Source organism: Apium graveolens, chromosome 11 (assembly GCF_009905375.1).
Source record: "Apium graveolens cultivar Ventura chromosome 11, ASM990537v1, whole genome shotgun sequence".
NCBI classification, from domain to species: domain Eukaryota; kingdom Viridiplantae; phylum Streptophyta; class Magnoliopsida; order Apiales; family Apiaceae; genus Apium; species Apium graveolens.
Window position 1 is genome coordinate 99,066,881 of NC_133657.1, and position 72,089 is coordinate 99,138,969.

General features: G+C 33.7%; 3 protein-coding genes and 1 long non-coding RNA gene across 7 annotated transcripts; 2 read left to right on the forward strand and 2 right to left on the reverse strand.

Moving 5' to 3' along the window:
• The first annotated feature begins 21,395 nt into the window (after positions 1-21,395).
• LOC141697417 (fatty acid amide hydrolase-like) lies at positions 21,396-32,199 on the forward strand. Of its 3 annotated transcripts, XM_074501798.1 has the most exons (20): positions 21,398-21,657; positions 21,751-21,860; positions 22,272-22,332; positions 23,457-23,644; positions 23,720-23,849; positions 24,029-24,106; positions 24,178-24,325; positions 24,634-24,746; positions 24,843-24,918; positions 25,006-25,077; positions 25,194-25,242; positions 25,920-26,000; positions 26,093-26,176; positions 27,123-27,226; positions 27,375-27,467; positions 27,737-27,805; positions 28,075-28,139; positions 28,647-28,708; positions 31,552-31,647; positions 31,783-32,199. In XM_074501798.1, the coding sequence occupies exons 1-20, from the start codon at positions 21,579-21,581 to the stop codon at positions 31,846-31,848; spliced, it is 1,824 nt and encodes a 607-aa protein (XP_074357899.1). In that variant the 5' UTR covers positions 21,398-21,578; the 3' UTR covers positions 31,849-32,199. The 3 variants fall into 3 exon arrangements, 2 of the variants coding, with proteins under 2 accessions (XP_074357899.1, XP_074357900.1); XM_074501799.1 differs by lacking the exon at positions 22,272-22,332 and having other exon boundaries at positions 21,640-21,657; XR_012564702.1 differs by lacking the exons at positions 31,552-31,647; positions 31,783-32,199 and having other exon boundaries at positions 21,396-21,657; positions 27,737-27,856; positions 28,647-28,710.
• Positions 32,200-33,311: 1,112 nt separating this feature from the next.
• LOC141698285 (uncharacterized) lies at positions 33,312-38,346 on the reverse strand. Of its 2 annotated transcripts, none has more exons than XM_074502956.1 (7): positions 38,141-38,346; positions 35,981-36,614; positions 35,711-35,880; positions 35,546-35,626; positions 35,344-35,419; positions 35,164-35,250; positions 33,312-33,761 (listed from the first exon to the last, which is right to left on the reverse strand). In XM_074502956.1, exons 2-7 carry the CDS (start codon positions 36,603-36,605, stop codon positions 33,583-33,585), a joined length of 1,218 nt encoding a protein of 405 aa, XP_074359057.1. In that variant the 5' UTR covers positions 36,606-36,614; positions 38,141-38,346; the 3' UTR covers positions 33,312-33,582. The 2 variants fall into 2 exon arrangements, with proteins under 2 accessions (XP_074359057.1, XP_074359056.1); XM_074502955.1 differs by having other exon boundaries at positions 35,981-36,622.
• A 1,025-nt stretch (positions 38,347-39,371) lies between these two features.
• LOC141698404 (protein FAR1-RELATED SEQUENCE 5-like) lies at positions 39,372-42,567 on the forward strand. Its single transcript, XM_074503087.1, has 5 exons — positions 39,372-39,489; positions 39,649-40,535; positions 40,840-41,101; positions 41,200-41,757; positions 41,862-42,567. Exons 2-5 carry the CDS (start codon positions 40,159-40,161, stop codon positions 42,447-42,449), a joined length of 1,785 nt encoding a protein of 594 aa, XP_074359188.1. The 5' UTR covers positions 39,372-39,489; positions 39,649-40,158; the 3' UTR covers positions 42,450-42,567.
• Positions 42,568-64,908: 22,341 nt separating this feature from the next.
• Positions 64,909-66,668, reverse strand: LOC141697736 (uncharacterized). The gene is made up of 2 exons (XR_012564838.1): positions 66,269-66,668; positions 64,909-65,569 (listed from the first exon to the last, which is right to left on the reverse strand). It is a non-coding gene; the product is annotated as an uncharacterized LOC141697736 (long non-coding RNA).
• Positions 66,669-72,089: the final 5,421 nt, after the last annotated feature.

The window sequence follows — 72,089 nt, forward strand, 5'->3', positions numbered from 1 at the left end:
GGATAATGATTCACGATTTCTAGGGTTTAGGTCGAATTTTCAAAACACAACTCGATGATTTCTGTGAATATTTGGTTCTTGTAATGTTAGGGCTTTGATTGTATATGTTCTTAGCTTCATTTTGCACTATATAACGTTTGATGTTATGTACATATGAGTGATTTTGATTTTTGGCCGGAGTTCTTGATGATTTTAATCGGAGAATGATATCCAGGGATGTTTCTGGTCGATTTTGGCCTGAAACAGATTGGGGAAGTAGTTTGGGATGTTTTGGGATCAAAAACGGAACCAAACGGTGTCCGTTTGGCCAGGAATTGGACTCGCCGGAGTCCGGTGAAGTCGCCGGATTCTGGGTTTAAACCCAGATTCCGGTGGTGTTCTTCACAGACCCGGAATCCAACCCGGTTGACCCATTTCCAGAACCCGGTTTTGATCCACCTTGTCAGATGTCTGTTTTCTGACATATGTTTCTGAAAATTATTTTTACTTTTTATTTTTATTAATTTTAAAAATCAGTTTTATTTATTTTATAAATTGATTAATTAATTATTTAATTAATTAATTTATATTATAAATAATTCTGAATTATTTTCTAAAAATCAGATTGAATTATTTTCTTAATTATTTATTATTTATTTATTACTTATTAATTACTTAAAAGTGATTAATTATTTTGATAATTAATCAAATAATATTCAGTAAATCATAATAAATTCATTTTAATTTCAAAAATTATAGAAAAATTATTTTTAATTCTGATTTTCTTAAATAATGATTTAAAAAATTATTTTTGGGTTTTAAAAATCAGTAATAATTATTTATAATGATTAATAAATGGAATTATCAATATTTAATTAATAATAATTCAACCGTTAGTCCGTTTTGCGTGAAACGAAAGCCTGTTAACTCAGAAAAATGAATCCTTTCATTAAAAATAATATCAAAGCTTAATTTTTTTTAGAAGTTAGTTGATTTTGTGACTTGTTTGATTATCAGTCAAGTTACGTGCCGAGACGAGTCCGAAAAATTCCGGAAAAATGGGAAACGAGTCAGATAACGATCAGTTGAGCGATCAGCGAGTCGATTTTGGTTTTAAAAATTATTTTAACCATAAAAATGATTATGTGCTTATGTGTATTACGTGGTTAATCGAGTCTTACTTGCTTATATATAATACATGAGACAGTCATAAGCGCATGGGTAGATGTTAGGATCAGTTTGAAATCGATTCAAGATGCAAATGAAGTACGACGTGACTTAACCAGTCTGTTTTGCCAACAGAAGCTAAGCCAGCCAGGCCAGTTGAGTCGGTAATAGTCCAAGGTGATAGACATAAGTGATTCAATTGCAGTAAGTCGCGCAGAAGGCAAGTTTTTCCTCTATTCTACTTTCGGAATAGTGATAATGATTCAAATATTTATCACATTTACATTCTCTTGATTATTGTTCTTGATCACTAATATACAATCCCTATTCCTTTGTTCATATTTCATTTCAATTCTTGATTTCTCCGTTTCTTTGGATTCTTGATTCATATTATGTAGGTAACACATGGAGATTGATATATTCTAGTGTTTGGAATATATCAAAGCATATCGATTGTCCCGGTTGCTAAGCGATGGACTGGATAAGGATATTTTGGGATTGAGTGTGGCTTAATCCTGAGGACCGGGATGACTGGTGCCTCGACGTGGGCCGTAGTGCCTGGGTACCCGATTGGATCTATATACTGAGATATGGATCTGCATTATATTCTGATTGATCAGCAGAATATAGATGCGAACTTGTGTCCAGTTTAGTTTATTTGTACTCGCCAGTAATGGCCTTCTTTCTATTCTCGTGAGGTTATATCTTGGCAGATATACCTGGGATGGCGGATTCATTTAAAATGCTTTAACACTGTTTATATGTTTGTGGACTTATTGAGCAACTTTTGGCTCACCCCTTTTGTTGTTATTCACCTTATTGTTTTCAGTTAAGAAGACATATGAAACCAATCAGGACTCGAGTGGTAAAGAAGCGAGTCAAGCCTCGAGATCCTCTTATACCCAAGGTGTTGATCCCAATCCAGGAAGAAAGCTTTGAGTTTCCCGAGCAGGTGGAGTGTTGATAGATAGTAGGTGTGTGTGTTTGAATAAAAGTTGAACTTAGCTTAAAATGAATTAGACAATGGTTTGTAATAAAGAGAGTTTGTGAGACTTTGAATGTTGGTTTGTAATAAAAGTAGTTAGTGGTTCCTGTTTTCATACTTCAACCTAAAAAGATCCTGGTCAGTGTTAAAGGGGTTTAATTTCATTTCTTTATTAATTGTTAATCAAATTATACAGGTTTGGTGATTAGCTAGTAACCCCCAGACTTATACCCCGGGTCTGGAGGGCGTTACACAGGCTGTCTTTCAGAATGTATTAGTTATGGGACTAGTACATTCCCTAGGTATCGATCTTGTGGACCATAGTTAAGTTTGACCTATAGGATACTAGAGGAGTTAGACGTACAAGACTGTTGTGAATTTGGGGACCAAATTCTTTTTAAGGATGGTAGTATGTAATATCCCATAATTTTTAGAATTAGATTAATCATTTATTAATAGAATAAAAGTATTAAAATTAGATAAGGACTAGGATTTAAAATTTAATTAGACTAATGGGCCTAAAATTTGGATCAGATTATAATATGGACAATTTGTAGGTTAAGATATAGGGTTTTGTATCGTTATAAATACACCATATTCGTCTTCCTTATTTTTATTCATAAAATTCGTAGGGCTCTTCTCACCAAAAATCAGCAATCTTCTAAAATCGTAGAAAATTCATCGTAAGTCAGAATTCCTTAATTCTGGACTTTTCGGAAAGGTCTTTTCTTTCTCTACAACTTTCGTATTTTATGTTTTCAAGATAACGTCGTTTATAGGGTCAAAAATGCTATATTCAGATCTAGTAAGACTTTGAGATAAGTATTTTTTTACTTAATTTTTATTTTTGGAAAAGTTTTGATACTCTGATTTTTGAATTTCGTATAAGATATAAGAATTCTGTTTCGAACTGTATAAGAAATAAGATACGGGGATCTTTTGAAACCCAGTCTCTACGTTTTCGAACCCGTTTATAATTTACGCTATAGTTCCGGAACTAGTTTTAGATACGCTTAGTAGGCGCACAAGTTTGCAACTTTAGATACCTAGTGAGGGCACATAATTATTAAACTTTAGATGTCGACCACTTGTAAAGTGTGGTAAATAAGAATTAGTTGTCGGCTACTGGCAAAGTGTGGTCGTAGATCAAGACTGTGGTATTTATAAAAATTATCATTTCATTCTGTTTTATTCTGTTCTGATCTGTTATAAAATCTGCTATGTTTTGTTTAAAATTATGAATTGTAAAATATAAAACTTTGGGTTGGATTTATTTTAGAATATATTTTACAAATTTATTATTGTTTTGAGAAAAATCATTTTATTAAAACACCCATTGATTTTTGATTAAATGGTTAGTCAATTTGTACTTGTTGAGCTTTGTAGCTTGACCCTTTTAATATTTTTGGTTCGGCCTAAGATTCGAGTTGGATAGCATTGGGGTTCGAGGACTTACGTTTGGAGTAGATTGAATTTTAGACTTTCGTTTTTAGCTGCTCTTTCGTATCGTAATCTTTGTAATAGACTTTTGGATTAAAAGTGTACTTTGTATTAGTTTCAATTTAGAATTAATAGTCTGGAAATTTAGACCGTTACAAGTGTCCCGTGGAAGGAATAATTAAGCTTCCCCTGACAATGGGGCAGGAGCCAAGACAAGTCACACAAATGATGAACTTTGTAGTAGTGAAAGTTGGATCAACATATAATGCGATCATGGGAAGTACAGGAATACATGCCTTTAAGGAAGTCCCTTCATCATACCATTATGTGCTTAGGTTTCCAACCAGAGATGGAATAGGAGAAGAAAAGGGAGATCAAAAGATGGTCAGAAGCTGTTATGTAGCCTCGTTGAGGGTAGATAGAGCAGGGGGGAGGTTTTGCCTATTGAAGATCTGGATATTCGCGAGAATGATGAGAAACGAGGAAAGCCAGCAGAAGACCTGATTCTGGTCCCGTTGGCTCCTGGGGACCCCGAGAAGGTGACCTTCATTGGAGCGTCATTAGAGGAGCCCCTTAAAGAAAAGTTAGTGAGGTTCTTGCAAGAGAATAGTGATGTGTTTGCATGGTCTGCAGCTGATATGCCTAGTATAGACCCGGAACCGATCACTCACAAGTTAAACGTGGATCCCAATCGAAAGATCATGAAGCAAAAGAAAATGAGTTTTGCCCCTGAAAAGTAGGAAGCCATCAATCAAGAAGTGGAGAAGCTCCTAGAAGCTGGTTTCATTAAAGAAATATGATTTCAGGAATGGTTAGCAAATCCTGTAATGGTAAAGAAGGCTAATGGAAAATGGAGAATGTGTGTGGATTTCACTGATTTGAATGTTGCATGCCCGAAGGATTGTTTCCCATTGCCAAGTATAGATACATTGATAGATGTGACTGCTGGTCATGAATGCTGAGCTTTATGGATGGATTCAGTGGATACAATCAGATCAAGATGCATAAGGCTGACATCCCAAAGGTATCATTCATCACTGACTTTGGTGTTTTTTGTTATCTTGTTATGGCGTTTGGTCTCGAGAATGCAGGAACTACCTATCAAAGGTTGGTAAATAAAATTTTTAAAGATCTTATTAGCAAAACTATGGAAGTGTATGTAGATGACATGTTAGTCAAGAGTCTTGTGAAGACTAATCATATAACCCACTTGAAGGAAGCTTTTGAGGTTCTGAGATATCACAAGATGATGTTAAATCCTGCAAAGTGTGCTTTCGGAGTGGGATCTGGAATTTTTTTGGGATTGATGGTCTCCAAGAGGGGAATTGAAGCAAATCCTGACAAGATAAAGGCCATTTTGGACATGGAACTGCCGCGGTCTATTAAAGATGTTCAAAAACTCACTAGAAGAGTTACTGCCTTGAGATGATTTATCTCTAAATCCGGAGACAAGTGATTTCCATTCTTCAAATCTTTGAAGAAAGTAAAAGATTTCATATGGACCGAGGAAAGTCAAGAAGCGTTTGAAGGATTGAAGAAATACATGGTTCAAGCCCCGTTGTTGGCCAAAACAGTCCTGGATGAAACTCTGTACTTATATTTGGTCATTTCATAAAATGCCTTGAGCGCCATATTGGTTAAGGAGGGACTTAAAGTCCAAAAACCCATATATTATGTCAGTAAGATTCTGCACGGAGCTGAGTTGAATTATTCAACTATTGAAAAGTTTGCTTTAGCCCTGGTGATGGCCTCAAGGAAGTTGTGTCCTTACTTCCAAGCTCATAAGATTGAGGTACTAACGAATCAGCCCTTAAAAAACATCATTCACAGTCCTAAAGCAAGTGGAAGGTTGATTAAATGGGCCATTGAGCAGGGAGAATTCGACATAAAGTATAAGCCTCGAACGGCGATAAAAGCCCATGCATTGGCTGACTTCGTGGTTGAATGTACCATCCCCACCCAAGAAGTCGGGGGGGCAGGAAGATACTGAACCTCATGGTGTGGAGGATAATGAAGGAAGACAGATAAGGACAAGGAATTCTGGGTTCTCTATTTTGATGGAGCATCAAAAATAAATTCAAGTGGGGCAAGGCTAGTTTTACAAAGCCCATACGGATTCTTGATTGAATATGCTATGAAGTTAGGCTTTCTAACCACAAATAATGAAGCTGAGTATGAAGCTCTAATAGTTGGCCTTGTCCTAGCAGGGACATTGAGAGTTAAGAACTTGAAAGTTTTTGGGGACTCAAATCCGGTAGTATCCCAGGTCAAGGGAGAGTTTGAAGCAAGGGACGGAACCATGGCAAGGTACGCACGTCTAGTGAGGGATGTGATGACCCAGTTCGATAAGTGTCATGTTGTGCAGATTCCAAGAGAGGAGAATGCTAAGGCAGATGCACTACCTAAGTTTGCCTCATCAGAGATAGAGAAAAGTTCAGGGACTATATACTTCCATATTTTGAAAACAGGAAGCATTGATGTTAAGCTTGTAGCCCCTATAGGGATGGGGATGTCATGGATAGATCCCATCAAGACCCATATCCAAAGTGGTTGGCTCCCGAATGATGTGACCGAGGCACGAAAGTTGGTCGTGCGAGCACTGAGATATTCCTTGATCGATGGAATTTTGTACAAAAGATCTTATGTGGTTCCTTACTTAAGATGTCTCAGGCCTGATGAGGCGCGTTTGGCTCTCGAAAAAGTACACGAAGGTATTTATGCGCAACACTTAGGGGGGCAGGGCTCTGGAACACAAGATAATCCGTTTAGGCTTTTATTGGCCAGAAATGATGGTTGATGCCAAAGAATATGTGAAGAAGTGTGACCGTTGTCAGAAATATGCATCGGTTGTTCGAGAGCCCCCCGAGATGTTAACTTCCATCAATTCTCCGATTCTCTTTGCTATGTGGGGAATGGATATATTTGGGCCTTTTCCCATGGCCACAGCACAAAGGAAGTTTCTGATTGTGGCTATAGACTATTTTATTAAGTGGATTGAAGTTAAACATTTAGTTAAGATCATAACCAAGCAAGTTGCACAATTCATGTGGGAAAACATCATGTGCTGATACGGAATCCCTCGTATTCTAGTCACTAATAATGGAACACAATTCAATAATGAAGAGTTCAAAAATTACTGTAAGGAAAACGAGATTGAGTTGAGGTTTACCTCCGTGGCTCATCCACCAGCCAATGGGAAAGCGGAATTGGCGAATCACTTATTCTAGATGGACTAAAGAAGAGGGTTGAAAAATCCATAAATAATTGGGTGGATGAAATACTTCCAATACTTTGGGCTTTCGGGACTACTTGTAGAGTCACTACCAGAGAAACTCCCTTCATGTTAGTATATGGGGAAGAGGCAGTCGTTCCCGTGGAAATATCACACTCGTCTCCCAGAATCCAAGCATACAATGCTGAAGAATATGAGGAAGGGCAAAGGCTATCCCTGGATTTGATTGATGAAGTATGAGATAAGGCGCATGCAAAGATAGTAGAACATCAGAAAAAAGCTTTTTTCTACTATAACTTAAGGGTGAAAGAGAGGTTCTTCAAACAAGGTGACTTGGTTATAAGGAAGGTGGAAGCTTCTGGTGTAGGGCAGAAGGGAAAACTCGTCCCAAATTGGGAAGGACCATACACGATCAAGAGTGTTCAAGGAAGAGGATCCTACAAGCTGGAAATTATGGACAATTTTGAAGTCCCAAGGACTTGGCACACTCAAAACCTGAAAGTCTATTTTGTATAAGTCTGATGGAAAAGATGTTCACTTGTCAAAGTGGCAAATAGGTTGAAAAAGCACCTTGAAGCTTTGCTTGCTTAGAATTATGTTCTATAAGACTATTATTTCAAGTTTTAGTTTTACCAAGACTTATGTAAGGGATGAATCCCAAGAGTTTACGGAATTTATAAAGTTTCTGATATATGATATTAAGTTCCTACAACACACAAGGTTATAGTAAATAAACTAAGTACATGAATTCGAATAAAAAAGACAATGTTCGATAAGTAAAATAGTTACGAAGGTCCTCGACATAAATAAGGATTAATAAATACAAATAGATAAACCGCGCAGGGCCAACAAGCCTCTAGGGGGCAGCAGAATCCACATCATCCATATCTTCATCACTCCCGCTCTCACTGGATGTCACGGCAGTGGCAGTCCACCCGAAGAAGAGTTGACATCCTCCGCAGCAGGTCTGGAAGACTACTCTGGAGGGGGAAGGAGCTGATCCTGAGGGATACCATCCGAGATAACTACACGGGTATAGAACCTCTGTAGTAAGGTCTCATTATCGGGGTATACATTGTCTGCCGGGTTAATATCGGGACAAGCCTCGTTCACAGTCCCGAGGGTCATGTCCCAGCCAGTCCTGAAAAAATTAGGGAACACCGTGTTTTCCCTAACCCTCATAGACTGAGAAAACTCCTCCATATCCAAGTAAGAGTCGATGGTTCTTTCCTTCTCAGCCTTCAGAATAACTAACTCAGCATTAGCCTCCCCTAGCTCCTCCTCCTTGCGCCTCATCTTCCTCTCCAGCGCAAGATATTTCCTCTATTGCCTCCTGAGGGTGTTATCTGTCTTGTCCAAAGCTCTCTTCCAGGATTCGGCTTGTCTGATAGACGCCTGAAAGTAGGCGTTGGCCTGAAAGGAAAAAGAGAAATAAAAAGATGTAAGGCAAAGGAATAACATAGCCATAGGAATAAAAGAAGTTAAGATAAGAAAATATATACCTAGGCAATAGACTGAGCACCCATAAGCTTCACCCGCTCCAAGTCTGGGCCTGCCACCACGTCGGTAAAGTCCTTGGGGATGATGGAATGGTAGGACCAGTCCCAAGCGTGCTTCGTGGAACCAACTACGGTATCTCCACGGCGAAAACCCCAGAGAGGATGAAATGAACCTGTAGGTGTGGGAGTAGGAACGACTGGGGCTTCAATGCCCGCAGAAGAGGCCTCAACCATAGGCTTTTTATGTTTCTTCAAGAAGCTAGGCTCCGTAGCCTTACCCCAGGGATCCAACCCTACAAGACGGGCCTTTTTCATCCTTGCTGTTTCCTCGACTACATGCAAGTTCTCGCTATTGATCTCCTTAGCCACTGAAAAGAAAAACAATAAACAAAGATAAGTGGTGTCAATAGTGTATAAAAAAGAAGAAAATATGGGAAGGGAAAAAAAGAAGTACCATGCGCAGAGACTGGGGAATCCCACTTGAATTAAAGAGAATTCCTCAAACAAAGTCCAGCTGGGAGTCTGGCCATTATTCTTTAGAAGCTCATTATATATGATAGTTTCCTTAGCAGATAGGTGGATGGTTTTAGGGCTTCCATCAATGACCTTCCCGAAGGAGAATCAAAAGAGTGTGCCCCAGTCACCATTCTCCCATATGAACCCAACAAAACTATCCCTCTAGTGCTGGTTATTATCAGGGATTGAAGCACTGTTGAAAATTTTTGGAGACTTGGGTCGTTGTCCCGCGGTAAGGGCATTAGAATAAACAAATAAAGTGACGGGCTTCCAGTGGCATGTGCGATCACCACCTTCAGCAGGAACTATCCTAAGGGGGGGCGAACGTTATAAGTCATGTTAAGTTTGTTAATAGCATATGCCTTATACCATTTGTTGCAATAATCAAAGTAATCTAAATGAGAATTAGACGTGTATTCGTCACCCCTAGTGTTAATCATATCTATCAACAACATATAAGAAGAAAAAATTTCAATGTTGTTACCTCGCTTGGAAGCTGAAGCAATCTTCGCTGCCCTTTTTGAGCTCTTATCTTCCATTTAATGAAGGCTGAGTCGAAGCTTGAGGCTGAATGTAGGAAGAGGAAGGAGGTCGGAAATGACTTGCTCTACCGTAAAAATATTAGAGGTTGAGAGAGGGGAGGAGAGTTTTTAAAGTAAGAAATGAGAAAGTGAGTTGTGAAATTTCACTTCACTCTCCCCCATTATATTGCCCCCCTAACCGGTTAATGGGCCGGTAAAAAGGGGATATTAACCGGTTACAACCGGTAAAAAAACAAGCCCAAAGGCTTGGGTCGAGTTCCAGAAGATTCCAAAACACTCTTAGGAAGTAAAAAATAAATAGAAAATAATTACGAAATTATTATCTAAGAATACTTCAGAATATTCTGGATAGTTTTGGATAAAAGGCCATGTAAAAAAGACCAGAAAGAAAGGCCCAGCACCAAGCCCATATACAAAAAGCCTAGCTTGATTAAGGATAATAAAAAAAATCAAAATAAAAAATCAAATCAAAAGTCCCGACCTAAAATTGGGTCAAGAATCAAAATCCTGACCTAATTTCGGTCAGGAATTCTGATCGAATGATCCTGATCGAAAAATTCAACGAGGAGAAATTATTGGACCTTAATTCGGTCAGAATATAATTTTGTATTAAATCATGACCGCATGTCGATCAGGAATTCTGATCCAATCGTCTTAACCGAATTTCGATCAGGAATTCTGATCGAATCACCCTGACCGGAATTATTCACGCTCACAAAATATAGGGGCTTAATTCGGTGAGAAGCACATGGTCAACTCGAGGTCCTGACGGAATTCAGTCAGGATCCTGATCAAATCATCTTGACCGAAAACAGCTTCGACCAGACACTATGGGACCATAATTCAACCAGGATCCTGGTCGAATGGATTCCTGGTCGAAATGATATAAAAAAAAGAGAAAGAAAGATGGAAAAATTCTGGGAAATTCAGAAAAATAAGAGTTTCTAAAATAAATTCCGGAAAAATTCAAGAAAATTTTAGAAAAATTAAGTATTTTCCAGAAATTAAGGGAAAATTCCAGAATATTAAGGAAAATTCTTGGAAATTAAGAAAAAATGCCAGAAAATTCCTAAAAAGTAGGAATAAGATAAGAAAAATAATAGGGAAGTTCCAAAAAATATCCTGAAGCCATGTATAAGGCAAATCATTGTAAATGTATAGGTCGCTCCACACTTTACGCAGAAAATGATATCCTGTAAGGGATTAAATGAACTTAACTTTCGCGAAATCTTTTACGATTTCCCGGAAGTTGGGGGCAAATGATAGGGAGAAAAATAAACCCCGGTTGCACAATTAATATCACATTAATTATGTCCGGGTTGGGCCGACAATAAAGCCCATTATAAAGGGCCCAAAACCCTGAATATTAATTAATTTCGTAATTAATTAATATGGGAAAAATTAGCTGATAAGTAAAGTCCAAATAAGGACACAATTCCTTGAAGACTGGCCTCCAAGAAATCTCATAGGATAAGGAATCAATTTCCTGCATTATAACACTCCAAAGTCCACTCTAAATTTGAGACTGGTCCACCAAGTCTCCTAACCCTAGCCTAATTCCAAGAAATTCCATGCCTATATAAGGGGTCTCACCCCACAAATCAGAACTGCGTTTTTTGACTTGATTATTGGCAAACAGCAAGGCACGTAAGCATCTTGTGAAGGCGGATTGAGTCACGAGACAAGAGAGTAGTCAAATCGAGCCTCGAAGCTCACGAACCCTAGCAATAATTACACCCTAAGTTTTTACCCATAACAACATACAATATTTATATATATATATATATTATATATATTACTATAATTTTTTGTTTTTAGTAATTTATATTTTAATATTTTTGTTATAATTTTGTCTTTTGAATTTTATACCCATGTATTAAATTATTTCATAAGAATTTGACGTTATATAGAAAAAAAATAATAATTTATAAGTTATCATTTACCAAGCATATCAAGTAAAATTATCCAAATGCCACTTATAAGTAATAATTTACAACTTACAAGTAAAATTATCCAAACACCTAAATAACTTATAGGTTATAATTTTCATATTACTTATATAGTACTTTTCAACTTTAAGTTATAAGTTATAGTTTTTAAGAAATCTCAAACGGGACCTAAGTATGCAATACCTTATTTGCATTTGGGAAAATGTTGATGCAAATATTAGGTGACATGGTTATATTCATGTTTTGACATAGATAATAAAATATAAATATATTATTTTTGAAAATTTAAAATGAAACTTGTAAATATTTTTTGCAAACATTTATAGACATATATCTCTTCTATATATAATAGCACAACAAGGGGATAATATTTTGAGATTAAAAAGTCTCATTGAAAAGACTAAACTACCCCTGTTTTTAATATTTATATAAAAGTTGAGTTTTGTGGGAATCGAACTCAGCTTCATTCTTCTATACAACCTCGTACCACCACACCATATTGTCACATATACTTTTTATCATACACATAATATGTAACTGTGCTAAAGGAATATTTTATTTAACATTAAAGATAGCTATTTGAATTCCGCAAAAATATGATAGTTACTTGAATATTTGTACAATTAATTCTAAAGAACTGAATTCCATATATAAAGTTAGGCATAATAAATAAATGGATTATTATTTTATTATTATTATTTTTTAGTTTGAAAATATATCTCATATATTTTTAACAATTTTTTATTATAAAAAGTAATTAAAATGTATATACATATATTTTTTAATGAAAATATTGAAAATAGAATCGCCTATGTATGAATAATCTAGAATGGTATTAAATATTTAGATAAGTTCAAATTATAACGAGTCAATGAATTTTAGTTTATTTTGAATTTGAAATCAGAATTTGGCCCATTGTTCAAAAAATACTCGAAATTTGACTACATGACTAGCCGAAAAACATTGTCAGATTCTACGTTTAGTAAATTTAAATTACAAGTTCGACGAGAATATCTTACCAATAATGTGAATTTTTTTGATATCTTATATTAATACAAATTAATTTGTTTGAGGTATTTATAGGATCAAGTCAATTGATTATTTGTATTAAAATTACTAACTTCACTGATAGCGCCATAGTGTTTTGGGACTTGTCCCGATTTTAAAAATATTTGAAATTTGATATGAGATCTCACGAGAGTTGTTAAAACTATGATGATATATTAAATCGATTTATTTTTTATTTTTCAGTTTAAAAAAACTAGCATTTTAAAAAGAATTCTTTTAGATAAACCATATTTATTCATCAAGATAATATTGTACAAATATTTTGAATTATTTTAATATTTTGAATTATTCAAATAAAAGTTATATCTATACTATATTGTAGTATTTGATTCAAAACATTTTATACTATTTAAAAAAAATATATTGTTCAATAATTTGAAGAAATTAATTACCAGTTCAACTAATATTTATAAAACTTTATCGAATTGAAAAATATTTAATTTTAGGAAAATAGTATACAATATTATCAAATTATTATATGAAGAAATATTAGAGTTGTAATGAAAGAAACTTAAAAATAGTTTAAATAACAATATAATTACAATTTTTCTTCAAATTCTTGAAAAAAATCATGAACATCAATAATAAGTCTTACAATATATAATTTATTTTTATGTTACATGATTGATACTCGGCCGCATACAAAACATATATGGATTGTTTTTCAGTGATAATGTGAATACCATATATAAATTATTGCAATTTATTTATTACATAATTTTAATTTTTGAATAATTATAAATAAATGTTATTTAAGTAATCAATTGCCTCACTAGATATTAATAATGATTATACATGTACATAAATTAGATATTTAGCATATAAATAATTGAAACCATCGTAATTTTCTAAGAAATGTAACATACGATAATTCACATGCTGATATAGACACATATAACTTAATCTTATTTTGTTAAGAGTAGTGTAAAAAAACTAATATTTTTCCAAACATACATACGTTAAATTTCAAAAACTAATATTTTTCATTAAAATCGACTTTTATATTAACAGTAGTTTAAATTTTATATTATTTTATATTATGATTGCAAGTAATTCTGAATTCAGTTATTCATTTTTTATCTTTTTAAATTGAGTAAGTTAACTGTAAGTTAGTAGAGAACTCAGTAATAATATAGACCAGTTATATAGTTTATTTAAATGAAATTCAAAATTTATGGTCAACCCTGTATTCAACATATATGTTAGTTTTTAACTTTTTCTTTGTAAACATACCAACGACATTCTACATATTAAATTTATTTGTTTCATTTTAAACGTACACAGACTACCCTGTTTATATTCATTCATTAAATACAATTATACAAAATAAACAAGAATACATATATTTTTCTTAATAAGCTATATTGGAAACGTTGTGTAATTTAGTAATGTCTTGTATGAAAATGATACACAGATAAATACGTTAGATGTTATACAACATTTACAAATAAGAATATAACTAAAAACATGATAATTGCATTCATAAAAAAACTCTAGAAAATAATCTGTGTCTCGCACGGGTTATTATGCTAGTTATTATATATATATAATACAACAACAGAGGGTTTGATGAGCAATTTAATTCATATAATGATTATGCTCCTATTTAATATTTATTTCATATTTATTCTCACAATTAATATTTGTTAGTTGACTATTAATATCTATATAATACTTATTGCTCATAATCAATATATATTAATTGACGCATCATTAAAAACTATATTAATATATATATCATTGCTCATAATTAATATATAATAATATATTAAAATTCATTAATTGTTGTACTATTAATATTTGCATACATACATACATTAATACATACGTAAATGCATACATACATACAACACACACACATATATATAAATCAATATATATATATATACATATATACATATATATACATGTATACACACATACATACACATAGATACATACTCATATTCTTATTTGTCATCAATTTAACATCGTACTCCAACACAATGAAATGGCCAAATATTATATTAAATTATATGAAAAAAATAAAATAAACTATTTATACACATATGTACGGTTTATACTTCACTATTAATAATTATGTGATATATATCATATATGCTCACCGTCACATAGGTTGTTAACATCATTAGGGGAGTTTGTTGAACAAATTAATTCACTTGACAATTATACCCCTACGTTAATATCTATATAATATTTAATTCACCTCATCATTATTTATTTATTAAAAATTATCAATTATTGTATAATTAATATGTGCATACATACAATATATATATATATATATATATCAGTACAGAGACATACACACATATACATACTCGTATATTTTTATTTCTCATCAATCTAACCTCTTCATGAAAGACGAAATATTATATCAAATTCAATGAAATAAAAAATAGAATAAACTATTTATACAGATATATAGGAATTATACTTCAGTATTAATCATTCTATGATATATATAATATATTCACACTGTCACATAGGTTGTTAATATCGTTGATAGACACAGAAATTGAAAAAAATAATTATGTTGAAGAAAAATTAAGAAAGCAGGTTTTGGAGCCATTATAAGAATAATTTGCTATTTTAGTAAATGTTAACAATCTGTTGAAACATCTTAAAATATAAAGTTATTAGGACGGAGACTATCATATGTCATTCAGTGAGTAAACTTACAACACTAACGTCAATTACATATGTAGTATGACTCATTAATCACATTTGTAACAAATAAACACTTTAAATAATTAAAAAATAAATTAATATTTATTTTATATTTAAAGTGATTGATATACATAGCATTAACATATTACAAATATCATTTAATTATGAAATGGGAAAAAATATTTACTAACATAATTTATTACTTCCTGCAAATTCATCATTGCAAACATACCTAAATCACTCATGCTCATATGCATAAACAAATAAATTATTTATTCATTAGGTAACAACATAAATATATCGTCAACAATTACGGCGAAAACAGTTCCAATTAGCACAATCTAGAGTATGCACGTGCATTGCACGGGCTATAGAGCTAGTTGAAGTTAGTATTTAAACTTGGAGTTTGCTGCATATGCACTAAAAAGGGGTTGGCTACAATTTTCAAAACAAATATCTATTTCTACTATTATGTTTTTATATTAGTGTCTCCAAATTTTAGTAACTTTTTTAAGATAACAATCAAAAAATTATTTAAGTAAATAATATTTTTCACTCTTTTTTTTATTTACAAGTTTTTAACCGTAAAACAAATTTGTAGATTCGTTGCTAATTTTTTATTTTTCATTTTGACTTTACATGCTTATATACATCTACATAAAAAAATGAGGTCCCTGTTCCGTCGAACAACTGGAACACCCTCAGGCACAACTTTGAATATGTCATTGACATCATGTACTATATATATTAAATGATAGTGAGATCCACAAGATGATTCGAGTTGTAATTTAGATTTTAAAATTTATAGTAAAAGTATATGATACTAAAAGTACGAAGTATTGATATCGAGTAACTTGAGAGGGAAAGAGGGGTATCATGTGGATGAAATGTGATCTGTAAAGACATAGTTAATGTTGAATTAATTGTGTCCAGAAATTGACTAGTTAAGCCCGTGATGCCGCGGCCCAAAGTGGGTCGTCACGATCACGGTCCAATATGAGTTTTAATAATTCAAGTAGACTATGACGATCATGATCCAAAGTGGGTCGTGTAGCCCACGGCCCGAAATCAGTTACGTGATAAGCCCACCGAGCGGGACTGAGAATGAGATCTATAAAGACATTTACATCGAATACAACATGGAAACGAACTCTCCTAGGAAGGATTCAGAATCCACCGTCTAGGAGAGTCCTACTTACCAACTAAGTAGGAGACATGTCCACTAAGTCTCCCTACCCTAGTCTAACCATAGACTCAACATCAATATAAAGGTCTCTACCCCTCAACCTAGAACTACATTTTTGACTTGATTCTCTACAACACAGAGATACGTAGGCATCTTATGAGGACAGCTAGTACTCGCCACGAGAACAACCATTAAAACTCGAAACTAAAAAATCTTAGCATTGATTGCAATCACAATCCTAGTTTTTATTCCATAACATTTGGCGCCGTCTGTGGGAAGACAACAACCATGGTACTTACACGGAGCAAAAATAATGGTGAAACCGGCGATCCCATCCCATCACAGACGATCTCATCGATAGTGGAGATACCCCCACACTCGAAATATGTCACCACTCAAAGTGGAGGAACCCCCGTAGGGGAATCTGTGGCTCAACCTCAAGGGACGAATCCTCCGATCCAAGATCCGCAGTCAGGGACAAATCTCACGGCTCTTCTAGGGACGAATCCCCAATTTCAAAAATTATAAACCCTCAACCCGTTGGGTATGAATACTCAACGGTCATAATCCAAGGGACCACCAATCCACCTTACAGGATGCCTCTATACCCCGAGGTGGTTGGAGGAAGTGGATACTCTAATCGATGTGAAGGACAAGGGAGGATGCCTCAATACATCCGTGGTTTGGTTCCTATTCCTGAGAACTGAGAATTCTCTGGACCTTACTCTGCTAGAGACTCTGAATCATCGGATGATGAAATCGCTCCAAGAAGGAGGCGCCCTGATAAGGAGTCAATGCCTAGCGGCTACCAACAAGATCCAAAGGCTGAAGTATCGCCTGGAGATTCACTTGACCCCAAGACCTCCACCTGCAGCGAGGCAAAGGGATTTCCCACCTATCATAGACCTGGAAGGTCCAACACCAAGAAGTGTTGCAGCCCCAAGGGCCGATCCAAGTGATTTGATGCCCCTAGGAGATCCTGACGATCCAAAATCACCGTTCACTAAAGAGATAATGAATACCCACATCTCAAAGAAGTTTAAGATGCCACCGTGAAAGCGTATGATGGTACTGGTGACCCAGCTAACCATGTCAGGATGTTCTCTAAAGCCATGTTGCTACAGCCCTTGAATGACGCTATCAAGTGTCAGGCCTTTCCTCAAACCCTGTCAGGTATGGCACAAAGGTGGTACAGCCGTCTACCCCCAAACTCGATTGGATCCTTCAAGGATTTGAGTCAAGATTTCATCAAGCAATTCATTAGTGGCAGAGTGCATGAGAAACGTTCAGCCTCTCTCATGGGCATTGTGCAAGGAGCAAAGGAGTCCCTAAGAGACTACCTGGATCGTTTCACAAATGAAGCCTTGAAGGTCCCGGATCTTGAAGACAAAGTAAATTTATCTCCCTCATACCCCAACTCCACTATATCACAGTCACTAATAGCTTCCGAAAAACCATTTAGCAAAGTGCGAGGATGACTCTGCCCTCCCTCTTTTTCATCCGATGTCATTAGATCGTTGAAGTCACCAATAATACACCATGGCGGCACATAACTTGTCGCTAGTTGTCCTAGCATATTACAAGCTTCAGCCCTCCTTCCTCGTTCTGGATAACCATAATACCACGTGTACATCCATCTACCCAGTTGCTTATGGTTGACTTCGAAATCAATGTAATTTGACTGCTATTAGTTACTACCATATTTCTTCATTTCTCCAGAGTAATTCCAACCCACCTCCATGCTCATGAGCTTCTACAGCAAAATGACCTACAAACTCTAGTTTATTTTTTATTTTCTCCACTAATTTATTTTTTTACACATTATTTCACTTAGAAAAATAATGTTGGGCCTATATAAATTATTCATTTCTTTTAACAATCTAACTGTATGTGGGTTGGCCAGCTCATGACAGTTCCACGCAATTCAACTCATAATCATAGGCGGGCCTGGGCTGCAGGACCCGCCATTTGAAAGTTTAACTTCTCGTGTTTTCAAATTTCAACATTTAGTCTTTTTTGATATTCCTCCTGATTTTCCTCCACCTTATTTTCCAGTCTCTTTCTTTTTGGATCACACACAACACTCTCTCTTTTCATATTATCATCTCTTATGTCTTCAATTATAATGTTTGCCACCTGTATTTGCCTATTTGATGACCTGAATTCTCATCCTTAACTGCAATACCCCTTATTTCCGCAATTTTTTCTAACCACTCCATCTACCTCCATGAATCTTGCTGCTTCTCGATTGCCGCCCTGAGCCACCGTCGATGTCGACTCGTTACTACATATGTGCGTCTACATGTTACTCTCCCCACCTGTATTTTTTAACCATCTCGCACAAATACTTAATTTTGCAGCATTCTTTGCCGGAGCTCTCAACCATACCCCATAAGCACGTCCAACAACTTTGTCCGGATTTGCATAGACAATATTGCAATCACGTTAAGAATGACCTAAGATACCACAAACAAAGCAAAATGTACCCAATCTTTCATATTTAAAATTAACTCAACTCCAGCCATCTCCTTCTCTCTTAATTTTTAATCTTCTTTTCAAAGGCTTCAACACATTTAAAGTCACCCTAATACGAATAAATGATTTCCAAACTCCATTCAGTGCGTTAGCATCTATTTTTACCTCTTGGAATGTCATACACTTTAACCCATCTCCACATCCTGCAAGTGAATCGTATTTAGATCATCGCCAACTCCCAACTGCTGTAAAATTAGCGTAACTTGCTCAAACGACCAAGGCCCCCATCAACTATTTTCTGCATATCCATTTTATAAAAGAATACAAACCAAAATCTGATACCACCAATATAATCTTTCCGAGTTCGAGGGACTATTGCTGTAGATGGACCTCCATTCCCTCTTTTGGCCTCCACAACATAGCCATTACATTCTGCATGCAAAAAAATTATATTCTTTTATGTGAAAAACTTACCGATGAGGACATGCGTTTGTTTTTGTTGTACTACCTCCTCACTCGCCACAATTATTCCTCATTCATCCTCTTCGTCGATAACAAGATCAGCATATAGTTCCTCCAATGATTTCTCTTGTCTCGTCATTACTACCTATTCAAAAACAAATTAATGGTGTTTTTTTAAAATATTGATTTTGAAATAATGTATTGAAATGATACCTAGATCCCAATTATTTCCTGCTAAAATGATTTGTAATAAAAATAAAAGATACTGTCAATATTGATAGAGATAAAAAACTACCATGCTGGCATATTCAAGTACGTTTATCTAATATACAATCTATACAAAATAGACTCAATTGCACGAATATAGCCTCGGTTATAATTTTTTTACACAAAACTGGTTGTGTTTTAATAATAGGCACCCGCATGACTCTCTTTTAAATTTTTTAACACGCGATTGCATTCTGTCAGTTGCATCTAATGGACGTTACAAATTCTCATTCTTTAAATTAAACAGAGGGCTAAATTGGTAAAATCATATTTTTTACACACATAACCCCTGTATTATTGTCACATCGATTATATTATTTCCCTCCAAAATTACTTTCCCAATTCCCCCCAATCCGCTCAGAAAAAACCTAAATCTAACCGTTACTGGAACTTCAATCGGAGCAAAATGGCGTGGAGACCGAGGCCGAAGGAAGATGAAGATGTTTTCAAATCCTACCACTATACAGAATATATCGGTAATATCTATTCTCCTTCTATGCATGCATACTGAGTTAATAGTGATTATAGAATTGGGAATTTAGGAAGATCAGCATATAGTTCCTCTAATAATTTCTCATGTCTCGTCATTATTACCTATTCAAAAAATTATAACTGAGATCATCTTCGTGCAATTAAGTTTACAAAATACTTTTAAAGTATTTGATCATACTCCTCATTTCGGCCTAATTCAATCAGAATGGTTTTACTATGTACTAACAAATTATACAAGTATACAAGTCAAGTCACTCAATTACATTATATATATAACATATTTTCGAGTACTTAGTGCCTACATAATTAGTAATACTTTTTCTTCATTAATTGTTCTATCATCGTCATTTTTATCTCACATTCATCTCAATGAGGTAGAGCCATATTAGAATTCTGTATCGTAAAACGATTAAGTATTTTTTCAGATATTTGAAGAGATTTTTTTTTTATACAATTTTTTTAGAACATATTGTTTAAAGAATTAGAGAGTTTACATAAAGGTCTATAAATATTTTAAATTCTCTAAACTACCTTGAGACTCGTAGAGGGCTATGTTTCCTAAATTTTTATTTAAAAAATGAACAGAAAAGAATAGAAAGTAAAAAACAATAAGTAAAAAAATTTCTTTAAGATTTTTCTAATTTATTTCTTGTCCTGTAAACAAAATTCTCGTGAATAGAGAAAATTTTGAAAATATTGATTTTAAAAAAATATATACAGTAATGTACGCGAGAAGTTCTTCCCTCCTCATCAAATTTTTGTAAAGAAACGTAGGGGTGAATTTTTTTAAAAAAAAATTCTTTTTACAATTTATTCTCTTCTTTGTTCAAAAAACTCGCGAGTACAAACATATATATATTATAATAGAACAAATATTAAAATTTTTGTAGTTGGTTGTTACTTGCTAAAATTACTTGATTGACCTCACTTAACTCATTTATTATTTTGACATAATTATCTAATATAATATTATTATTAAAAATTATAAAACCCCTCAATTTTATTTTTATATATAACCGGACCGGTGTTTGGATTGATATAGACTGTGTTCGGGTTGAAACAGAGTAATGGATACCACTAACATTGTCAAAATAATCATCCTGTTGAATCGGGCTAAAAAAATTTAAATTAAAAATAATTTATTGGCCGATATAAAAATAATATATTACTAATTCTTTTAACAACTATATTTAATATAATATTAAAAAAGTAATAAAATAAAAATTATTTAAAACAACTATGACACGAATTTAGGCTAAAATAAGAAATATTATAAAAGTATTTTTTATATTATCTTCTTTTCTCTCCTGATTTTTTGATTTTAACTGAGGAGTATAATGTAAAAAAAATTAAATAAATGATGGTATACGAATAAATAATCTTTCAATTTAAAACGGCGGGCCCCATGTTGTCAAAGTCAGCAACCAACCAACAATAAACTTGAATCAATTTCACATCAGACGCCATCGAATCAAACTACGTACCAACTACTCTATTGAATTTTGATCACGCACTATACTGCAGCGCATTTTACCATTTCTTTTCCCTTAAATATAAATAAATGATTTAATCAACCATCTTAATTGATAGGCAAAAACACAAACAAAGGTGCATACAAGGTGTTTGATATTTGGTATACAATTGCAAAGATGGGTAAGAAGCGACTTTTATTACCAGCTGAGGAAGTTGATGTCATGGATCAGAAATACGAGTTTCAACAGATCAAATGTACTTACTTCTTCACTATTATTTGTTATTTTGTATAAATAAAAGTTTATATTATGATTCTAGGTTCAAATTTTGTGTATATGTGTGTTGCAGCTCCACATTTGACTGGCTTTATGCTCAAGTTGTTTGTTAAGTTACTCGAAGCTCCCGTGTTTGGTCCTTTTATTACTGATCACTTGAAGAAGCAGAATCATATCAATGAGGTACATATATCCATTGTGTGTGTTTATCAATTGCATTTACGTATTACTACAATTCAATTGTGATTTGTTACTGCGATTAGGATGTTTAAGTTTTTAGTAGCATTAGTACGTTTTTATGGATTTACGTAATGTATGATCATGTGGTGCTACCAAGTAGATATAATGTTGGTCAAGTTATTTACTTGTGCTATCTTGGGAATACAATGGCGTGTGGCATTTACTTACTTACTTAGCACAGAACTTTAACGGATGCAACTAAGGGATTAATATTTCTTTTCAATAAGTGACCGTTTGAGAATTTGATAATCATGGTCTTGAAATTCTCCTTTCTCTTACTTCCACTTCACAATGTGAAGTTGGATGTTGTAAAATAGGATAGGACTTGTAAGAAAAGTTGTTTATAATTGACAGGTACTGCGGAATACTGTGATACCAGAGACGCCTATGTTTAAACCTGAATACCCGTTTCAAGGTCTACTTTTTACTCTTCATTCATCTATGTATGTATCTTTGTATGTGTAGAGAGTTCTTTAAATTGCAAAAGAATTGTAACTATATTATCTCTATGAACTTCTGATAATGATGACTTCACCATTATCTTCCTGTAAGCACATATTAAACTATCAAGCTCTCATCTATGTATGCATCTAGTTCTAGTGTCTGGAATTATCTAGGTCAAACTTTCTCCCCAAATTTAAAAAATCGAGTCAAATCTTAATTAAGTGCCTTTCATCATTATTATTTTAGGTTAAGGACCTAAAGCTTAAACTCTTTTAGGATTTTGCTCATGCAAAGAAAATACGATTTATTCAGTCTGGAAAATTTATACATGTTTTATATGTAATGTAACTTGTTTGTGTGACCAATTCCCTAGTGAGTAGTGACGGAGAAGTGCAAACTAGAGATTTCTGTTTGTATGTTCATTAATCATTGTACGTGTCAGATAAAAATATTAGGGTCTGGGTTGATCTTACTCGGGGCCCAGAAAAGATATTGACTTTTCGAGATTGGAAGAGGGTCCATAGCATGCGTTCAAGGCTATATTTCTAGTCAACTTTGTTAAACCCTATAATATGTACACCCTAATCTTATCATATTACAGTATATTATCAATATAGAACTTCAGTTGCTTCACTATTCATAGTAGAATGTTACTTATGTGATGCCTGATGCATTTTAAAGATCAATAATGAAAACTCAGTAGATAATGAAATAAGAGCAAATTAATATTTTTTATGCCTACAAGTAGAAGTAATTGTCAGAATACCTTGCTTAAGTACGTGTTACAGATGCGAAGATGTTACTTGTTCCATTTAAATGACTCATTTTGGCCCTGTTCAAGCCAGTTAACCCGTCATGATTGTATATATGACGTATATTCATTTTACTTTATACATTTAGATTAATTGACTATGTATAAGTTACTAGTTATTATAAATATGACAAATCAAATGTGAGATGACCTCACTGAAACAAAAATTAGAAATTGATTTCCACAATGAAAGTGAATCTTCTACTTTAAAATGTAAGGTTAAATTGTGATATATCATAATTTCCTTCATTCAAGATATTTACTTGACTTATATTTCTAATCAGAACCAGAAGTCAGTATAACTATTTTGGACAAAGATGTCAAATCTGAAGACCGAGTTGAAGCAGCCTTAAAGTGTCTTCCTCCCTATGATCCTACTAGTACTTTGACGAGTGATATGTCTCTATTCCGCTACTGGAGAATTCGTGATTATGCACATGCCTACAGGTCAAGGCTTGCAACCCCATCTATTGTAAGTTCCCAATAGTTCGGACAGTCTCCTGGACCTTGTTTGAATGTTTTAAGAATTTTAACCGGCGTTGATTAGGTTGCAGAGAGAATCATCTTGGCTATTGAAGAGTTCAGCCATAAAATGCCACCAGCGCCATTGTTAATATCTTTTGACCCTGAGGATATACGAAAGCAAGCAGAAGCTTCCACACAAAGGTTTGAAAAAGGTATTGCCAACTTCTTATATTTATAATTTATCAAAAAAAACTTCTTATGTTTGTATAGTTATAGAGGTTACACTTCTTTTTTATGTCAGAGGTTTTACATGTAATAGCAGGAAGTGTAACTTATCTAGCTAAAGGGTAAGTAAACATCTAAACCTATTCATGTGTTTTGGGCTGTGCAGGAAGTCCATTGTCAATCTTGGATGGGATCTTCATGGCTATTAAGGATGATATAGATTGTCTTCCTTATCCATCAAAAGGCAACGTATTTCATTATATTATTCAGTCAGTATGATGTTTAAATGTATAGCTGATTAATAATGATTGACAGGTGGTTCCGCATGGTACCATGAGGTAAGATCTGTAAAAAAAGATGCAGTTTGTGTGTCTAGGTTACGTGATTGTGGCGTGATCTTTGTTGGAAAGGCGAATATGCATGAAATGGGATGTGGTACTACTGGAAATAATTCCAATCACGGGCAAGTTTACTTGATATTATAAGTTTACAATATGGGAGAGATACAGTGAATTCTATGTACATATGTATGATCTCATATTTTCCCTGACTGATGAATAGATTAGCGTTCATCTACTGTAGTTTTCAGCATTTCCACCTTTATTTGTGAACACTGATTGTATATAATTATAAATACATCACTTGCGTCCCATCAGCTCCTGTTTAGATTACCCAAGTACTGTTAATGCTGCCTTACCATTATGTTTCTAATTGTATATTTTGGTACTTCAGTTAAAAAAATTAAAAGAAGAAACCTTATTACTGTTACAGAACAGCAAGAAACCCACACGATCTAGATAGGTACACTGGTGGATCTTCCTCCGGCCCTGCAGCAATTGTAGCTTCGGGAATTTGTCCAGCTGCATTGGGAACTGACGGTGGAGGTTGTACAAAAGTTATCTATATAAATGTGTTTTTTTGTTAATTTTAATTCGAGACTGTGGACCCTACTTCAAAACATAACTTGTATGGAAAGACAGGATCGGTCCGTATTCCTTCTTCTCTTTGTGGTGTAGTGGGCTTAAAATCAACATATAAGAGAACGAGCATGAAAGGGTAAGCTCCAAAATATGACTTTGTTAAACAATACCTGTATTCTGGGTTAACAATTTCTGTATATCCCTTTAATTTATGTTCATGCAGGGCTACATGTGATATAGGGACTGTGGAAATTATTGGCCCAATTGCATCAACAGTTGAGGATGTTATGTTAGTGTAAGCATTCATTTCAAAAATATTGTTATGCAGAATGATATTCTTAAACCATATTTATCTGGGAAAATTAATTTTTTAATGCCAACATAGACTCCACTCCCGATTTGGTTCTGCAGGTACTCAGTAATCTCTGAATCTGCACCTGATAAAATCTGTTCGAACCCGGTAATTATGCTAACAGAACTGTATATTTTAAGTTATGGCATCACATTAAGCCACATACGCCTGACTCAAAATGAGAGTTAATTTGAATATGACTAGTTTAAGTAGTATTGAAAGGCCAGTGATAGGAATCTTTTAAAGCAAAGGCGATCAATTCACTACTTAATAACAATTGCTATTCCTTCAGAAAAACAAGTAGTTCACTATGTTAGTGTTGTGTCTACCTCCACCTCTCCCAGTCCTGAGAGTTTGTTTTGTAGGCTCTCATTGGTAGTGCCTCTGAGTTTGAACCATGTGCAAGACAATTAATATATGAGAAAAGTGAATTTGGATCAATTTGGGTTTTGCATTTATAATAATACTGATATAATATAGCAGTTATCTATATATTCAAAGCTTCGTAATAACAGCGTTCTATCCAAACAGTGAGACTGTCATTATTTGGGTTCTTTGAATATTAGGAGAACTCAAATTTTTGTAATAGTTTATCATGAGCTTTAGTCTTAACTCTAAAACTGTTAATTAGCTTCCTGATCTCGAACTAGTCAGGGCATCTAGTTGACATTATATTGGTTCTTACATGTGCTCAATTAGTCGAGGATACTTAAATGGCTTAAATTCTGATTTAAGAATTTGGTTGCATCTTTATCCATGCATAATATCATTATTTTATTTTGCAGTATGTACCTTCTTTACCACAGTTATCAACAAATGAGATTTCTAATGCATTAGGATCATTGAAATTAGGGAAATACACTGAGGTGATCCTACTTCTTTGGCTCTTAATACAATATGTACAACTTGGTCATTTCATTTTTTTTGTAACTTCTCAAAAAATCTATGGCTATCACAGTGGTTTAATGATGTATTCTCACCTGAAATTTCTGGAAAATGTGAGGACGCTCTTAATATGCTGTCTAAGACACATGGATGTGAAGTAAGTATGTATATATATGATTCACTATTTTATACTCCCATATTTTATTTGTAAGATCTTCAGTTAGCAAAAGTCTATGTGCTGTTAATTATTTTTTACGGGTAAGAACAAATTTCTACATGGGCATTACTAAGTTCGTGCTTGATTGCTATTGTTAAAGAATATTACTGCTTTATCCAAAATATTTAACAAGCATCCATGTTTGTTTAAGAACTACTACCAGAGCCTACAGCTTATATAGAAAATTATGGGTACTTCTGAAAAAATTAGAATAAATGGGTGGATGAAATGTCATAATGAAATAAACGAGATATTAGTATTGATTAAACATCAGATGATGTGTCGCCAAAACTAGGTGACAAAAACATATTGAAAAATCAAAAGTAACCCAAATAAATTTTGCATTATGCATGCTCATATAGTGTTAAAAAATATTAGTAATTTTTAAATTGAATGATTGAATTTTGAGTTCTTTTTTAAAGAAGTTCGTATCACTGATATGATGTTTAGAAGCAATGTATAACTTTATATTGCAAATTGTGCATTATGGGATAAAATAACTTAATACCTAATAGTAAAATACTACTTAATAATACAACCACCTTTAATAAGTGGGACAACCGTAATCTGAAATCCGAAATGCTATAAGACACTTTTATGTTGTATTTAAATTTTAAGAGTATTTGAACTTTTAAATATACTGCAGAGATACAGTTGCTAGTTGGCAATATATCTATATTATACATGGATAGAAAACTGATAGTAAGCTCCATATGTTACATATTAAGCTCCAAATATGCATGTTGTACAACACTTACAATTCACATGTAGAGCTTATGGGTAAAATGTGGACCTAATGTATTTATTTCCAAAAATATGTAGGAAAGAAAACATATTGGTAAAATGTATTTACCCTCTAACAAGAGTAACAACTTTCTGTTTGAAGACTGTAGATATTGTAATACCAGAGTTAAACCATATGCGCATAGCTCATGTTGTCACGTTTGGTTCCGAGTCAGCTTCTGCTTTATCTCCTGAATATGAAGATGGGTAAGTTTTTGCATCTGAGAATATCTTCAAAGTTCAAAGTTTAGTTTATTATGTCTATATAAACAACGGTATTTACTAGACAAGATTCAAATCATTGGATTGGATTTGCTTACATAGTCTTTAAAATAATCTGTCCTCCTATTTACAGGAATGCCGTGAAATTTACTCGTGACACTCGCATTAATCTTGCGCTTTTTCGATCATTTACTGCTTCGGAATATGTTGCTGCCCAACGTCTGAGGTAAATGATGTTGCTAGTTTGTCATTAATGCAGAATGTATTGTCTTACATTTTGCAACAAGGAATGATTCTATGTACCTCCTATGTAGCCATATGGGATTTTCTAAATCATATATATAGTTTTATACTTAAGAAGCATGCTGAACTCTATAGGTTTTTATCGATTTGGAAGTCTTTCTATGGTTGCTCAGACTTTAAATTCTTATGTATGTTATAGCTTTGAATATAAATATATATATATATATATTTACTGTGCGTATTATGCTGCAGGCGAAGGATGATGTATTATCACATGGAGATTTTCAAGAAGGTTGATGTCATAGTGACCCCAACGACTGGGTAATACAAGCTGAAATTATTATATGAGCACTAATATAATACACGTGCAAGGCATGTCAGTTACGCTGTTTGGCACAGTATTTCTCATTTCACACTCATATTAGAATATGTAATATCAGAGCGCGTTTATTTCTTTTTGCAAGCTTCTAACTTAATTATTGTATTTTCCATTTTTGTCTTTACCTTTCATATATCCTCTAAATTTTGTTGCCAATTTTTTGATGTGATCTGCACCGACTAAAAATCATAAATGAATTTTCTTTTGTCAGTATGACAGCACCTGTGATACCTCATGCCGCTCTTGAATTTGGGGAGACAGATTTGCAAGTTTCAAGTAAGTAAAAATATTTCTGCTAATGTCAACATTGACTATTTCTTTAACGAATTTTCTACCATGTGCCCATGGGCACACAATATAGTATTAGGTGGCATTTTGTGATTGGTCTTTGCATCATTAATAATGTTGGACCCCCCTGTATGCACAAAAATACCCACAAATAAAAATATGCCAGCTCATAAAAGGTGCCTACTGCCTAGATTTTAGTGTTTAGAGTGTGCCCATGGGCACAGAATAGAAAGATTGTTTCTTTTAAATAAATAATGCATTGAACTACAATTCTAACAATGACAGTGTGATGTAATCCAACCGCAAGTGCATGTATTATATTATGCAATCTTGCCATGTTCCTTACATTTTTAATTTTTATACTTGAAAGCACTCTGAACGTTTTTTGATTATTGTTGTAATAAATAAGAAACGCAGAAATACAAGTCATTTGTACAATTTATCAATTTAATAGCTTGTATTTTCCTCTAGACTAGTTCATATTTTTCATCGCAGGTAATCTCATGCGGTTTGTCTTAGCCCCAAATCTTCTTGGACTCCCAGCAATCTCTATTCCTGTAAGTTTACTAAATTTCAATACTTTAAATTGGTAGTTTTTATCCTTAAAAGTATCAAATTGGACAGTTTTATGCATAATTGTCCTGTTTTCTCTGAAGAAAATAATGTTTAGTAAAGAGTTGTTTTGAATATATCTCGGTATCCTGAAAACTTGTTTTGGAGTTGTGTTATCCAACGAAAGACATTTTTTTAGGCGCATTTCACATTATATTTTTCCCTTATAAGTTGTGGGCCTGGGGCCCAGATGGTACATTAATCATCTGATCATAAATCAAATTATGTAGTGAAAACTAGGTGGTTTGTGTCTCAATTTAGATAAAATTGTCATTGTGTACAAGATGAAGTGAACAGAAAACTCCAGAATTTGAAATATGGAACTTCAGTGGGGAGAGGGGGGGGGTCCAATGAGGAAGGGCTAGAAGTCAATATTAGAGAGAAAATAGTATCAAAGAAAGAAAATTGAATGGCAAATACAGACCTGTGATGATGTATGTATCCAGTTGTTGGACAATAAAGAGAGCACCAAAGCATATTTAAGTAGTCATGGAGATGACGATATTGCGGGGGACATGTGCTTGCACCATGATGGATAGAATACCAGATGGTGTATTTGGTGGAAAGTTAGGCGGCTGTGCTTTTTCCGAAGGCGAGGGAGGGGAAATTGATGTGTTTTGGTTGGTCACCTTCATAGGATACCTTCAGACAGCTGTCAATTTTGGTAAAAACGTCTGAGAGAATATAGTTTAGGGGGTATTAGGAGAGGCAGTTCGCGGAGGACGTGAGATGACTAGATGAGCAGTTGAAAATAGACAAGAAATTTTATTTCTTTTTGAGGATAGTGACATTGGATAGGATTTTATGGAGACGCCACAGTCGATTAGCCTATATTTCTGCAGGGTTGACAGACTAAGCAATCGGGGGTTGTCTTTATAGTGTATGGGTGTTGGGGCTTAAAGAACTTATTGTTTGCTTCATTTAGTATACTATCTCTTGCATACTAGTTGTAATTGTTATGCCACTCTCGAATACTTTAAAGAATTGATATATAGTGTCTTTAGCCTTTTGATGTTGTTTTTCACTTGTGTAGTAAAACTGTTATTGCACAGTCAATAGCAGAGATTAGCTAGGTTTAGAAGAAGAAATGAACAGAGAAATAGCTTGAAGAAGAAGCAAATCAGTTAGAGAGAAAGAGAGAGAGATTCCATTTTCTGATAACTGTTCAAACATACTGCAAATTACAGACTCTTATGCTATTTATACTGGTCCTCCTATACTGGCTTGTGTAGATATAATAACCCTTACTAACATACTACTGGTAACACAGGACTAATAGACTCATACTGTACTCCTTATAGCTATCCTGACAGTTCCCCAGTTTCTTAAGGAGAGAAAGGGGGGAGATGAAGGAAAAACTTGAGTATACTTCTCCCAGAAGTTTTAGGAAGCAGGAATACTTGAGTTACCCAACATCAGTGTTGTCCAAGGCGCGAGTTAAGAAGCGCAAGACCCGATTTGAAGCGCGAAGCGCCATTAGTCGTGCACCTTTTTACAAAATAAATAAATTAATAATGTTCACAAATTTAACAAGAAAATAATACATAACATATCTTACATTAAACATAAGAGCATATATAACATGACAATAATGTCAATGATAAAGCTTCAAATGATAAGATTCTTTAATTAAAAGCTTCTGTGTTATCTAGCTCAATCTCCGGCTTCCTCGTAGTTGGAGGGTGATATGTAGAGAATAGAGATTGTTGAGAGACTTGTGATGGAGGCTGAGTTTTTTCTGAAACACTTCAGGATTTTTTTTCCTTTTACCCTTCCTTCAAGGGGTATTACTGTCTTTTACTCTTAAGAGCCCCTTTTTGCGCTTTTTCGCTCCTTTTAGTGCTTCATGAGCGCCTTCTTGACGATTTCAGAATCGCACTATATAGCACATTTTCGAATCGCCCACCTTGTGCCTAAGCGCGAAGTGCCATTCATTGCGCAATTCATGTGCCTTTAACAACACTGCCCAATGTATCCTTCTGTCAGGTTCTCGGAGACTCGAGTCGCCATATCTGATGCGTTACCAAATTCAATTATTATATTTTACAAATCTTTTTCAAATTTTGTGTTTAGCTAGCAAATTAATTAACTTCAATTTCTTGTGTTCAGATGACTAATAATGCATTTGATATTTGCATTAAAAAATTAGTTTTGTTAATAGAGTTTGTCTCAACATAAAAGACATATTTCAATTATTTTTATAGATGCCGAATCCCCCCACATCCGAATCCTCATATTATCTTGTTTGCTGAATCCATGAATTCTTGTACTAGGCACCCGCACATTCTGCACTCATAACCGTTTTTGTGCACTCATAAACATTTTTCTTGGCAGAAGTGGAAAGATTAGTAGAGAAAGAAAAGTTGCAATAGTAAATGTATTATTTATTACCTTATTTGCTTATTTTCCTTTTTACATGACTTTTTATTCCTTCTTTTCTTTTCCCTTTTCTCTTTTCTTCATTTTCTGTGAATTCTCAAAATCACTGGTGTTCTTTTAAATGCAAGAGATGCACTGTTTATGAGACAACTTGGGGAGAAAAGGAGCTCGTGAAGCTTCTTTGCTTCAACTTTTATTTAGATCCCGATGAAAATGGATCAATTTGAAAGCTGTGAAAAAGGCACTATTGGCTTGTACTCTTGGATTACCATATTTCTTGACATAGCTGAATGTTAATGACAACAAAATTTACCTCTTTTTTTTCAATTTTAGACAAATGTACTCTTTTGTCTTTTGCATCTCGTTATAGTTTAGAACTCACAAATTGTTTTTCTTTTTTTCTGTTCAGGTTGGATATGACAAGCAAGGGCTTCCCATAGGTTTACAACTGATTGGCCGTCCCTGGGCAGAAGCTACAATTTTGCGCCTTGCTGCTGCAGTAGAGGTATGTCTTATTACTGTTTTAAACTTCCATCTTTACTGTAGCTATGCCATGAAATGTGGACTCTGAAGTGTGTTGCTGTTGCATGGTTTATTTCTCGTGCATGCTATTGTTACGTTCTTGTTGCATTATCCTCAGGAACTCTGTGCTACCCGGAAGAAACCTCAATCTTATTATGATGTTCTAAAAGGAAGCCAAATATAAAGAAGTTCTCCTATGACACAGACATGTTAATTTTTGGTGAAGTTTTGTGTTTCTTGAAAATGTTACACAACTATGTTAGGAATCACCTATACACCATTTAAATAGTGTTGTGTGTGCTCTCAATATAATTAGATTATTTACGATGCTGTATAAAAACTGTTCCGAGTCAACGCTCTGAGCCTATATCACTGTGTTCTCAGCTACCGTACATAGTTGTAAAATGGAGCCATGTATGTAAAACTATTCATTAAGGATTTCAGTATTATGATGAATTGGGATATTGAATTACATTCAATTATTCAAGTGAAACCAATGTTACAACTCAGCTATGAAATCATCTTGAGTTGCACATGTATTGGTATTTCAGCTAAATGTGTCTGAAGGGCGTTTTCCTAATTGGATTTAATATGGTCACACAATAAGCTTCTTTATTAGTACTAACTAATATTTACTGTATTTCAATAAAAGAAACCTACCGCATTTGACTATCAATCACTTGGTCACAGCATTGACTAATCTTTTATCTCATGATAATAGATAGGATGTGATGTGCTCTAGCCTCTAATATTACGAATTCAAATCACCGTAAATTACTCTCATCTGAGAGTACCCCCTGCCTCTGACTAATTTCTCTTTCGAAAAACTATGTTTTTTTCCTGATTTTTTATCTATCTAAATGTTTGCATTCCTATCTACAAATGTAACCTTGTTATCTGAGATACTTGATTTCAGCTCTATAGATCGAAACACATTCCTGTCAGGTTTAAACTCTGATTATTGCGCTCCTCTAAAACTAGAATTACCGAACTCCAACCAAAGAACAGAAAATGTGTGCTAAACAGTAACATGTTTTTCTGCAATTTTTGGTGGATGTTCATCTTCTTTCACTATGGTCTCTTATAAATTTTGGTACATTACCTCAGTAGAACACTGTCAATGTGTGCTAAACAGTAACATGTTATAGTGTTTTGACGGTATGGCTATAATTTATAATTTTCAAATTCTCTTACTTCAAAATAAAAATATTTAACTAATGTTAGCTTTCACAGAAAATTTAAAATATCACTGTAATAAAAAATTTTAAAATAATAATTGTAACCATCCAATCAAAATATTTTGACCCGTGTGCAAAAAAGGTCATACTACAAGTATAAAAAACACAATAATCGGCGGTCTCCTGTCCCAACCCCACGCACCAAAATTCTCTATTTTCACAGATATTCCCCAGCTTCTATTAGTTAAAACTCAACATGAAACATGTGTATAGAACTATCAAATTCATATTTCAACTTCCCTTATAGCTCTGGGAGATTATTTTTTCATGGAAATTCATAAACGCGTGATCTCATGTCATTCAAGTTGAATTACGAAGCTTGATTTCATGTCATTCAAGTTCAAGTACAAAGCCGATCCTCCAATGTGTAGATCAATTATTTTGGGAACTAATGCAGGACATCGAAATATAAATTATAAGCAGTTACAAGTACAATGACCAAGTCGATTAAAAAATTGCTCACTGCAGCAGCATATTACCAAACATTAGGGATGCAGACAGCCAATACCTTAACATTTCTGGTGTTTCAAAATTACATTTCTGGTGTTTCAAAATTAGAGACGTGCTTCTAAAGGATGGACGGGTGTGCTACATGAAAAGTAGGGTGAAAAGTAGGGTGTACAAGGTTTAGGTGCTTAAGCTTGTCAGACCCTGCTGGATGGTCATAGTATAAGCTACTATTAAAATGTACCCCAAAGAGAATCACCTCCATCTCCATTTTTGACATTCATCGTACAAGGATTTTGAAACTCAGAATAACCAGACCTGCCGCCCCCACCTAAAGTATGCGGGTTCTCAGCTGAAGGTAGTCCTCGAACTCCCCTGCTTTGCGGAACACACCGTGTACTACTTTCAGAGCCTACAAAAATATTAAACTAAACAATTGAGATACCTCGCAGATTGCACAATCAGGGAAACAAGAAACAGGACCAAATCAAAAAAGCCGCTTTTCCACAACATCATATCTGAAACCATACTGGTCCTAGATCCTAAACCATAATGACAGACAATTGTTTCAGGACAGATGAAATTCCAAACACCAAATTCATAGAAACTAACAAACAAGGATTAACAGGCTGCTGATACCACCATAAAATCTTAATTGCATATATATGCAACTATCCACTGCATCAGAGTAGAACCTTGAATCCTGTAATAATTTTTGATTTACATCCATATCCATCCTTCTAATGAAAGCTGAGCATACAGGAATTTATTAATGCTTCATGGTTGTCACATCAGTAAGTCGAGTCGAGTCAACAGAGGTCCAGCTCGTAGACTAGTCGTTCACTAGTTGACAAAATTAAAAATAATAAATTATAAATTATATAGTACTCCCTCCGTCCAGATTTATTTGTCTTCTATGACTTTTTGTGGTCAAGTTGACAATTTTGACAGAAAACTAAAATATATTACTTTATAATTCAAAAACCTCAAAAATACACTTTAAAGCAGATAACATATATACTCTCAAATGACATAACTTTTGTAACTTCTTCAATTATATAATATATGTAATTTTTAATCAAATTTTAATCAATTTGACGACAAAAAGTATTACAAGATAAATAATTTGGGCGGAGGAAGTATATAATAATATAAATATCTTTTGTGTGGTTTCTCACAACAAAAGTCCAACATTCCCATATGTACACCAAATTACTAATTACAAAATAGTATATTAATTACGAAAATCTCCTCTTTTTTCCCTTTCTCTATCCATACGTATATATACCATGTATGCTGTCATGCTGACAATACATATATACACGCATATGCACATCGATTTCAATCAATCCATACACCCATACAGAACATAAATATAGATATACCAGTTTCAATTCAACGGAGAATCAAAGCTAGAGAAGATTTTTTTTTTTTTAAATATGTTTTTTTCTAATTCAATTTGGAGTTTTGACTAAATTTTGCACCAGTCAACCGACTAGTCGTTAAGTTCACCGCCTAGTTGACCGACTTTTTAACAATTCGCCAGTCAACCCTTTAAAACCTCGACTAGTCGAGCGTCATGAAAACAGCGGATTGCTCTCTAAAATGTGCATAACATGATGGAACTATGAGCAGATGCAAACTATCTTTTAGGAGACAGATATGACGTTCACATAAGCGCAGGAAAAGTCGCAATATGTAAAATGACAAAGTAGCAGTTGCCATAACATATACACAATATCTACACCATATACTCTACGCCACGTGCATTAAATAACAACTTAAAACTGGAAAAATAACAAGAAAACTCATACCATTCTGCATGTATAACCCTTCGCTCCATCCAGGAAAACTTTTTTTAGCATTATTTGTCCAAGTTCGTTCAAAACCAGCAAGATCATCTGACAGTAGAAAAGACGCATATTTTATTCAAAATCTAAAACATGCAAGTATGGAACTATTACGAATGTTTTAAAATAGTGATAGTAGGAAACCTTTCTCAAGATTGTGCAAGACCTGCATTGTATTCACTTTACCATCTGACTGTAGGTTTCTTGTAAAAGTATGACCCTGCAGTGATGATTGTCAAACATTTTACTCAGAATTACAAACATCGGAGTAGGGGCAAGCAAGGGGCTTTATAAATAACATGACACTGAAACAGTGAAAAATCACAAGCAAAGAGTTGCTATCTACTTTATCATGAATCCCCCGAGTGAGCCTATGAGCAGCTTGACCAGTGGTATAATCAGCTTCTTTGCTCTCTTCAATTATTAACTGTAGATATAAACAGGCACCATGTAATCCCCAGTAGCAACAAAAAACTAGTCAGTTGAAACATAAAGCTCAAAGTATTCTCACTCCATCAGTTCCTCTTCTCAATGTCCTGGATTTAGTATAGTATGCTCCATTTGAACCACCATGTGCAACAGTCGAGCTATGAAAAGTAAAGCTATGACCTTGTGCACTCGATTGTGCATTATTTAAACTATTAGACTCGTTGCAGCAAAGCATTCGCCTTTTATTCATATCTGAAGGACCAATACATCAGTTCATTTTGACATTCACCTTTTATTGCAAGTATTAAAAAGTACTATTTAAAAATCATAAAAAATACAGAAACAGACTAACCATAAGTTTGGTAGTCTTGATTCTCAGCATAAACCTCTTTTTCTGGCCTGTCGTGCTTTCTAGGGTTATCATTTTTCTTTTCTTGGTCATCAATTTCCTTCTCATCATCAGAGTTCAACTCTTCAATAATCGGCCCCTTAGATCTGTTTGTTTGGAGAGTGCTTCTTTCAGGAAAACCAGATGGTTGCACGCTCATTGCAGGAATTTCAGTACCAAAACCAAATGAAACTGGTGCATTCGGAAAAGGAATTTCCCCCATAAGGAAATCAGGTTGATGTGCATCCATGATCATAGGATGCCCCCCAACATGGAAACCAGGCAGATGTGCGTGCATAAAAGGACTTCCTCCTATAGGAAAATGAGGCGGAGGTGCAAGCATAAAAGGACTTACACCCATAAGGAAACCAGGTTGAGGTCTATTCATTAAAGGTCCCCCACTAGGGAAACCAAATGGGTGTGAATCTTGCATTCCACCAAATGGATTCGTAAAGAAATGGTGATCAAAAGGGTCGTGTCCTCCGAATATCCCAGGAACTGAACTCTGGTGACCCCTAGAGCCACCAAAACCTGAAAAAAGGTCACCTATTTCGGAACGTGGATCCCAATGTCCCCTTCTTCCGTGCATTTTCGTTTTCTGTGTAACTGAAGTAATATAAACATATGAAGAAAATTGATACGCACTACATAACTTCTTGCAAGTTCACCAAATATAGTAACTAAACAGACAGCTTTAATTACTTTGTGAGAATGAAAACAAATATACAACACTCTCAACATGCAATTCAGAAAAAAATTTATTCAAATGACAATACTGCAACAGATCCAAGAAGAAGAAAACATCAAAATTTCTGAGTTTTAGTAGCTTGGTAATATAAGGACTATATGTCAAGAAACGAAAGGCTGGAATACTCAATTTCTACAAAAGAATTTTACCTGTAAAAAGAGGATTTCAATTCATACATGAATTAGCTAAATGTTCGTCAAAGTTTGCACCATAAAATTGAACGGTACAAGATTACATATGGTAACTATGTGTTCTAGATATACAAAATTCAGAAATTAGTAACTATCAAGAGTGTCTTCAAAGTCATGTCTGTACTTGTAAGCTTCAAAAGTACACTAAAGAGTTCAAAACCAAAGAATCTTTCCTAAAATGGTAAACTATGCATATCGAAAGGTAACAATAATCAGTGCTGGTATGTTTTTTCATATATTTGCTATAAGCCCACCTAATATCTACTCAGAGGAAAACAGGGACTCCATTATTTATCATACAATACTAAGATAATTGGATCTAGAACACTGGTTATAGCGGAGTTAGATTTCATCAAAGGCGAATTATCTGATTACTGTTGATAAATTATTTAATGTTCAAAGTATGGCCAAACAAGATATGTATAACACAATTAGCCGCTGCCAAGCACAAAACATGCAGAGTCCGAAGATAAACTCCTAAAAAATGATTTTCTTAAATAATTTATAAATGATCCATCACCAGAACTAAAAAGATCTCATCCATTAAAATGATGCAGTATTTCGAAATGCTCAACATATGTGTACACATTAAAATAGTAGAAGTAAAAAGCGGCACCATACAATTTAAACCAGAAGCAAGTTTTTAGAGAGATTGAACACGACTATGAAAGGAAATCTTCGAGACAAAATTTTCTAAAACTCGTGCTGAAGGACACCACAATGCAATGCACAGTGAAAATATATAGTAACGTTATCTTATTCGCACTCACTTAAATCGTTATACAAAACTATAGATAAGCACAAGGCTTTAATTAGTATGTCACAAACGCAGACATTCACATACAGACAGACATGTAATTAAACACTACAAAACTATACCGTAAATTAGAAGTACATCATGGTAAACCTAGCTTTGACTGAAAATACAGATACATGGCACCAACTAAAACTGATTGCATCAGTAAATAATCGGTTCACCCTAATTTCAGCATCGATATGCACTAAAAGGAAAATTACGCATAGTAAACTAAAAACAATCCAACAAATCTAAATATCATAAAAAATGATTAACTGATGAAACTACACAAATTGACATATATAATCACACACATGTATCATATCACTATCAAAGACACACAAAAAAACATGAGATATTAAAATTGAAGTGGGGAGAATAATATGTACCTGTGTGTGAAGCCAAGAAGCTAGGGTTTTGAAAAGAAGACAACGGTATGTATGTATCAGTGTTTTTGCACAACTGCTGCTATATGTAAGAATCTATAGAAAGGAATTATTGCAGGGTGTGGGCAAACATATCACAGTTTTGAATTTGATCACCAAAATATCAAATTTGAGAAACGCTTTCAAAAATATCAACGAAATACTTTTTTGACATCTGGTATTTAAAATATAGTCATCTCAAATTCCGTATTTAACATAATTTTTTATTTTTTTTAAATTGAAATACATTTTCTGAGATTGGGTATAAGTAGGGGTAGAGATGCACAAAAGAGGTCCACCGGGCCGAGTCTTGACCGGGCCTTAAAAAGCCCGGACTTTGACCGAGCCGGGCTTTTCGGGCTTTGACCGGACCGGGCCGGGCCGGGCTTTCCAGAAATTTCAAAGCCCGTTTGGGCCCTCGAGGCGGGCCTAACCGGGCTTTTTTTCGGGCCGGATCGGATCGGGCCGGGCTTTTTTCTAATTTAAATCGGATCTAGTATTATTAGAGATTCCGAAGAATACATGTGTTAGCAACTAAATCGTCGTAAAAATGTATTAGTTTACATGTGTTAACCGGGCCGGGCCGGACTTTGCCTAAAAATATAGGGTCCGTCGAGGCCTGAAGCCCGGGCCGGGACCGGGCGGGGCTTTGACCGGGCCGGGCTTGACCGGGTCGGGCTTGATCGGGTTTTGACCGGATCGGGCCGGGCCAGATTTTCGGGCCCGGACTTTTTGTGCATCTCTACGTAGGGGTGAGTAGAAAACCGAATAAACCGTAAAAACCGCCCGTACCGCACCAAACCACACCGCAAAACGCGGTTTTTAATTTTTGTGGTACGGTTGCGGTTTGAATTTTTAATAAACCGCGCGGTACGGTGCGATTTGTGATTTTAAATTTCTGAAATACGGTTCAAACCGCACCGCACTGCAATATTTAATATATTATAAATATATATAGAGAGAGAGAGGGGATCAAATGGTAACTATTTTAAATGAGTAACTAGGTAACCAAATGTCAGCCGTTGGATGCTTTGCATTTTGCACCGTTCAGATCATTTTTATATATTATAATAATAAATATTATAAAAAGGTAAAAACTGTAGTTTTAAACACGTTCATTGAATATAACCACAGTTTCAAAATGTGGGTGTGCCCAAGTTTTTAGGATTCTTCAGCATTACTGCTCAAATGGGTCAGCAAATCGGCTACATTTTAACAATTATTTCATATTCATCCATATTTTTTCTATATCATATTTTTCAGAAGTCTTATTCAGTTGGTGAATTAGCTCATGACTATGGATGAAAGTGAAGGTATGTTCGATACTTATAGTTTAATGTTATTAAAAGTTTTTTGGTTAGGGGTTTTGATATTAGATTTTGTATTGTTGTTCTTAGTTTTCTTTTTTTCCTTTTTAATGTTTCTTGAAATTAAACTGCTTTGATTTGTTAAACTTTGTTATATGGGTGTAGTGAATTCCGATTGGATTGATTCTGAAGAAGAATTTAACTCTCCTGAGGAAGAATCATCTCAACAACCTCAAGGAGAAATTAATTCTACTGTGAAAGAATGTGTTGATTGGAATCATTATAAAACTAAGGATGGATATGATTTCTGGATACCTAATTGTGATGAAAGGTAAGACCTCGTGTTAATCAATTTTTTGAGACAATAGACCTTGTTATTTATTTTATTCAGATTACGGGTGTAAGTGTGGGTTTGATGTGCGGAGAAATGAAGAAAATATAGTAAATGGAAAAGTGAGATACAAATATATTCGATGTAATCATGCCGGAAATAATGATACCCTTGATGTTGCTAAACGTGGTGAGAGTTCTGGAAAGTGTCGGAGGATAGCAACACGTAGATGTAAATGTCAGGCTAAAATAACATTGAAGCGTAAGGATGATGAAGGATATTTTGTACTAAAATTTGTGGAGGACCACAACCATCCCTTTGTATCTAAGGCGGGGAGGAAGTTTATGAGATGCAATAGGCAACTGACATTGAGTCATAAGAGTTTCATATTTGATGTTGCAAAGGTCAATGCTGGTCCCAAGCGTGCATTTTCTTTTTATAAAGAGCTGTCTGGATCTTATGATAATGTTGGTGCTACTGCGACCGATTTCAATAATTTTGGGCGGAATATGAAAGCACGTGTAGGCAAGCACGATGCAGATATAATTATTGATCAATTCAAAATGAAACAACAAAAATCTAATAATTCTTTCTTTTTTGAGCACAAAGTTGATGCAGATGGACATCTTACCGGCCTTTTTTGGGCTGATGCTATTGGACAAAGGAACTATAAGATATTTGGTGATGTTTTATCATTTGACCCTACTTTCCGGACAAACAGGTGAATATCTGTGTTTATAGCTTGAAGAGTTTGATCTTTGTTATTGTAGGATGTGTGCAATTCTCTTAAAAATTAAAATTAAAATGTATCTTTACATTTTACTTACTATCTAGAATGATAATTTTTTTCAGTTGCTCGGTTAACATATAAGTGTTGCTTTAAATTTCATGGTTCAGAATTTAATTGCTATATTGTTATGTTGTTGCTTTGGTGTTATAAGAACATAAAACACATAAAATATGTAAGCTTTTTTGCGTCAGTTTACACAAATACTGATTTTGTTTGCTAATTCTATTTTTAACAGGTACAATATGGTGTTTGTACCTTTTACGGGGGTTGACAATCATTGGAACAATGTGACATTTGATGCTGCGTTACTTGAGAAGGAAGATTATACTAACTTTCAATGGGTTATACAAGCATTTGAAAAGGCAATGGGAGGTAAACGTCCTAAGTGTGCTATAACTGATCAGTGTCCTGCCATTAGCAAAGCTCTCGGATTGACTTGGGAAACTACTCCACATCGACTTTGCATGTCGCACATAATGAACAAATTATCTTACAAGGTATGACAAATTTGCGCTTATATAAATGTTGTACCATAATATGAATAACCTATATTACTATTCCTTTTTCTGATTTTTTTTAAATATTTATTATATAGATCGGACCATCGCTTGCTTCTGATAAGAAGTTTATGACAAGTTTGAAATCTATTGTTTATGCGGACCACTTGAGTGAGAATGAGTTTGAGGAGGGCTGGACCAAAGTGATGGAAGAGTATAAACTGCAGGACAATACATGGTTGCAAGAAATGTACGCTATTCGTACTGATTGGATTCCGGTATACTTTAACGATATACCAATGGTTGGGTTATTGCGAACTACATCGCGGTCAGAGAGTTCAAATTCCTTTTTTCAGTATTTTCACAGGAGAGGGTCCACGTTGGTAGAATTTTATTCTCGCTTTGAAAGTGCATTGGAGAAACAGAGATACAATAATGCACAAAGTAATAAGGATTCACAGTTGATTCCAAAACCTCATACACCTTTAGCTATTGAAAAAGATGCTGCAAATGTATACACTAGGAACTTGTTCAACTTTGTCAGTGGAGAGATTAAAAATGCTCTGCATTTTACGAAAATAGATGACATGGTTAATTTTAATGGAATAAAGTCACTTATGGTGAATGACAAACTTTTACAGGACCATATATTCGAGGTACTATTATGCGGTAGCTAAAGTTGTTTATTAGATGTTTACAGAATTTATGTACATTCTTTTCTTTTCTAATGATTGTTTTTTATTCTTTTTTTTTAAATTAGGTGTCTATTACACTCTCAAACAATGATGTCCACTGTTCTTGCAAGTTTTATGATAGAGTGGGGTATTTGTGTAGACATGCATTTGCAGCATTGATTCAGTGTGATGCAGTAGAAATACCTCGTCAATTGGTCATGTCACGATGGATAAAAGATGTTGAGTCTGTACATGAAGTTTTATCATCAGATGAAGTTCTGCAACATTGTGCTAAGATTGATCGCATTAAGGTAAAAGTTAATGAGTTAAATTTTGAGTTTCAGAGCTGTATCAGTTATGTAGGAGTTGATGAAGAAAAAATTGACAAAATGTGCGGGCATGTCAAGTTAATGAAGGAGGATGTGCAAGACCTGGATAATGGTCCAAGTAAAAAATTATCAGAGAATGTTATTGATTTCTTAATCGGGACCACTCCTCGGAGCGAAGTTGTAATCCATAATCCAAACATCAATCGCAATAAAGGATGTGGTAGTCGATTGAAGAGTGGAAAAGAAGCAGCAATGAATGGCTCTTCTGAGAAGCGACGCAAGTGTAGTAATTGTGGAAAGACTGAAGGTCATAATGCTAGAAGCTGTCCCCTGAACAAGAATTAATGCATGCTTGTGAGTTATATGTTTTTTGATGTTTCTTAGTGATCTGGTATTGGTAGTTTGTTATTTGATAAATGTGATTGATTCTGTGTGTACTGTGTACATTTATTGTTAAATTATTAACCAGTTTATCTTTTTGTTAATTATGCTCTTAACTACTGCCTATAGATGTTTTATGTATATATCATGTACATGAAGGTTAGCAAGGGTTCTGGAAAAAAATTGCAGAACATAAAAGTTTTAGGTTAGAAACAAGCAAAAATATTAATAAAGACAGAGAAAAGAAGCAGCATGACATGATAACACATTTAACATTGGTTGGGATACTTAAAAGTTTTAAGGACAGAGAGTATAAAAATACAGAGCAATTAAAAGTAGAATTAGAAAAAAAAATAAGAAAGACATGTAAAACAAAACAATGTACACAGAAAGTAATTAAAAAAATTACTGAAACACAGACTAATTTATGGTACTCATTATATTTTCTTACAGAAATCTATTTGTTTTAAATATATTTTCTTACAAAACCCTAAATTTTGTTACATAACTTTTTTTACAAAATTTAGTATATCAACAATAAAGTCCAGATACCTAATTTTTTTTAAGAAACTTAATAAATTTGAGCCCACCAAACAAACATAAAATTTCAATGAAATAGGTAAGGATTAATAGTACACATGATTTCATGTATTTAACTTAATTGTATATTAAATTTTGTGGAGTGTAAAATTCTAAGAAATAAAGAACAAAAAACCGACAAAAAAATAAAAATACATTGAACACAAAGATCTATAATTAGAAAAATGGAATAATTATAGAAAAGATAAGAAATTAACACATATTAAAGAAAATATTGTATAACCCAAACAAATTTATAGAATTCTTTATATTTTTTACAAAACTCTATTTTTTATCTTATATTATTGTTAGAAATGCGACCAATAAATTAGTAACAAAATTGTAGAACGCATACAAATTTACAGAACTCTTTATATTTTTTACAGAACTCTATCTTTTATAGAACTCTATTTTTTATGATATATTATTTAAAAAAAATTCTTTGAACCTTTTTTCTAGAACTTTTATTGTACAATTTTGTATGTCAATTCAGTTTCTAAAGTATAGCACCAAATTAGTAACAAAATGAAGAGCTCTATTTTTAAAAAAAAAACTAATTAATAAGTTTGAGCTACAAATGAAGCCATGTAATTAACATTATTGTAAACTAATTTTTGTGGGGTGTAAAATTTTGAAAAATAAGGAAAAAAGAGTTTATACACAACTTAAAATACACTAAACACATAAATGTCATAATAGAAATATAATTACCAGAAAATATAAGGATTCAGGTTGAACAAGATCACAAACAGCATTGGGACAATAATCAACTCAAACTTGTTCACTACCAAATAGAACTAATCTAGATAATCACATTAAATACCCAAGTACCAAATTCAAACTTCAATTCTTAAGATCACATCCACTAAAAAGAAGTTGTTGTTCCTGTTAACTAAAGTTAGACTTAGAAAACACAGGTTCTAATATTTAATTTCACCAGCCTAGAATCTGGCCTCAGAATCATTTCTTCTTCACCTTTGTTTTGCGCATCCCTTTGATCTGCTTTGCTTCCATATAGTCCCAAGCTTTTTTTATCACCTTTTCGCGATTAACATTCAGACTGCTACCCAGGATGTCGTTACAGTACATTTTCCTCAGATCTGCCACTTGCCCCCTTTGTTTAACCTTACAAAAAATAGAATACAACATATATTATTCACAGTATCATATATAATATCTTGGTTTTCAAAAAAATATCAATTGCTTACCGATTCCTTGTCAAGTCCAGTTTCCCGTTTTGTCCAGGGTTGTGCCATGTACGACTCCATGTATCGCATTACAAAAATGCCACAGTCTGTTGAGTTGCAATTTGTTTGCCACGACATTTTGGCTATGGCAGGTTCTAACTTCTCTAACAACTCCCACTTTGATGCCTTATTTGCTTTCATCCAAAGCACGAAAAGGTAATGCTGCTCAATATACAAGTAAAGTATTAAAATTAATTCATGTACAAGCTAACCTATAAAAAAATATAATATAAAACGTACCAAATCATATGGTAGACTACCATATCCTTCTTCAATATTTTCACAACAGACCATATTGTCTATAATTTCCCAAACGGGGTACTTTATGTTGTAGGATATGATATAATGATGTGCATTCTTATGGATTGGGAACAAAATCTACACATTCAGAAGTAAGTGTTATTTTAGAAATAATTCTATAATGTATGCACAATCTAAGAATGTACATAAACCATTATGATATTTGTTACATATACCGTGTCAAAATCCGTCTCCTTATATTTCTGATTATGAAGCACACATACTCGCTTAATCACTGAATCAATATTTTCATTAAAAACTACACGACAATCTAAATCTGTTAAGTTACCATTTTCTAATGCTCCAAGCTGCAACATGTTACACATAATTAATTAGTGAAAAGATTGCAAATATTGAATTTGTTTCACAAATTATTTGCGTACCGTTGACTCTATTGTACAGGATACTCTAAATGGAGAACTTTCAGCTCTTCGAGTTTCCTTTCATTTAGTATATGTGTCCATGTGTCAATTACATTCCCATCTACCCATTCACCAGGCAATAAAGTCTGCATATTTTCCTTATTGCATGATGTGTTCTTCCATGGAAATAGTCTTGAACTATAACGAAAAATAAAGTACACAACATAAATTTAACTAGAAAAAGTTTGAAAGCCTCTCGATGCATTTCAGGATTAAGAAAAATTCTTACTTAAGACTTCTTGTGTTGTCAAACAGCCATTCCCACAGCGCACTTTCCTCGTTATTAATTCTTGCAGCCTTTATGGGTTTCACTCGTTGCAAATATGGTGACTTGATTGATGCTGCAAGTTTCTTAAATCGAGAAGGCCTACTGACGACCATGTTTTCCATTTCTTCTTGCATAACCATATATTTTCCCTTGACTTCATTGTCAACCCTTGTTTTTTCCATCTTTGGTTGATCACAAGGTGTTACTCCCAAATTAAAACTAGGGATTTCAAGTGATTCTTTTTGTTCATCAGCCTTTTTCTGTTTCTCAGCTGGTGCACTCCTTGCTATTGCATCAAGCACCTCCATTAATTGGGTTGACCATGGTGTAAGACACTCCAACGATAGTTTTAAACTTTGACTTTGTTCTGTAGTGGGTGTTTTAATTGTAGGTTTACAAGGAAACAAGTTAATATTTTTCTGAAACATGCTCACAAGTTTTTTCTGAAATCCGTGTTGTGGCGTTCATACTCTCATCTTCTATACACTCAAAGGAAACACCATCAACTTCAAGACCAGGCACTCCATATTCAGAATCAATTATGGCCTTTGTTTCTTCCAGCACAAATTTTGTACTCTCTTGTTCCTCACTATTGATCTCATTTTGACAAGTTTTTTATTGTTTCTCTTCTTCTAATGCCTCAACATTTATGTCATCTTGACAAGTTTCGTGTTCTTTCTCTTTTCCTATTGCCTCAGCAATAACCTGTTCATCTGTGGCTACCTGAAATTAATAATAAATATCACATAAATCTTATTCAGTTTAAACACAGCATAAATTAGGTACTTAGTTTAATTTTAAATATTTAGACAACATAAAAAGTACAAAAGACATCAAAAAGATATCACACAAGTTAGTGCTTAACAATGAAGAACCCAAATAATAATTATAGAACACTAGTATAAATATACAGTACACAAAAAAAAAACCAAAGGAAAATTACAGAACACTAGTAAAAAGATACAGGACACAAACAAAATGAAGAACCCAAAAAATAATAGAACAAAATATTCAATATATGTTTGTGTTCTGTAAAAATAAATATAGAACACATGAAAATTACAATGATTAGAGATACATAATTTTTTGGGTTCTTCATATTTTTTGTGTACTGTAAATTTTTACTAGTACTCTATTATAATAGTGTAATTTTATGTATTCTAATCACTGTAATTTTTTGTGTACTGTAAAGTTATGAGCTGAAATGATGGAGTATTAATTTACCAATTATGTCCCATACTTACATTGCTATAGCAATTCTCTTAAATATTTATATGTACCTCAATGTCTTCCTGGTCTGACCATTCAAGTATTTCTCCTTGGCCAAAATATTTCTTATTTACAATGTATTTCTCTTCTGCTTTTATCAATTCATCCGTCCATGCAATGTATGAGGGTTTTTTCTGTTCCACATGCTTGGTCCTTTCGTTTTGCATTCGATCAAGATATAAATACTACAGTTACGAGAGTTAAATATTTCAACATAAATTAATTTTTTTCACTGCATTTTTGGACTATAAATAAATTGAATCTAAAACTATAATATGATAAAAAAGATGGAGTTACTAACAGTCAACAATGGCAATGATCCTATAAAATGGTGATTTGTAGGATTTGTAGCCCAGAATTCATGTGTTGATACTAGTCTATCAATAAGTAAAGCACATCGGTTGTAATCTGAACAATTTTCCAAGTCCCCACCAAAACCATCCAACTCTGTTTTAACGTATCCATTGTTGTTGGACTCCGCCAAAAAATTTGACAATAACACAAGGAAATTAATCTTGAACATATATGATGCGGTGCTATTGCTTTTGATTTTTTCAGCAACATTACTAGCTGTAATATTGTAAAATGGTTTTCCTTCAAACTGTCTTTCCCAATCACATAACAAGGTTTTAGAATATCCTAGTTCCACATTATGAGTCACCCTCGGTAGCCCCAGTACATTCTCAACCACAACGTCTGTTATTTTAATAGAACCTTTTTCCACAATCAAGGAGCAAGAAGTTTGGTCAAATGCTTCCACTAAAGCAAATCCGAGTTTATGAGCATATCTTTTCATCCTTATATCTAACACCTTACCGAACCCAGTTTTTTTAACCCATTGTATTTGCTCGTCAGACAAATTTGTTAACATTCTGCTAAATATTCGAGGAGATAATTTCTTTTCGATGTATCGTTCATTTTTCTTCTTCTTTCGATATCTAGGTTCTATAACATGTCTCCTTTTACTCCCAAATATTTGTTTTTCATTGAAACTTTCAAAACATCTATTCCATCCAAGTTTTTTTCCTAGATGATGCACAAGTGCTTCTCATCCTTACCTAATTTAAAGATATTTAAAAATCAACATCTAATCACTAGATAATGTATTTAAACTGACTACAAAAATTTACAGAAAAACTTGTCACCAACCATAAAATAAAGGAAAAAGTTATACCTGATTTAAAGTAAGATGCCTCCTCTGTGAAGCTAATTTATAAGCTTTTCCATCTATTTCTTTTTGCTTAGCTGATGAAAATTTGGCACCGCTACTTTGAATTTGAATTATATGAATGACGTCATTTTCAGGGTTACATTTTTCAAGCATCTTCGTGGGGTAATGTCAAAATCATCACCGCTTACACACATTGTGCTTCCTCTTGTATTGTTAAACAATTTTCTCCCCCGTAATGTGAGGCTTGTCATTTTACCCACTTTTGAGATTTTATTTCTCGAGCACCATTTGAGATTGGAAGCTCCATTACCTGCAAAAATATTCATAATTTGTATAAGCACTTACTGCAATACAATCATATATTTTTTATTTCTTATATCCTTGTTTTGTTTTACTTACTTTTTGGTGATAATGTTGCACTAATCACAATTGCATTCCCTAGATTGGCCCTGTTGCATGAAAACATAAGTTAAACAAACAAATATTATAGTGGGTAATGATTGGAACATACAATACATAAACCATTACCTTCCTCCATCTCTATCAGTAGATGACCAACTTGAACCTCTATTCCTTGAAATTAAAGGTGATTCTCATTCCACTTTATGTGCACACGTTTCCACGTTAGAAATTATAGTCTTTTATATTTTTTTTCAATTTGCAAAACATGATTTTCAAAAATTGTTTTACATGCATAAAAAAGTGTTCTAAATAATTGAACATAAGAAATTCTTGAGAACTTAATATAAGTAATTGTAGTCCACATTAAATTTTGAAGAACACAAAGAATTAAAAAAATAAAAGATACAGAACACAAAAAAAAATTAAAAAATACATAATACATAAAATAAAGACTAGTTAACATAAAAAAAACTAATCATAATAAATTACAGAACATAGTTACAGGACACACAAGAACATAGTTAAGGAACACAATATAATTACAGAACACAATAAATTACAGAACATAATTATAGACACATAAAATATCCCTAAATTATATAGAACATAAAGAAAAGAAAAAAGATAAAAGGAACATACTTAAAGAACATATAAAAAATAGAAACAATTTATATAGCATATAAAATTAAAATTAAAATTACAGAACACATAACTTAATAACTAAGCACATATATTATGCATTAATTTTATAGAACATAAAAAATGAAAAAGAATAAAGGAACGGAGAACATATGAATAAAAATAGAAACATAATTACATAACATATAAAATTAAAATATACCAAATACATACCATAAAAACTTGTGATTAAAAAAATATAGTACATAACAAATTTTAAAAACTACAAAGAAAAATAACTCAGAACACCTACAAAAATATTGAACTATAGAACACATAAACTAAAATTAAAGATCACAAAATTTATAGAAAATTTAACATTATTTCAAAATAATAATTGTGAAAATTGCATTAACTTATAAAAACACATCTAATGTTGAAAATATTTATAGAACATAGCATACAAATATTAAAAGGTAACCGTTTTATTTGTTACGTGTGTTGTATTTAGGTGTAATGTGATGTTATCATGTCTATCTAATCTGAGTAGGTTGTCAATTATTCAAGGGTCAAGATTGAGTTACTTAGTTACTTAACTAGAAAAGTTACCCATTGAATCTGCCCATATATATATATATATATACTTATATTCCTATCGGGTAACATAAATAACCATTTTATGTTCTTAGTTAAACTTAATTTCACCAGATGACCATAACATCTTTTTTGAGTTGGAATTATATGTTAAATTCATTAAGGAATTCAAATGGACCACACGATCTTTTGACAAATAAAAAAGAGACTACACAATCTCTTGTTTGTATTTCTTCACTAGGAAAACCAAAATCCAAGTATTTATACTAGTGAACTAAGATGTTGCATTCTGATTAACTAAAATTATTTTTGGAAATTTGATTAAATTTAAGTTTTGTATTTTTTAATTTTTTTGAACTTGTAAAGTATAATCGCAGTGAACCGCACCGCACCACACCGCACCGCATTTTCGTGGTGTGGTTTATGCGGTTTTCGAGGGTACGCGGTGCGGTTGCGGTTTGGAAATTTGAGCAAACCGCATATGCGGTTTGGTTTGCGGTTTGAGGAAAAAACCGCACCGCCCGCACCGCACTCACCCCTAGGTATATGAAATACACTTTCTCAGACTGCGTATATATTCCAATATTCATTCTCAGATCGGGTATTTTGAATATTTTTTTGAAAAATGTATTTTTATACAAGATAACAAGAAAATAATTTTTTTTGAGTTACCCGATGATATTTAATTGGTAAAAATGGCCAAAATATTGAATATAGGTATTCTTGTTGGGTTAGTCCAAAAAAGAGTTATTTTATCATTTTTTTCATTATTATATGTATTTGGGTAATGCTAAAAATTTACTTCACGCAGTACTTTGAAGTTACGTATATACCGTTATCACGTATTAAATATAGTGTTTAATAGTAGTTGAGTAATTCATATTCTCTTCGTCCCTCCCAATTGTTATCGTTTCTGAGAGAGTGTCCGATACGCATTTTAAGATCAATAGAAAGTATAGTTCTCTATATTTTTTTATAAATATTTCTTTTTCTAAATAAAAATAGAATCTTTAAACTTTTATTCAAAAAAAAAATTATAAAAAAAAGTTATAGAACTATATTTTATATTTATCATAATACGTGTTAGACACTTTCTTAGAAACGATGATAACGATTGGGAGGGAGAGGGAGTAGTTAACATCTCATGAGGTTAAAGTGGACCTATTTTAATTTTTAATGCAACAATATAATGTATTTTATTTTCAAATAAATATTACATGAAAATTATCAAAATTACTGCAATTGTTTTGGAGAAAGTTCACTATTTTACAATCTACTGAAATTATTTGTAAAACAATAAAATCAAATAATTACAATTAAGTAAGAAAATTTATTTTTCATTACATTTAAGATTATAATTAATTTAATCGGTTCAACTTGTTAAACAATATTTATTACGAAAGAAGATAATTTGATTAATTGATTTTAAAATTGTATTTATACTCGATTTCAGTTATAAATTTGATTACAAAATTATATATGATATTTGTGTAAATTTTTTTAAAAGAAATATGATATTTTCACAATTTTAATTTAAAAATCACAGTTCTACCAAAGACCAAAAAGAAAGCCTGAATATTTGTAAATCATCATGTTCATGTTAGCGAGTTTGAAGAAATAGATTTGGAGTAGATTAAATTTTTATTGCTCGACATAAATAAAAATTTTAAATTTAGATTTATCTTTGTTTGTTACAAATTACAAAATAATATACCTAATTTGTTATGCTTACAATTTTCCTGAATAAATTAATTATTTACAACATATTTTATTAGAATTATAAAATTAATTACCTTATTAAAATTTTAGTACATATTCAAAATGAAATGATTAATATATTTGAACTTTTTGATTTAAAAATAAATAATTATATTAAAAATATATTAAATAGATTAACACCGATAAGAAGTTTAAATAAAAGTATATATAAGTTTAAAATTATAAATAACTAAAATTAATTTTAACATGAGATGTGAAATAATATAATTAAAATTCAAGTAAAAGTTTTGAAAGTGTGCATTATATTTTTCGTGCCGAGCATTTAAGAGAGAAAAGAGGATTGTATAGTAGTACAAAAAACTAGGTACATTTAACGAAGAAGGCAGGGGTATTAATGTAATTATTTATTATTACAATTATAGCAATTATGTATTTTTTTCATCATTTTCACTTTATTTAATTTTTTTATAAAACGTGTCTCAGAATATCTAATAACATAAGATATTAAGTACAAACTGTATTTTGTTACTTCGTGTTAGGTATGAATACAACACAGAGGGGGGGGTGAATGTGTTTTGGCTTAAATGTTTGATTTTTGATCGACTTAGGCTTTAGCAGTGGGTTGTTATCAATGATTTAGTAGAATAGATGTTAAAAATAAATAATTGCGCAAATAAGTAAAATAAAGATCTTCAAAACTCACTTAATTTTATATTAAAAATCAAACAGTGTTTTGCTACAAAATCTTTAAGTTCTTGTTTTAGAACTTAGTTCCTTTCTTGAGAGAAAATACAGGATTTTCTATCTTGATTGTTACAACTGACTAGAGGACCAGTGTTAACTTTATAACTCAGTTAACTGCTGGTTTACACAGAGGATAATAAACATGGTATTAGCTTTTCTAAACTGTCACTTGTCATTTCTATTTATAGAAAAGCAAATCTTCCATTTCTGGCTTAGCATATCTTTAGCATCCCGTGTTTACTTTAATCTTCCTCTGTCAGTTAATCTTTGCCATTGATCTTGCACATCTCTCAAGCTGCTTTTTGTAGACTTGTCAATCCAGCTATGTAAATTGTTTGTTGATTTGCAACCTTGGATATTAAACTGTTCTGCAATTATGTACTTAGAAAAATTTCTTCACTTCGAGATCTCCAATTAAACTGTAGAGAACTCGACATCTCGATAGGCATGTTGGCTTTTCGATATCTCTGAAACTTCATTGTTGACTTGACTTATCGACAACTCTGAGTTCTCTAGTGAATTTTGGTTTATCGATAACTCAGAGTTCTCTAATGGACTTTGGCTTATCGGTAACTCAGAGTTCTCTAATGGACTTTGGCTTATCGATAACTCGGAGTTCTCTAATGAATGTATACTTGTCGATATCTCTGAGTTCTCGAATGGGTATCTGACTTATCGATATCTCCAATAGCATTTCCTGAGTTCTCGATAGGCAATTCCTGAGTTCTCGATAGGTTTTTCTAAGTTCTCGAATGACTTCTCTATAACACTAATTCTGTGACTTGTAGAGATCTTGACTTAGAATGTTTTTCACCAAACATAATTATTCAACTCCAAGCTTCTTCATAATTCTTCTGAGGCATGACCTTCTTGATCTTCTTCCAGATAGAATTCTTAGGCTTGACACTGTTTAGAGAAAAATGCTCCAGTCTGCTCCATTTACATTTTACAGACATTAAGTGTTACAACTATAAATTACAGATTAAGGTTACAATACAACTAATCTTAGGGTTAGCCCCAAGCTTGACTAATTGCTAATGACATTGTCAGCATAAATAATATTTGACATCATCATGTTAATGACATTGTTAGCTCCAGTAATCTCTGACATCAGATCATTGAAGATTAATGACATTGTTAGCTCCAGTAATCTTTGATATCAGATTATTGAAGATTAATGACATTGTTAGCTCCAATAATCTTTGACATCATCTATTATATATTACAATCTCCCCCAACTTTTTCATTATGAAATTATGCACAAGTTTTGATTGATGATGTCAAAACTTTAACAAAATGCAGAAACCAAAACCAATCTTCCCATCAGGCTTCTTTTATTGAGTTGCATTTAGATTTATTCAACATCCATTAGCTGTTTTGGCATTTAGATATATATTCTCCCCATTTTTGACATTATCTCCAGGAAGAAGGATCCAGCTAAATGCACATTGTTCAAGTTGCTGTCATTGTCCATTTGGAACACTGTCTGCAACTTCAAGCTTTATTGAGATTCATGGTGATGAGTTTATCAAAAAGAATAGAAATTTTACTTAGATCTGCAGAAAAAGTCTGTCAGTGATAAAAGTCCTAAGCTCTCTGTTCTTTTGAATAAGTAGTCTTACTAAATCTCACGGCACTAGTCTCATGACTTTTGAGAGTCAGAGTTCCCTCACAAGGATTACTAAATCCATTCACTCATCTACCTCTCCTTTTGCCAGGAAGGATCCTGCCTCTTTTATTCTTTGTTTTTCACTCAATCTTTTCTCTTATCCTCACATGAAAGGTTCAAATGTTGTTTGACCTACAGAATTAAGAGGTGGCTGAGAAGAGTTAATCTCAGATCATATGATTAGAGGAAGACCATATAGGGCTAATCATACTCATTTCACCAGAAAAAAATGAGTACATAAGCATCTATAACTGGGATCACAGTTTGACTCACAGATTGCTCTGTGGTTGTGACAGTGTGTTGTCCTCCACTTGTAGTGGGAACCTCCAATTGAATTGGAGGGGATTTGACTGGGTTACTGCCATGTGCACCAGCCTCAAACCCTTGTGTGTCTTGCAACACAATGGCACTTGAATGTGCTAAGATTGCCCTTCTTATGACATTGTCATAGGCAATTATTCTTCTAGCTTTGACTGCTAAGACAACTTCTGCTAGAGTTATGAGGGAAGTTGTTCCTTCTTGAGGAACCTCCAATTGGAGAGGATTTAGATAGTTCCCCCTCAGGAGTACTACCCTCAAACCTTTCAGTCTGTGAAGACTGTTTTGCACATGAAGGTGCATAAGAAATACTCATGAAATATTCAGTAAACTGATAAATTTTCATGTTTGGTGGGTTCTTTTCTCAAACAACAGAACAATCTGAAGAACATCATGAAATTGATGTCCTTTTTGTAAAACATGTGGCTTTTGAGAGTCACCTGAGTGGGATTGTGTTTGAGTTTGTGTTTGTGTTGCTATGCCTGGTAAACCACAGTTTGGTTTTGAAATGTTTTAGCTGCAGTTTTAGCACTAATACCTGTGAATTGATTATTTGAATTCCCTGTTGATGTCTTGTATTAGACCTGCAATGCATTGAACAAATGTATCTTTTTGGAGTTTCATTAGACAAATACATTGTAAGATATTTTAGTTGCAAGCATTATTGCAGAGAAGACAAAATTTAATATAGATATAAGCACATAGTAATTATTACACAAACAAGTGATTGCAAGACAAGAATCAGAACTTTCATTAAAAATTGAAACATAGTACATTAAGACATAGATTTAACAAGTAAATCCTAATCCTAACTACTCTAATTCAGACTCCTTCTTCTCGGCCTCCAACCTCCTTGCCCTGCGCTGGTAAGCTCTGGACATGGAGTGTGCAAGAGAGATGATCCTCTCCTGCAACTCCAAAGCAGCAAGGCGTTGCTGCTCAGCCACCCTGGCTCGTCTCTCCTGCTCGAAAGAGACTTCCATCTCAAAGAAAAGAATGCTGATTTGATCATTTCACGAGAGTTCGTAAAAGACCTCAAGTGGAATATCAAAGGGGCTGTAAACAACCCCCTTGAGACGGACACGAAGTCCGATAGGATCAAAATAAACTAGATCATCATCCAAATGATGGACCGGTTGGTAAGCTCCATAAATAAGTCTGTAAAAGACTGGGCATCCATTTGAGTGAGAGAGAGAGAGATGAACAGGAGGTGAGTTTGAAATTGGATGTTTGATGAGAATAGGAGAGTAGTGATAAATGATAAAGAGTGAAGCATTTTAATTTATAGAGGGAGTAAAGATAGAAACCAAGAGACTCTTGAGTTGCCCGGATAATAAGAGTAATAATCACATAAGCATACTTGACAGCTTGAAATGACTAGTTACTATTCCCCATGCAAGTACTCAAGAATATTAGTTTACTTTAAAGAGTGACTATTCCCCATGCAAATAAGCACGTACTCCATACACAAAAAGTAACTCATCATATCAACAATCAGTCAAATAAATTTACCACTATCAGCATACTCAAAACAACACAAATAATGTACTAGTCTACTAACATTGGACTAACTTATTTTCACGTAAACAAGAAATCATATAAGCATGTAAATGTGTCAATAAGTCAGAGAAGTTAGAGACAAAGTATGTCAAAAGTATTTTTATGAACATAATTTATGAATTAAATTTGTTCAGTTTTTCATACTTTTTGCTTCTTTTGATCTGTCATTTATTAAGTTCATATACTGAAGATATGAAGTAATAAATATTCAGTTTACTTAGAATTTTGAAAAATTCCAAGTTCAAATTGAATCGAGAAGTCTGGGTATTTATAGAAAAAGTAAAATACTTATCGAGAAGTCAAATAAACATTTGATATTAAACCTATCGAGAAGTAATTTTGAATTTAAAAAAGGTACATTTGATAGGTCATTTTATTAATTCTTTTCGAGAACTAAGAAATGATTTATCGAGAACTCTGATAAATGCCCAGTTTGTCCGAAAATGGACTAAAATAATTCTAATTTATTTGAATTGAATCAAATTGAAATCAGAATAAATTTTCCAAAAGTATTTGTCTAAAATAATTCATTGAATTAAATTATTTTAGTTCTGAGTTATTGATAAGTCTCAAAATATCATTGTCGAGAACTCTGTGAATTAACACTATTAGAGAACTCTACATGGTCTTATCGATAAGTCATAATAGAGCTTATCGAGAAGTCATTCGAGAAGTCTGTAAATAGAATTATCGAGGACTCACTCGAGAGCTCTAAAATGACTTGTCGATAAGTCATTTTGACTTATCGAGAACTCAGTTCTCTATACCTTTGAGTTATGTTATTCTGCCTTGTGTTAATTTTACACATTTAAGATGTAAATTAAAACTAAGCAGTTTACTTAGAATTTTGAAGTATTCTAAGTTAATTTTTGAATTTTTAAGAAAAATAAAAATATACAGAGATTCTGAAATATTTATAATTCATATTTCAGTTAATTTTCAATTAAATCAAACTAAGTTGATTTATTAGAAATTAATCTGCTGCAACACATTTAGCTGAGTTCTTGCCTTAGGATGAAGAATTGAGCATTCCAATTTCACTCACAAGTCTAGTGAAGGTTGCTTCATCCAATGGTTTAGTAAAAATGTCAGCTAATTGTTTCTCTGTTGGAACAAAAATGAGTTCAATGGTACCATTTGCAGCATGTTCCCCGATAAAATAGTACTTAACATCAATGTGCTTTGTTCTAGAATGATTAACTGGATTAGCTACTATAGATATGGCACTAGTATTGTCACACATAATAGGAATTTTGTGTAACACTAGACCATAGTCCATTAGCTGATTTCTAATCCAAAGCACCTGAGCACAACAACTTCCAGCAACTATATATTCAGCTTCAGCTGTGGAAGTTGACACATATTGTTGTTTCTTACTGTACCAGGATACAAGTCTTTGACCAAGAAATTGACAGCTTCCACTAGTACTTTTCCTATCAACTCTGCATCCAGCAAAATCTGTATCTGTGTATCCAATAGCTTCAAAACCAGTTCCCTTAGGATACCATAATCCCAAGTTTGGAGTTCCCTTTAAGTATCTGAAAATCCTTTTTACAGCCATCAAATGTGATTCCTTTGGATTGGATTGAAATCTGGCACATAGACAAGTAACAAACATGATGTCTGGTCTACTAGCAGTTAAATAAAGCAATGATCCAATCATCCCTCTGTAGCTTGATATATCCACACTCTTGCCTTTCTTGTCTTCATCCAACTTGGTTGCAGTAGACATTGGTGTAGATGCAGGTGAGCTATCCATCATACCAAATTTCTTCAATAAGTCATTCACATATTTGGTTTGGCTAATGAAAATACCATCACTTCTTTGACTAACTTGAAGGCCAAGGAAGTAACTCAATTCTCTCATCATGCTCATTTCATACTCACTCTGCATTAGCCTAGAGAATCTTTGACAAATCTTTTCATTTGTAGATCCAAAGTTGATATCATCCACATAGATTTGAACTAGGATCATATCTTCACCATGCTTCTTGTAGAAGAGAGTCTTATCAATAGTACCTCTAGTAAAGCCATGTTTGAGTATGAATTCTGACAGTGTGTCATACCAGGCTCTTGGTGCCTGTTTCAATCCATATAGAGCCTTGAGTAATTTGTAAACAAAGTTAGGGAATTCTGAATCTTCAAAGCCAGGTGGTTGTTGCACATAAACTTCTTCTTCTAGTTCACCATTAAGAAAAGCACTCTTGATATCCATTTTATACACCTTGAAATTTGAGTGTGCAGCAAATGCCAGAAAAATTCTTATTGCTTCTAGTCTTGTAACAGGAGCAAAAGTCTCATCATAGTCAATTCCCTCTTCTTGTGAGTAGCCTTTAGCAACCAACCTTGCTTTGTTTCTAGTAACAATTCCATTTTCATCCATTTTGTTCCTGTACACCCACTTAATTCCAATTATGCTTCTATTCTTTGGTGCAGGAACTAATTTCCAAACTTTATTTCTCTCAAACTGATTCAGCTCCTCCTGCATAGCACATATCCAATCAGGATCCAATAGGGCTTCTTCAGTTTTCTTGGGCTCTACTTGAGATAGAAAACATGCATGTAGGCATTCATTAGCAGTTGCACTTCTAGTTCTCACACCAGCTGAGGGATCACCAATAATAGCTTCTACTGTATGACTCATATCCCACTTTCTAGTGTGGGTCTCTTGACTAGTGCATTCATCATTTTCTTCAGTATTACCATGACTGTCATTTCCATTTTCCCTTTTTCCCCCTGAGTTTGTGCCATCAAATTCAGGTGTCTGAAGAGAGCTTTGATTCCCATGATTTTGTTCAGAAGTCTCTTCATTTGTCACTTGTTGTGCCACAACTTCATTTTCCTCATCAGAATCACTATCAATGGTTAGATTTTCAAATGCAAGGGCTTCAGCATCATTTACATCAAGGCATTCCAAGCCTGGACACTTGTCATCATCAAAAGTCACATATGTGCTTTCCATAATTTTCTTTTGATAAATCACATAAACTTTGTAGGTTGTTCTTTCCAATAAATATCCCAGAAAAATTGCTTCAAAAACTTTAGAGTCAAATTTTCCCACATATTCAGAGTTGTCTTTTGGAATATAACACTTGCTTCCAAACACATGTAGATGCTTTATTGTAGGCTTCCTATTAGACATGATTGAGTAAGGTGATTTGCCATGAGCTTTGTTTATGAGATATCTGTTTTGAGTGTAGCATGCAGTATTAACAGCCTCTTCCCAAAAACTAGTTGGCAACTGAGCATCTTGTAGCAAAGTTCTAGCAGCTTCAACCAATGTTCTATTTTTCCTCTCAACTACTCCATTTTGTTGAGGTGTTCTAGCTGCTAAAAATTCTTGAACAATGCTTTTACTTTTGCAGAATTCACTTAATGTTGAGTTTCTAAATTCTGTTCCATTATCACTCCTCAATCTTTTCACACTAACTTCTCCTTCAGCTTGCTTCTCAATTTTCTTGATGTGCTCAATTATAATATTTTGAGTTTCATCTTTAGAGTACATGAACTCAACCCAAGTGTATCTTGAAAAATCATCAACCATGACGAGGGCATATTTATTCCTTGAAATGGACAAGACATTTACTGGCCCAAACAGGTCCATGTGAATAAGTTGCAGAGGTGCACTTATAGAATTCAAAGATTTTGACTTGTGACTTGATCTTTTCATCTTTCCTTTCTGACAAGCTTCACAGACTTCCAGTTGAGCAAATTCCAGACTGGGCATGTCTCTCACAAGCTCCTTCTTGATTAAGGTGTTGATTGCTTTAAAATTCAAGTGAGATAGCTTCTTATGCCATAATTTGCTTTGCTCTTCTGATGTCTTGGTGTAGAAACAGCACACTCCATCCTTATTTATTGAATCTAAGTCTGTAATAAACAAGCTTCCCTTTCTTACTCCTTTAAGAGCAATTTCACCAGTCTTTTTGCTAATAAAAGCACAATCTTCTTTGTTGAAAACAACTTGAAAACTTCTGTCTGCAAATTGACTAACACTTAGAAGATTTACTTCTAATCCATCAACTAGTGCTACATCTTCAATGATAACATTTCCAGAAATAATCTTGCCATATCCCATTGCGAATCCTTTGCTGTTGTCTCCAAAGGTCACCAAGGGGCCAACCATCTCCTCAAATTGTGATAGCAGGGCCTTATCACCTATCATATGCCTGGAACATCCACTATCAATGATCCATATGACCTTCTTTCCTTTGCCCTGCACACAATGAGGATTAATTGTGTTTAGCTACCCAAGCTGTGTTGGGCACTTTCTTCTTGTTAACTGATTTTGCAGAAGTAGAATGTGAATTTTGAGATAAAATGGAATTCATAGACTGTTGAGCATTCTCCCTTTCAGATACAGAACCACTTTTTGATTTTAAGAGATCAAGTCTCAATTTGTGGCAACTCTTCATCACTTTCATGTTGCAGGGAATGCAGTCAAACTTGTCACAGAATGAATAGGGATCATTAGCCTTAGCTTCATTGTACTTGCAAACTCCTTCAGGTGTATTGCTAACAGTCTTTTTACAAAGATGAGTTAGGTGATTCATTGATCCACAGTTTTCACACCTCTTTCTGGGAGCATCTGCAATATAAGCAAAATTATTGCTTTTGTTTATCCCAATCTTTCCATTTCTATTCTTCTTTTTCTTTTTGACCTGTTTAGCTTTAATCTCCTTCACAGGCTTCTTAGTTTCTTAATTGCCCTTTAGTGTTTCAACAAGGATGGAAGACTGAGTTGTCTCATTATTTTTCTTTTCCTTGTCCTCATCAGCTATCTCCTATTTGATGATCAACTCTTCTTCACTGAAGTTCACTTCACATGCCTTGAACAAAGGTGATTCAACTTTCTTCAAAATAATTGGAACATCCTCAGTTTCAGTTGATTTTCCTTTGTCACTGACAGACTTCTTTTTGTTGTTCAAACCCTCATAATCAAGACCAATGGCAATGTTTTGTACATGGCTTGTTCTTTTCATGATATTGGACAATCAAATCAGAAGCATTTTTGAAGGATTTCAGCTTCACTTCATTCTTCTCCAGCCTTTCTCTCAATACTGCTTCAATTTCACTTGCACACTTTAATTTGTTCTTTAAGTATGCATTTTCTTGCCTAGCAGCATCAAGCTCAACCAACAACAATTCAGTCTCTTGTTTTTCACTCTCAAGTTTTTCATTGATCTTTTTCAATCTGCTAACTTCGTCATTTGCAGCAACCATGCTTGTATGAATGTGGAATATTTCTGTGCTCATCTTTTCAACAGTTTCCTTATATTGACTCACATTTAAATCAATTATGGTAAGAGTTGGTACCTGTGATTTAGATGATGAAGAGTCTCCTTGCTCTAAGGCCATGAGTGCATAGTTTCCAACTTCTTCGTCTTCATCATTATCTGAATCATCCCAGCTCTTGCCCTCAGCAATATAAGCTTTCCCTTGTTGCTTCTTTAGAAGAGCATCATACTTTGCTTCCAATTCAAGATAGGCTTTTTCTTTCCTTACCTTCTGGGTTTCCTACATTCTGTAGCAAAATGGCCCAACTCATCACAGTTAAAGCACCTTATGTTTGATCTATCAACAAATCCAGTTTTGTAGCCAGTTTTGCTATCAGGAGTGTACTTCCCTTTTCCTGTCAAGCTGCTGTTTTTGTTGAAGGACTGTCCTTTGCTCTTGAAAAATCTTGGTTTCTTCACTCTAATGTTATAGAATTTTCTAGCCAAGTAAGCCATTGATTTGCCTAGCTCATCAAGCTCATCAAGAGTGTAGAACTCATCTTCTTCATCCAATTCCAGTATGACTTGCTCTTTAGTGTCATTGACTCTTTTCTCACTTGTAGAAATTTCTGAAGTTTGGGATCTTTGCTCATCATTAGAGGTCTGGACATCTTTCACAATCAGTGCACTTGAGCCGTCCAGAACATATCCTTGACCAACCCTTAATGATTTCTTTTGAATCATTTCAAGTTCATAAGTTTTCAGAACCCCATAGAGAACTTCCAGTGTGATTCTACTCAAATCCCTTCCTTCTCTGATTGCAGAGATCTTTTGTTCCAAATGATCAGGGAGAGTAAGCAAGAACTTCAGATTCACTTCTTCAACATCATAAAATTTATCATGAAGCTGCAAGTCATTTATCAGCTTATTAAACCTTTCAAACACATCAGTAATACCCTCCTTTGGTTTAGCCATAAAACCCTCATACCGAGAAATCAATATCCTTCTTTTATTTGACCTGACCTCCTCAGTTCCTTCACAAAGTATTTCAATCTTTTCCCATATCTGTTTAGCAGTGTCACAGTTGACAATGTTATTATACATTACATTGTCAAGTGACTCAATTAGTATCAGTTGCAAAGCACTGTCTAGGGAAACTTTCTCTCTTTCAGGTTCAGTATACTCAGAGGGATCCTTGGGAGCATAATGAGCCGGAAAAACCATATCTTCATCTGTGGCTTCCTCAACTCTAACTACAGGAGTGAAGGGCCCATTCTTGAGAATACCAATGTAAAGGTGATTGGCCATTCTTATAAACAACAATATTTTATTTTTCCATAAAGTGTAGTTGGCCTTATCAAAAGGAGGAATCTTGATACTACTGATTTTATGTGTATTCATTTTCCAAGATCTAATCTGTTTACTTTCAGATTTTGCTCTGATACCACTTGTTAGGTATGAATACAACACAGGGGGGGAATGTGTTTTGGCTTAAATGTTTGATTTTTGATCGACTTAGGCTTTAGCAGTGGGTTGTTATCAATGATTTAGTAGAATAGATTTTAAACATAAATAATTGTGCAAATAAGTAAAACAAAGATCTTCAAAACTCACTTAATTTTATATTAAAAATCAAGCAGTGTTTTGCTACAAAATATCTAAGTTCTTGTTTTAGAACTTAGCTCCTTTCTTGAGAGAGAATACCGAATTTTCTATCTTGATTGTTACAACTGACTAGAGGACCAGTGTTAACTTTATAACTCAGTTAACTGCTGGTTTACACAGAGGATAATAAACATGCTATTAGCTTTTCTAAACTGTCACTTGTCATTTCTATTTATAGAAAAGCAAATATTCCATATTTGGCTTAGCAAGTCTTTAGCATCCCGTGTTTACTTTAATCTTCCTCTGTCAGTTAATCTTTGACATTGATCTTGCACATCTCTCAAGCTATTTTTTGTAGACTTGTCAATCAGCTATGTGAATTGTTTATTGATTTGCAACCTTAGATATTAAACTGTTCCGCAATTCTGTACTTAGAGAAATTTCTTCACTTCGAGATCTCCAATTAAGCTGTAGAGAACTCGATATCTCGATAGGCATGTTGGCTTGTCGATATCTCTGAAACTTCATTGTTGACTTGACTTATCGACAACTCTGAGTTCTCTAGTGAATTTTGGTTTATCGATAACTCAGAGTTCTCTAATGGACTTTGGCTTATCGATAACTCAGAGTTCTCTAATGAATGTATACTTGTCGATATCTCTGAGTTCTCGAATGGGTATCTGACTTATCGATATCTCCAATAGCATTTCTTGAGTTCTCGATAGGCAATTCCTGAGTTCTCGATAGGTCTTTCTGAGTTCTCGAATGACTTCTCTATAACACTAATTCTGTGACTTGTAGAGATCTTGACTTATAATGTTTTTCACCAAACAGAATTATTCAACTCCAAGATTCTTCATAATTCTTCTGAGGCATGACCTTCCTGATCTTCTTCCAGATAGAATTCTTAGGCTTGACACTGTTTAGAGAAAAATGCTCCAGTCTGCTCCATTTACATTTTACAGACATTAAATGTTACAAGTATAAATTACAGATTAAGGTTACAATACAACTAATCTTAGGGTTAGCCCCAAGCTTGACTAATTGCTAATGACATTGTCAGCATCAGTAATCTTTGACAGCATCATGTTAATGACATTGTTAGCTCCAGTAATCTCTGACATCAGATCATTGAAGATTAATGACATTGTTAGCACCAGTAATCTTTGACATCAGATAATTGAAGATTAATGACATTGTTAGCTCTAGTAATCTTTGACATCATCTATTATATATTACACTTCGGACATGAAATAGATTTTTCATTTATTCTTTTAATTTATAGCTACTTTTTTATACTCTTTGATTTTAAAATTTTGATTATCTTGTATATTAGAGTAGTTATTTACTGTACAATAAATAATATAGAAACAGTACACTAAAATATTTTCTTATAAAAGAATGGGTTTGAAATTCTACATTAGAGGGGTGAATAGGTGTTATGGCTAACTAATACCGATTACAGAATGTGACCGAATATTTATCAAACTGTCAGATAGTTTACTGTCCCGAATATATGTTGTAAGCAAGCTGACACTCGATATGCAAAGCAGAAAATAAATAACAGCAGATAAATAATACAGAGAGTTTTGGCCAGGTTCGACCCCTATGCTTAATGGTCTATGTTCAGGTCCCTTACAAACTTGGTAAGATAATATATTATTAATCAATGAAATGATATAATTACAAGATTCAATAATATATCTCCCATTATCCATTGTTCCTGATTACAACTTGCTGATAACACCTGCTCCTTTGAGTAAATTGCCATCTAAACCCTATAACAAAACCTGTATAGCATTCTCTAGCAATCTAAATTCCTGAACCCTTTTTATCCAAGCTCAATTACTCAAAAAAATTTACACCTTGAACAATCCAATTTTGAATAAAAATTACAACTGAAACTATGAACCCTATGGGTGTAGATATACATGAATAAATTAGAGCTCAGATTAAGAATATTCAATGAATATAAGTTATAATTTCTCAGATGGTATGGTGTATACTTCGTGGATCAATTTTAAAAATAAGTATACCTGATTATATTTTGTAGACTAAGTTAAGTTTCAAAATAAAACAACAACCTTTCCGTTCTTGACCAAGTCTCACGGTTTGGTGGTTATTATTTGAACGTTAAGATAATTTTAAATATATTTAAAACTAAAGATAAGATAGATAAGAAAAGAGTTTGAAAACATGTATCTTTAGTTTTAATTCAGATACCAAAAGATAAGAAAGTTGTTTAGAATAAAACGTTTAAAAATAACAACTTCCTAGAAAATAGAAAATGGTTTTTGAATAAAGGATTTGAATATCAGATGAGCTCTAATAGATTAAACACGTTAAATATTTATTGGAGTCCTTACAGAAGCCATCCATATCTCTTCTCCTTTAAATCCGTAAAATATGGTTATCCGAATAAATTTCAAGCAGTAACTGACAGCAAGCTAATAGACCTGTCAAAAAAATGTTAGCTTGCTCATAAGTAAAGTCTATCATAATATTTGACTTTGACTTCTGCAAAAACAATGTTAATAACAGTCATAAATACATTATAATCAGCTTGCTAATAGTGTAATCATTAAAAGCATAAGGGGTATCAATCTCCCAATTTTTTATGATTCCACAATCTTTAGGAAAGTATATAATACTCCCCCTAAATCATATATCACATGTTCACAATTTATCTCTTAAATAATAAATAAAGCACACAATCAACGACTTAAGAACACAAACAATGTCTTAAGATAAAATAGATAATCAAACATCAAAGTCAAGTCATACAAGCATACCAATAAATAACCGGCCTAAAAGTGAACTTAATCACTAAGTTCAAAAACAACCAGCAAAACAATGAGTCTAGAAACCAGCAAATAAAAGTACTTAAAATAAAACCCACTTTCCTAAATTACTCCCCCTTAATCATTAAAAAGAGAAATAATTCAGTCATCAACATGGGTATCTTCAGTAATCAACATGGGTATCTCCCTTGTTCTCTGCATTAACATCCTTGAGAACATCATCAACGTCATCTGAAGCTTTGAAAGTCCCTTCCAAGTCCCTAGTTGCAGCAGTTTTAGCAAATAGACCTTTCAATCCATAATCCTTGACAAGCTTCTTACCAGCAGCAATACAAAGGTCCTGGAGATTAACTGATCCAGGGGTAGAAGATGTGGGAAAAGGTCCAGATTTTGTTGTTGTAGCAGAAGTATGCAGTCCTAAAACCAAGTCCTTCCAGAACTTGTTTTCTTCAGCCACCTCATCCATCTTCTTGATCAATTGATTATAATTTGTTCTCATTTCAAGCATAAATTCATTCAACTGAAACTCTAATAGTCCAGGAAGAGAAGAACTGGAACCACCAGTAATTGGAGTAGACACAACTGCAAGGTTTTCAATTTGAACAAAAACTTCATTTTCAACCTTTAAATTTGATTGGCTAAGACATTTTTAATCTAAAAAATATTTAGACACCACAGAATCAGTCTCACCTAATTCAATCCCATATCATTCAAAAACTTTGAATAATAGCAGACCATAAGGTAACCCAGTTACTGACTTTCCATTAAACACTTCCATCATATTTTTCAAAATTAGATCACTTAAGTTAAAGGGTCTACCAACTAACAACATAGACACTACCAAAACATCTCGAGCATAAAATATGATTAAGTACCCAACTTAGGAAAAATGTTCTCAATACAAATCTTAAATAACAAGTGTGTCGTAGGCAACACTTGACCACTAGTAGGAAGAACAAACTCAACCAACTCAGATTTTTTAGCTATACCTTTCAATTGATCAACAACAGAGAAACTTTCCAAATCCCTAGGCCCTCTTTTATTATAAATAGAAACCTTTGATGAATTAAAAATACCCAAAATGTCATTTAACACATTAACAGTGAGAGTAATCTTAACACCGGAAATAAAAGAAGCATATCCATTGTCCCTATCAACATGCAAATTTTTGTAAAATTCTCTAACCAATTCAGGATAACATATTCTTGGCAACTCAGAATAAAGAACCAAACCCTAAATCTGAAAATATCTTAATAGCACCACAAGATTGAAAAGCCTTACCAGAAATTGGTTTTCCAAAAATCACCTTGCGAGTCGATAATAACTTCTGCTTGTATCACTTGCTAAACTCCGGCCGAATCACAGAACCCACCTTGCGCCGCTTTGTATCATAACCTTGAATGGATCGATCTGCCTCAGAATGTTGATCATCGCTACTTACAACATCGACTAAATCATCTGTTATTTCCCCCATCCATTAGCTTTCTCTAGCACTTTGAACTCATGGGAGTCTCATCTTCACTCCATCGACCACAAGCTTGACCCCTATCATTTTCTTTTTGCGTCTTCCTCATGATAAAACGAAGTCCAATTGAAGCAATGGCTAAAAGTGTTTATTTGCTAAAAAAGGTTGATAAAACCATAGATCTAAAATTTGGCCGCGTATATAGGGAACTAAAGAGTCCTGAGCTGATTGACTCTTTTATCCCTCTTTTAATAAATATCAAAGGAATATTTTTAGGAAAATAAAAGTAACCCAACCCTCTAATAAAATTTATATTAAAAAAACAAATATCAAATTTAACCCTAAATCTCTCAGCATATAAGAGCACATAGCAATTTAAAATTCAAATAAGATATGAATTTATTTAACAAATCTTGAAACTATGCACAACACATAAAACAAGAAATTGAACACTTAAAACACATAACGGTTAGATCATAGAGCATACAAATTTAAAATTAAAAACATATTTTTTATCGCATGCAAACTGAACAGCTAAAATTAATAGCTTAAGAGTGAGCTGATAGTACTCGATATCAACTTATAAGCTTGTGTTAGTCGCTACACACGCGCTAATAATACACGCAAGTATACGCGTTCGCAATTAATATATAATCTTTTCTAGTTCGTTCCCACAAAGAATGGCTTTGGTTAACTAATTAATTTACACACTTAAGCAACAATGTATGGTTATTATTCAATGCTAAGACGATAACAAATTGAGGTTGTTTATAACTAAGAATTAAGCTAATAATTATAACTAAAAGAATAAGATTGACTGATTTAATATATATGACAAATATGAGATTCTAACTTCATTAAATACTTCATTTAATAGCCTTATTGTTCTTAACCTTAGCATGCAATGGTGATGACACTAATCAGATAACACGAAACTGATAAACGCCAACTTTCGTTGCACGAGTACAATACTACCAGACATCCACAATAGAGATAGAAGCTGAATAGACACCAATTGTATTGAGACCCTATATGTCTATAGAATTTGACAACATAACGATTTAAGCACAAGTTATCTATCTTGATTACATAGGGCAAGTAAGATGGTTAAAATTACCTACGAATCATGCATAACAAATACATGAACCTATGCTAGCATGGCAAGTTCTAAATCCTTAAATTCACTTTCGCTTCATTAAGAATTAACACACTATCTTATAAGTTCACGACGCTCATAAGATGAATACGCGCACAACCAATACTAGATTATCATACAATCACCACATACTAAGGCATCGAAACAAATTAACTAAAGAAATACATAAATAAATCCGCTAGAACCCCACGATAACGATTAGCTCATAATCGGACTCATCATCAACGTGGGTTCCGATGAAAACATGGTATAATAAACGTAGTCTTTATAACGAATAAATAAAACCAAGTACTAAACAAGAGTAAGGTTCACAAATAAGAAAACTAGCATCGAAGTACAACTTAGAACAAAGATTCACAAGTAAAAACAAGATCTTCTTCGTCTTCGTTGAATCGTGCTAACACGGTCTTCTTACGGCTCTCCTTGATAAGTCTCTGGATTGATATCTTATTAAAAATGACCTAAAGTTATTTATATAGCATCCCTGATCAGGAGAGAAGTCAAGAAATCAGCCTTCTATTCAAAACAAGATTCTTGAAACCCGACCTGGCGCGGGCGCGCGCTTGATCAGCGCGGGCGCGCTGGGCTTCTGCCAAAACTTTGACTTCTTCTTTTTCTTGCAGATTTGAGCCGGTCTTCACGAGCTTTATTCCTTAGACACCAACCTAACACCATATTAGCATCAAATCAATGCTAAATCACCTGATTCTCAGATTAATGTTTGAAATGCAAAAACACTAGAAAATACATTAAAACACCAATAACTTGAGTACAAATACACCAATTCAAAACTTAATAGAGCATTATAAAGTGTCATAAATGCCACTCAACATACCCCCAAACTTGAATTGATGCTTGTCCTCAAGCATAAACAGACTCAAAGAACAAGAAATAAAAATGCATGAATGCAACTAAATGAATGCAACGATCCTCATAGAATAACTAAACCAATCAACAAGCAACACCTCGGCAAATGCAGTTCTTCGCATAAAGATCAATCAAATCTGACAAATCAACCTACAAACCAGAGATGTGCGTGTGTAACTACTTACAGATATACTATCGCAACTAGATCAACAATCATGACTCACTACTTATCAAAATAATCGCAAGTTTATAAATAGAATAAAAGCCAGACTCAAAATAATTTATAACACTTCAATTCTTATATCGGAGTTTAACATGGATTCATGCTTTTATTCACAACAAAACAACCCAAGTATGCTTATTTGATCGTGCAATGAGTTAGGTCCACAAAAAAACTTATACAATGGTACCCATATAGCGAACATTATATTAGCGGATCCCAGACTATAAAAGCCTTAGGTCACTAGGCACAAAGTCCCCTAAGAACTTAATAACTCGAGTACTAAAGAGCCCACTCGTGATCAATTATACATAACACTTATTCCTTTTTTTCTTTTTTTCTTTTACTTTTTTTCAAATTTCTGAACGAGTGCGTTTCGCTCCATCTCGCTCAACCCTAGACTACTCATATAAATATAAGCTGGCTACTAGCCATTTGACACCTAGCCACAACAACTAGAAATGAAATTTAATTTTCTCCAATTTTTAAATATCCATGTATTTTATTATTAAGAGAATATCTAAAATTCTAAATATAAACAAGCGATTAAACCTCGACAAACAAACCATGATCATGATCTAGCACTCTAACAACCTATAAGACTTAGTGAAATACAATTGTCTCTAGCAAGCAAAATAATTCGATAAGACTTAACATCACTAAATACGACATCACTACACTAGCATCAATATCTCCAATTAATCGGAAAAATCATCTAAGGGATCATGCTATAATACAAATGCATGAAACTAAATGCACAAAATATCATAAAACTACCAAAAAAAAAAACTACATGGCTATGTACTAAACTATCATGAATATGCAACTAAATGTGACTCACACAAAACATATTCCTTCAACTACTACCCCCAAACTTAAAATATTCACTGTCCTCAGTGAAGGTAATAGTAAGGAATTCAGGCATACCTATTGCGAATCAGAATCCTCACCCTCAATGGGTGGAGTGTCAGGCGTGTCTGGAGGCGGATACACGGAGTCCTCACAAAATACTGGCCACTGGATGTCAACACCGGTGGCTCTGAAAGTTGTCCCAAGTGCCTGGGTGAGATCATGTGCAAACCGACTATGGATGTCGTGCATCGCATCCATCCTCCTCGCTAGACGCCTATACTACGTCGAACTCAAACGAGCTCCAACCTCTGCTCCTGCTGCCTCCTACTACCGCTGCGATGAACCAGCCTCCTCTCCTAACTGAGCTCTCCAAGTTGCTCTACGGGCCTACTGAGAACCTCCCGCAGTAGCCTGATCCATGGGTACACCACCTGGCAGATGATCATATGAATACCCAAGCCTCTTAGGATCGGGCTTCCCTCCATACCACTCATGCATACTCAACAGCGTAGAACTGTCGATAGGAGCATTGAGAAGCTGCAGCTGCTCATGTGCGGGCCAATGAACACCAATAGCCACGCACAACTTCGTCACAACGGACATATATGGTATAGCACCCGTGGTACCTCCTCTCAAGAATCTCGAAATCCCATGATAAATCACCATCCCCAAATCAATGTAATCGCCCTGAAGAATACCCCTACTACGCCATAGATGGCCTAACTGAACATTTGAGGGGGGTGTTACCTTAGATTATGTTTCTATAGATGTGAAATTTTCACCCTATCACAACACGTACACTATGCGGGTTACTAAAGTTATAGTACTGTGTTGTCATAGGATAAATAATTCATGAATTTGTCTTTGGAAAGTAAGATTATATCTAATAATTGATTTATAAATAATAAAAGATTTTATTTTAATATTAAATTATTAAATTTTACTTAATTAATTTTAATTGAAATTACTAAATTAATTATTTATAGAAAATGGCATCTTGTAATAGTTTTAAATTTTTATAAATAAATTAAATTAGATAATTTATTTTAATAATTAAAATATATAAAATTTAAAATATTATAATATTTTTAAAATAAGAAAGGTAAATTAATTGACAAGTTGAACCGGTTTGGGGTGGATTATCGGTTAAAGATACAATTGGCTTATGCTGGCTACAGAAATAAATGAATCGGGAGGAGGTTAAAAATTAACAAAGCGGGAATTAGAAATTTGACAAAAAAAAAAGAGGGAAATATCTTTCTCACCTCATCTGATACAGAGCGGCGGAAAAGTAGGGTTGAAGAAGAAACTCTAATTATATTCATCTCAACCCTCTCAACATATTCATCTCTCCCTCTCTCCAATTGGACTTCTATCTGGTTTTCCAACCCCAATTTGTTGTGTTCCGTGGTGAATTATTGTTACGATTAGATTTTATGAATTAGGGCACAGAAAACACAGGTTCGGATCGTCAATCGAGTTGGGATTCGAGGATGATGTCAAATAATGGATCTGGGTTAGGGTTTAATGTGGATTCGGGTTCTTCTGTAGCTGCACCTATTGCCTCCTCTAATATTGGTTTTCAGGTACTATTTTCTTTTTATCTATTTATGTATTTATTTATTTAATATTTTTATATGATTGTGATTGTGGTGTTGATTTTTTTGTTTATATTTTTGAATTTGTTTGTTTCTGCAGTTATTGAAAAAACATGGGTGTAAAGAAGGAACTGGATTTGGTGTTTCGGAACAGGTATTATATACATACATTGTTTCTATATAGCTTATGTGTATTGTGTATTTTTCGTGTTTTCGGATCGTAAACTAAATATGGATTATGAATTCCGAGTATAAAATATGGAGATATTGTGAGTGCTAAGGAACTGTTTGATGAAATGACGGAGAGAAATGTAATTTCGTGAAGTGTGATGATTGATATTTTTTTGTTAAATGAGACCTTCATTATAAAAAGAATGAGTCCGGTTCAGCAAATTACATATTAATATGTATTTCGCCTTTTACATTTGTAATATTAAGTTAGCGTTAGAAATGTGTTTTACTTTGATTGCTGTAATATGTTCTTTTCTGTTGGTTTTTCTTATCATAAGAAGAGGAAGATGAGCACGGAGATGCATTGTGCTGAGCATGCGGAGAAAACTATGGTCAAGATGAGTTCTGGATCTGTTGTGACATCTGTGAGAAGTGGTTTCACGGAAAGTGTGTAAAGATTACCCCAGCAAGGGCTGAGCATATCAAGCAGTACAAATGCCCTTCTTGCAGCAACAAGAGGGCACGCCCGTAATGGGTATGTGGACCTTGTTGGATCTGGTAATTGGCTAATTTGTGGGTTATCACTGGAGATCGAACATGCGTTTCATAATTACTCTTAGATATCATTATAGGTCTGTTTTCAAGTTTTAAAGTTTGATTAGTTGTTTAGGTTGCAATTAGATGTTTTTTCTTTCGGTTTTGAATTAGGTTATTAATATTACTGTCTCAGTTAAGAGTACATGGTGCAAAAAAACTTTTATGATATCAACGGA

What these genes read in the sequence shown, in the direction of transcription:
- LOC141697417 (XM_074501798.1), top strand. Translation starts at nt 21,579, where the DNA reads ATGGGTAAGAAGCGACTTTTATTACCAGCTGAGGAAGTTGATGTCATG. An exon ending in CGAGTTTCAACAGATCAAAT is followed by an intron (nt 21,658 to 21,750) that starts GTACTTACTTCT and finishes TGTGTGTTGCAG; the next exon opens with CTCCACATTTGACTGGCTTT. An exon ending in GGCTTGCAACCCCATCTATT is followed by an intron (nt 23,645 to 23,719) that starts GTAAGTTCCCAA and finishes GGCGTTGATTAG; the next exon opens with GTTGCAGAGAGAATCATCTT.
- LOC141698285 (XM_074502956.1), bottom strand. Translation starts at nt 36,605, where the DNA reads ATGCACGGAAGAAGGGGACATTGGGATCCACGTTCCGAAATAGGTGAC. An exon ending in TCAAGACTACCAAACTTATG is followed by an intron (nt 35,881 to 35,980) that starts GTTAGTCTGTTT and finishes TTGGTCCTTCAG; the next exon opens with ATATGAATAAAAGGCGAATG. An exon ending in AGGGTTATACATGCAGAATG is followed by an intron (nt 33,762 to 35,163) that starts GTATGAGTTTTC and finishes ATATTTTTGTAG; the next exon opens with GCTCTGAAAGTAGTACACGG.
- LOC141698404 (XM_074503087.1), top strand. Translation starts at nt 40,159, where the DNA reads ATGAGATGCAATAGGCAACTGACATTGAGTCATAAGAGTTTCATATTT. An exon ending in TGAACAAATTATCTTACAAG is followed by an intron (nt 41,102 to 41,199) that starts GTATGACAAATT and finishes TTTATTATATAG; the next exon opens with ATCGGACCATCGCTTGCTTC. An exon ending in TACAGGACCATATATTCGAG is followed by an intron (nt 41,758 to 41,861) that starts GTACTATTATGC and finishes TTTTTAAATTAG; the next exon opens with GTGTCTATTACACTCTCAAA.